The following is a 72089-nucleotide window of genomic DNA, read 5'->3' on the forward strand; positions in this document are numbered from 1 at the left end:
GTAAGGGTTAAGGTTTGGGATAGGGTCACAACATAATGTTTAGGCACTCATTAAGGTAAGGGTTAAGGTTTGGGATAGGGTTTTAACATAATGTTTAGGCACTCATTAAGGTAAGGGTTAAGGATTGGGATAGGGTTTTAACATAATGTTTAGGCACTCATTAAGGTAAGGGTTAAGGATTGGGATAGGGTTTTAACATAATGTTTAGGCACTCATTAAGGTAAGGGTTAAGGTTTGGGATAGGGTCACAACATAATGTTTAGGCACTCATTAAGGTAAGGGTTAAGGATTGGGATAGGGTTTTAACATAATGTTTAGGCACTCATTAAGGTAAGGGTTAAGGATTGGGATAGGGTTTTAACATAATGTTTAGGCACTCATTAAGGTAAGGGTTAAGGATTGGGATAGGGTTTTAACATAATGTTTAGGCACTCATTAAGGTAAGGGTTAAGGTTTGGGATAGGGTCACAACATAATGTTTAGGCACTCATTAAGGTAAGGGTTAAGGATTGGGATAGGGTTTTAACATAATGTTTAGGCACTCATTAAGGTAAGGGTTAAGGATTGGGATAGGGTTTTAACATAATGTTTAGGCACTCATTAAGGTAAGGGTTAAGGTTTGGGATAGGGGTTTAACATAATGTTTAGGCACTCATTAAGGTAAGGGTTAAGGATTGGGATAGGGTTTTAACATAATGTTTAGGCACTCATTAAGGTAAGGGTTAAGGTTTGGGATAGGGTTTTAACATAATGTTTAGGCACTCATTAAGGTAAGGGTTAAGGTTTGGGATAGGGGTTTAACATAATGTTTAGGCACTCATTAAGGTAAGGGTTAAGGATTGGGATAGGGTTTTAACATAATGTTTAGGCACTCATTAAGGTAAGGGTTAAGGATTGGGATAGGGTCACAACATAATGTTTAGGCACTCATTAAGGTAAGGGTTAAGGTTTGGGATAGGGTCACAACATAATGTTTAGGCACTCATTAAGGTAAGGGTTAAGGTTTGGGATAGGGTTTTAACATAATGTTTAGGCACTCATTAAGGTAAGGGTTAAGGTTTGGGATAGGGTTTTAACATAATGTTTAGGCACTCATTAAGGTAAGGGTTAAGGTTTGGGATAGGGTCACAACATAATGTTTAGGCACTCATTAAGGTAAGGGTTAAGGTTTGGGATAGGGTCACAACATAATGTTTAGGCACTCATTAAGGTAAGGGTTAAGGTTTGGGATAGGGTTTTAACATAATGTTTAGGCACTCATTAAGGTAAGGGTTAAGGTTTGGGATAGGGTTTTAACATAATGTTTAGGCACTCATTAAGGTAAGGGTTAAGGTTTGGGATAGGGTTACAACATAATGTTTAGGCACTCATTAAGGTAAGGGTTAAGGATTGGGATAGGGTTTTAACATAATGTTTAGGCACTCATTAAGGTAAGGGTTAAGGTTTGGGATAGGGTTTTAACATAATGTTTAGGCACTCATTAAGGTAAGGGTTAAGGTTTGGGATAGGGTCACAACATAATGTTTAGGCACTCATTAAGGTAAGGGTTAAGGTTTGGGATAGGGTTTTAACATAATGTTTAGGCACTCATTAAGGTAAGGGTTAAGGATTGGGATAGGGTTTTAACATAATGTTTAGGCACTCATTAAGGTAAGGGTTAAGGTTTGGGATAGGGTTTTAACATAATGTTTAGGCACTCATTAAGGTAAGGGTTAAGGATTGGGATAGGGTTTTAACATAATGTTTAGGCACTCATTAAGGTAAGGGTTAAGGATTGGGATAGGGTTTTAACATAATGTTTAGGCACTCATTAAGGTAAGGGTTAAGGTTTGGGATAGGGTTTTAACATAATGTTTAGGCACTCATTAAGGTAAGGGTTAAGGATTGGGATAGGGTTTTAACATAATGTTTAGGCACTCATTAAGGTAAGGGTTAAGGATTGGGATAGGGTTTTAACATAATGTTTAGGCACTCATTAAGGTAAGGGTTAAGGTTTGGGATAGGGTCACAACATAATGTTTAGGCACTCATTAAGGTAAGGGTTAAGGTTTGGGATAGGGTCACAACATAACGTTTAGGCACTCATTAAGGTAAGGGTTAAGGTTTGGGATAGGGTCACAACATAATGTTTAGGCACTCATTAAGGTAAGGGTTAAGGTTTGGGATAGGGTCACAACATAATGTTTAGGCACTCATTAAGGTAAGGGTTAAGGTTTGGGATAGGGTTTTAACATAATGTTTAGGCACTCATTAAGGTAAGGGTTAAGGTTTGGGATAGGGTCACAACATAATGTTTAGGCACTCATTAAGGTAAGGGTTAAGGTTTGGGATAGGGTTTTAACATAATGTTTAGGCACTCATTAAGGTAAGGGTTAAGGATTGGGATAGGGTCACAACATAATGTTTAGGCACTCATTAAGGTAAGGGTTAAGGTTTGGGATAGGGTTTTAACATAATGTTTAGGCACTCATTAAGGTAAGGGTTAAGGTTTGGGATAGGGTCACAACATAATGTTTAGGCACTCATTAAGGTAAGGGTTAAGGTTTGGGATAGGGTTTTAACATAATGTTTAGGCACTCATTAAGGTAAGGGTTAAGGTTTGGGATAGGGTTTTAACATAATGTTTAGGCACTCATTAAGGTAAGGGTTAAGGTTTGGGATAGGGTCACAACATAATGTTTAGGCACTCATTAAGGTAAGGGTTAAGGTTTGGGATAGGGTCACAACATAATGTTTAGGCACTCATTAAGGTAAGGGTTAAGGTTTGGGATAGGGTTTTAACATAATGTTTAGGCACTCATTAAGGTAAGGGTTAAGGTTTGGGATAGGGTCACAACATAATGTTTAGGCACTCATTAAGGTAAGGGTTAAGGTTTGGGATAGGGTCACAACATAACGTTTAGGCACTCATTAAGGTAAGGGTTAAGGTTTGGGATAGGGTCACAACATAATGTTTAGGCACTCATTAAGGTAAGGGTTAAGGTTTGGGATAGGGTCACAACATAATGTTTAGGCACTCATTAAGGTAAGGGTTAAGGTTTGGGATAGGGTTTTAACATAATGTTTAGGCACTCATTAAGGTAAGGGTTAAGGTTTGGGATAGGGTCACAACATAATGTTTAGGCACTCATTAAGGTAAGGGTTAAGGTTTGGGATAGGGTTTTAACATAATGTTTAGGCACTCATTAAGGTAAGGGTTAAGGATTGGGATAGGGTCACAACATAATGTTTAGGCACTCATTAAGGTAAGGGTTAAGGTTTGGGATAGGGTTTTAACATAATGTTTAGGCACTCATTAAGGTAAGGGTTAAGGTTTGGGATAGGGTCACAACATAATGTTTAGGCACTCATTAAGGTAAGGGTTAAGGTTTGGGATAGGGTTACAACATAATGTTTAGGCACTCATTAAGGTAAGGGTTAAGGGTTGACTTCAATCTTAAACGACCTGGCTGAAAATATTGGCCCCACGTAAAGCCTCCCACATTGGGCCGATGTGCCATTTGTTCATTAGCCCCACATTGGCCCCCAAGGCATTGGCCCCCAAGGCATTGGCCCAATGTGTCTATGAAATATGATCGATAATTACTTACGATATGAGTGAAATAGTTTTCCTTCCAAAATGGTAATTAAGTATTCTGTTTTTGAATGGTGTGGGCGTATACCAGTTGTTGAAAATATTAACGCGAGCAGACTGCGGATTTGCCAGCTCATCCTCTTCTAGACCACTGATTGGCCAGCTCATCCTTGTATTTGTAAAGTTATTTGACAAACACTTACTGAGGATTTTTGTGTAACACAGCTTCAAGCCAACTGTTATGTTCCCTCCCGAGTTTCCATTAGCTCAGGAAGTGAAATGCAAAACACCTCTGTGGGAAAGTAAATCTTTCAACTGTATTGCACGCTGTGATTATTAAGGTTTAGACACAGTGTTGTACCTGTTGGTCCCACTGTAGTCAACTGTTCAAATGAGAACCCTATGGCTGTATGGCCTAAGGTTCTCGAGTGCTATGGTTAAGTTAGTTTTTAAAGTATAAAGTCATTCTCAAAGTGACTTGGATTTGAAAGTAATAGCACAAAAATATGGTAGAAGAAAACTCTCTTTATTCCATGTTTACACCAATCCAATGATTTCTAACTTTAGTAGTAGATGTAAGAAGAATCAAGTTAGCTAGCTTTTCCCAGTTAGCCAGTGATCGCTAGTGAAAATTGCCATCTCCTGACAACATTTACCAGACAGATTTAGTAGCATGTAGCTTGAAAACCATATTCGATTTTTGCCCAGAAATCTAAAACCAAAGTTTTGACCGTGTCAATGAAGATATTTTCTAACTTTCAGTACATTTTGTTTATGAGTAAATCATTTTTCATGATTAGTTTTCATTTCCATTTACTATAATAACCTTGACACACACACACACACGCACGCACACGCACACGCACACACTCACACACACGTGCTGTTTACTATTAATTCCATAGTTATTCCTTGCTGTTTTCTCTGTGTGTGTGTGTTGCAGAGGGAGCTATATTTAGGGTAACTGGGCTGATAAACCATGATTAGTAGACATAGTTGTGTTGGTGTAGATTGAAAAGCAGTAGATGTCAGTGATATGGCGAGAGAGTGCAAGAGAGATTTAGAGAGAGAGAAAGAAAGAGATCACTTATGTATGGGTTACGGCAGTCACCTGCTCTCACCTCCCTTTCAGCAGAAAGACAACAGTGAAGTCCATTGTTAAGAGTAGCATGCTCATGTTACGCTGTGTTTGTGAAATTGTACGCAATCACACATTTGTATGAATCATCGAAATTTGCCACGGTAAATCCGGTTTCTAAATGGCCACAGATCTCTATCGTTCTTTGTCAGATGACTTCATGTTTGTGATATTAAATGTAATCAGATGCTCGTGATGAATCGTCTAAACCTGCCCACTAGAACTCAAAGATGCCACAAATCAATCTTTTGCGTAACAGTTTTGTTCTTTGTGTCATAGAAGTCCCATCAGGCTCTCTTTGATCATAATGTTAAATTCTTTATGAATAGAATCTAACTGGAGATGGTGCACAGCAAATTGGCCAGTGTTAGCTAGTGTTGATTTTCAGTGTAACACTTCTAGTGTTGATTCAGGAGTTAAATGAAATCTGTAAGTGTTAAATTAACACTCATTGGTGTAAAAAAAACACCAGTTTTGGTGTTAATGACCAGTGTTAAACCAAAAGCACGCCTATTAATATCATATTTCCCAGAATGCTCTGTTGCAGCTTGACTTTTTAAATTGTTTGCTTCAATAGCTATGTTGTTGCATGTACATTGATGGATTACTTAATCTTATGCTACTCAAATATAAATAACACATTTTTCTAAACTAATCCAAACTAATCCTAATCTTTTACTTGGATTTATTGCACCCGTTACTAAAATGGTTGTTCCAATTTAGATGGTTTAGGTAGTTGAATAGCTTAGTCTACATATTTTAAACCAAATAATGTTTGTTTTAATTGAAGTCAAGGTGAGGGCGACAAGAACCTGAATTACAATTCCCCCTTGTTCCTTGCCAAACCTCAAATCGGAAACCGTGCACAAAGCCCTGTGCTGGCCCTGCAAGTCCCAACGTTTGTCGTCTTAATCTTCCCAACCCAGCAGTCATTCTGAATGCAGGTTGCGGATGAATAAGTGTTCCAAATGTTGGATAACCCCACTCCGCCTGGATTACAATAGAAGTAACACATCACTTTGCAAGCCGTTATAATGTGACTTGCAGGCCTGAAACCCATACGTTTCATGTCACTGTATCAGGGTAAAACTAGGCCATCAAAATATAATATTTTATTGTGTTTAAGAACTTTATTTGAATGATAACATATTCGCTTAGAATCACATTTGATGAAGGCCACAGGTTTAAAAATAGATGAATGCAACAACCATGTTCCTGTCATTAACAAATACAGTCATATGGGTGGTAATGCTACAATCCACTCAAAAGGCACTCTGGGAAATATGCAAATAAGCAGCATGTTAATTTAACACTGAAAAGAGTGGACCCATGTAGACACAGGAACAGTGTTGCATTTAACACTGTCAGTGTTGATTTTACACTAAAGAATTTGCTGTGTGGTGATTTAAAGCTTGTCGGTTTCAACATTGGACTTTTATTGTTGCCCGTTTGGCTAAGAGCTACTCTCCTCCTCTTCTCTTCTCTTGCACAATTGTGCTGGCCTTGTTGACATCTTAGTAACAGGTGTTTATCTTTCCCAGGTTTTTTTTGTGTGTGTGTGTGTGTGTGTGTGTGTGTGTGTGTGTGTGTGTGTGTGTGTGTGTGTGTGTGTGTGTGTGTGTGTGTGTGTGTGTGTGTGTGTGTGTGTGTGTGTGTGTGTGTGTGTGTATAGTGTGAAGCTTTGTGCGTCTGTGTATGATAATCTCCAGTGTATGTCTCCTGCTGTCGGTGTGTATGCGAGTCTTCTGGTGTGTGTGTGAACATGTGTACAGTACATGTGTGTACTCCTCTACTACCCACCTTCCGTGTAATACAGATGATCTCCTCTAACCCCAACTCAAAGCCACCGCCTTCCTGCTCTCCTCCCTCTGTCCTCTCCTCCTCTCTCCTGAGTTACAGTCTATCCCCCACTACTCTGTAATTACCCAGCTCACGGTCCACGCTGTACCCAGACCTCAGCATTCCTCCCCTGGCCACCAGGACATGAAAGGCTGGGCCCAGCTGGTCTGGTCCATCAGGGAAAATGGCTTCCAGATTGTGGTTCCTCCCTGTAAAGGGTGGCAAACGTTTGTTCCTCCGCCACATGAGGGTTAAGAAGGTTACAAGTCACATGTCACACACAGCTAGGATAGGCCGCCATTACTGTACTTGTGGACTGACAATCACATCCTGGGGAACCAGCTAAGATGCCACTGAGAGAGTGTGTGTGTTTATGTGTGTATATGTGTGTTGGCACCGACACGAGAGAAAGAGAGAAAAAAGTGTGTGTGACAGCTGATATCTCAAAATCTTTCAAAAGGAAACATTTAGCTTGCTCACCACTGTAAATCAATTACTGGTAAGAAGCCTTTACAGCTTTCTTTACAATGCTTGTGAAAGTCATGGAATATAAGCAAGTCATAAAGACTTCATTGCTGTAATTGACTCAAAATGGTAAGTATTGCAATGCTTACAAAGATAAGTAAAGAGCCAATCAACTATTACTGTATTGATTACCCAGAGACAATATTCTGTCTACAATTTATGGATTACCATGAAAGACACAATAGCAATAGGCAGCCTAATATAAGTCTAATACTGTATTTAATGTAGAATATATAGGTGTGCGTGCGTGTGTATATTACAGCTGCCCTGCCATGATAGCCTGCTCTGTGTGTCAGAGTTCAGGCTTTCTTTACGTAAACAATCAGAGCGTAGGGTCAGCTGCGGCGGCACAGGCCACAATGTGCTGGACTACAGGCTCCTGTAGATCAAAGGTCCGACTGTATATAGTCAACACAACACCAGGGGTTCCTAAGGTGTGAATGACAGGAAGGAGAGAAAGAGAACTGAGAGAAAGACGGGATAATGACAAGACGCACAAAGCGGTTGTACTCAGGTTGGGGGTCAGATTAAAGCGATCAGTTGAATGTTCAACACTTTGCTGTACTTGTGTTCTGAAGTTGAGGGTCAAGTCATGGGTTAAAAGTTCAACACTTACTGTACTGTAGTGGTTGACATGTTCAATTGTTTGTTCCTCCGTGTCCTATAAGTACAGCATAATGATAGTTAACAATCGTTGGATTTATATACACTGTAGCTCTTTTCAAGAGCTCAAAGCTAAGGGTCCAGAAATTGGTGGAAAGTTACCGTAGAGGGTAAGTCCTCGTCTAGACTAATGTTAAGCATCATAAAAAAAATGCAGTGGCTTGCATACAGTAATGGTTCAGCAATTGGTTGAAAGTTGAACACTGACTCTACTGTGGTGGGTTGACAAGTCGTAGGCCATGCTTCTGTTAAGCATCACAACAAAATGCCATCAAGCAGGAGCTTACTGTAATGATACAGTGTTCAGTTTGCACCTCATATTTTCTATGACCTCAGTTTGGGACTGTAAATAGACATGCAGGGAAAGACTCTGCCCTGTAGACAGGATTGTGTATGTGTACGTGCGCACGCACACGTCTGTGTCTGTCTATGTCTGTCTGTGCCTGTGTCTGTCTGTGTCTGTGTGTAATGGATGGCAAGTCTTATTTCTCAAGCAGACAAGACGTTTGGGTGCTCAGCAAACTCTCCAGTGTTAAATCAACACTGAGAGTCTTACATTTAACACAGTGTCTATATGGCTCCACACTTTTCAGTATTAAAGCTTTACACTGCTTAGTGTAAAGCCTTATTTACATATTTCCTAGAGTGCCTTGCTTTTCCAGTGAATTGTAGAGCTACCACCCAAGACTGTATTTGTTAGTGACAGAGACATGGTTGTTGCATTCATCCATTTTCAATCCTGTGGCATTCATGAAGTGAGACCTAAGCGAATATGTTATCATTCAATTAAATTATTTGACAACACATTTCAAAAGGCCTTTTTTGAGGTCATAGTTTTACCCTAATACAGCGGCCTGAAACTCATGGTTTATTTGCAACATCATGCCTGCAAGTCACATAATGCTTGCCTGTAAAGTAATGTGTAATTCCTATTGGATTCCAACCAGAGTGGGAATATCTAATATTTGTAATTTGTATTCACCCAAAACCTGCATTCAGAATGACTGCTGGGTTAAGAAGACTAAGATATTAGACTATCTAACTGTTTTTTTGTTTTTTATTTCATTTTAGACATCGACAACCAGGTGAGGTGAGTTCTTTACTAGTCAGTGACCTTAATTCAGCATTTCCCAAACCTGGTCCTCGGGACCCCAATTGGTGCACGTTTTGGTTTTTGCCCTAACACTACACTGCTGATTTAAATGATCAAAGCTTGATGATTAGTTGATTATTTGAATCAGCTGTGTAGCGCTAGGGAAAAAATAAAAAACTTGCACCCCTTATTATTTGACCATGCTGGTCATTTATGAACATTTGAACATCTTGGCCATGTTCTGTTATAATCTCCACCCGGCACAGCCAGAAGAGGACTGGCCACCCCTCATACCCTGGTTCCTCTCTAGGTTTCTTCCTAGGTTTTGGCCTTTCTAGGGAGTTTTTCCGAGCCACCGTGCTTCTACACCTGCATTGCTTGCTGTTTGGGGTTTTAGGCTGGGTTTCTGTACAGCACTTTGAGATATCAGCTGATGTAAGAAGGGCTATATAAATACATTTGATTTGATTTGAAGTAACAAAAGCATGGCTGAATTTTTTTGCATAATTTTTGGACAGAAAACTTCAGATTTTTGCAATGTTACGTAAATGGAAAAAAGCTGTCCTTGAAACAGTCTTGATATGTTCGTCAAAAGAGAGATCAGGGTCCAGAGTAATGCTGAGGTCCTTCACAGTTTTATTTGAGACAACTGTACAACCATCAAGATTAATTGTCAGATTTAACAGAAGATCTCTTTGTTTCTTGGGACCTAGAACTAGATTCTCTGTTTTGTCCGAGTTTAAAAGTAGAACATTTGACGCCATCCATTTCCTTATATCTGAAACACAGGCTTCCAGGGAGGGCAACTTCGGGGCTTCACCATGTTTCATCAAAATGTACAGCTGTGTGTCGTCCAAATAGTAGTGAAAGTTAACATTATGTTTCAGAAGGACCTCACCAGGAGGTAAAATATATAGTGAAAACAATAGTGGTCCTACAATGGAACCATGAGTAACACCGAAATGTACTCCAATTCAGTACCATGCTATAATTTTGGAATCTAAATATCTTAACCAGTAAATCTACAGTAATTTTCTGGCTACTGTGCTTCCAGTCATTTTCTATAGTTCAATAACATCCTACATAATACAGTACCATACTGTAATTTTGGATTCTGAAAACCTTTACCTGTAAATCTACAGTAATTTACACTAATTCAGTACCACCCACACAGAAAACAGTACCATACTGTAATTTTGGAGTGCCAAAAACCTTGTGTGGGTGCATTTTTCTGTTTGCTAACTTATTTTGGGTAGGCAGGTAGCTAGCTAGCTAGCTAGCTAGTCTAGCTACGTTAGCTAACATCTACAGGTAAATAAAAATAGAAGAGGTTTTACAATCAGAGATCTATTGAATCTCGTTGGAAAAACTCTTCTATTTTTAGTACTAGACATGTAGTAGACATGCACTTGCATAACGTTACAACAAGCCACCTAAAGCTAGGTTTACCAGCAAATGTTAGCACATGACTGGCGTTGGCTACCTAGTTAGCGTGGCACCTGCTAAATTGTTACCATGCACCTGGCCTCCCGTTTGTAACTTTTTAGCAAGTAACATCAGCAACTGTAAATAGTTTTACTAACCAGCTATCTAACATAATTGACGAGGGTTGGCATTGGTTATGATTATGACCGTGACTGCATTTAAAAATTACATGACGCAAGATAGGATTCCAAACAGATGTAAATAACAATTATTGGCTATCCATCAAGCTAGCTAGGTGTACTAGCTGACAGTGAGGAAAAACAATAATACAACTATTGTAAATCTCTAAAACTGATAAACTGGAATTACTGTAAAAATATTTGAAAAACATGCCTGTTAGACATGGCTGTTGCTAGATACTGTCTGCCTACCTACCGAAGTACATTTGTACGGGTTGGTCCTGTAAATCCCAGTATCTGTTGTAGCAATCTGTAGCTATAGTTTTCAGCACTTTAGTACACCTGAGACACACTGAACTGTACTGCACTGTTCATGCTGTATAGTTGTGTATGTTACTTTTACCATAACATTCTTGTTGAATACCCAGTTCTCTTTTTGAGTTAGCGTTAAATAATTTACACTCCCCTGTATTTTAGATTTGGACTAATAAACATTATTTGGATATATTTGAACAGCTGTTTGATGCTGCAGAGCCCTGTACAGCTTATATAAATATCTTATGTGAATCCATAACGGCAGACACATTTTGAGGACTGATAAAAAATATCAATATTTATCTGGCTTCGGTACACTGGCAATGGTGTTTGGCATGGTGGGCTGGGGAAGCAGAATGCTTGTGGCGAATGACCTTGACCTGTCTGCGTGATAAGATAAGTTGTGTAGGGCTCGTAGACCTTAACAACCAACTATGTGGACCTCTTACAGAAGAGTTGCTGGTACTGCAAGCAATGTTCTCTCAAAAACATTTAGGCACTGAGCATTTCATGTCTGCTGAGCGCAAAAAACTTGAATGTTGTGAAAATTCTGCAACTTCCAGCGTGCTTAACTATGAACGCTGAGGCTGTAGCTGCTTTAAGTTTTCACAGTGGCCAAGTAGGCTACTGTGGTTATTTGATCATAATGTAGGCTTACCAGTGTGGCCTACCATCAAAAACAACAGAGAAAATGCATCCCATAACATTTTAAAAGAGCAAAAGAGAAAAAAACAAAAAAACAATATGGGGATGAGGTAGTTGTACATCTCTCATGGCTCAAAGTGGAGAACACATTGAAGTGTTGATAGGTTGAATGCACCGAGGTGTCTGTTTAAACTACTAGCACACAGCTTGGACCCCATGCATACCCCAAAAGACATGCCACCAAAGGTCTCTTCACAATTCCCAAGTCAAGAACAGACTATGGGAGGCGCACAGTACTACAGTACATAGAGCCATGGCTACATGGAACTCTATTCCATATCAGGTAACTGATGCAAGCAGTAGAATCAGATTTAACAAACAGATTAAAAAAAACACCTTATGGAACAGCGGGGACTGTGAAGAGACACACACAGACACAGACAAACATATGCATGATAAGACATGCGCTCTACACACACGTACACATGGATGTTGTGTTATAAATATATGATAGTGCAGTAGTGGCCTGAGGAAACACACTAAATGTATTGGGTAAAGTGTTATGAAATGTTATGTCATTTAATATTTAAACTGTATATAAACTGCCTTAATGTTGCTGGACCCCAGGAAGATTAGCTGCCGCCTTGGCAGCAGCTAATGGGGATCCTTAAGAAATACAAAATGTACACGTTTTGTGCTCTTGTAGGAAGCAATCACTCCCTCATTGCTGACTACAAAGTATATACTGTATAACTGGGCTAAAACTCACTAACTAGCAAAGGATATGAACAAAATGTGCACACGAGGCTACATGCAGCTCTGCTTTGATCTCAAAACAAACACATCTACTCATGCCCACAGCAGTCAACCCAGAGCAGTTAAATGGCACAGATCCATATATGACAATGGTCTATTTGCATATAGGCATACTACAGCTCTGATTGTTTATGCTGCACTGGTCTGTGTACAGTACAGGCTGAGTCGTGCACAGTAGAATCCTACTCAGTGCACAGTAGAATCCTTCTCAGACGTGTTCTGCCTACAACAAAATCTCTTGCATAGTTTGTTTTGTTTTGTTATGTTGCATTTACAATAAAACACACAACAACGCTCCATTTAACCACCCCACTCATTGTATTGATCTCTATTAGACTGGCTAGCTTAGCACACCTCACATTGACATTTTAATATTGTCAGCTTGCTGTTAGCTAGTTAGCATCACTAAATTGCCAGTAAGGCTGCTAGCCAGCTGTAGAACCAACTAACTAACCATAGACAATTTATACACATGCATCAATACTACCAACACACCAAGAGTGAGATAGCTATATTGGCAATCCTATATTTAGTAACAGAGTGTTTTCCAGACAAGGGTGGAATAAATGGCTACCAGATTGAGTTACTCATTTTGCTAAAGTCAGCTAGCTTACGTTAGCTAAAGTTAGTCAAAGATAGATCAAATAGACAAACATGTTGACTCTGCTGAAGGAAGTTTACCAGTCTAGCAGTGACCATGGCATATGTGAAATTGATTGGCAGTGTGTATCCAAAAGATAGCTAGCTATATGATTTAGCTGATGGCTTTCAGAGTTCAATACAGGACCGTAACGTTAGCTAACATAGCTAATTTACCTAGTCCAGCTAACGTTGTGTTACCTCTAGAATAAATAGTAAGAATCATTTTCTGTGTTGTTGTGAAGGGAGAAAAAGATGGCATCGCATCACTTCTCAGCTGTCATCTAAATGGATTCCCCATCCGTTCAGCCTGAAAATCTTTGGTCACTGTAAGCATCATTCTTGGTAGCCGCAAACTACTGGCAGCATCTGGGTAAATCTCTGGTAGGTAGAACGGTAAAAGATAACAAAGATAACAAAAAATTTCACGCTTGTTTGTAATTAGCACAGACAGACAGAACACTACATAGGGCTGATTTTTAAAATGTAAAAATTTGATTATTTAACCAGATAGGCTAGTTGAGAACAAGTTCTCATTTACAACTGCGACCTGGCCAAGATAAAGCAAAGCAATGCATCACAAACAACAACACAGAGTTACACGTGGAGTAAACAAACATACAGTCATTAATAGAATAAAACAAAATTTAAAAAATGATGATGAAAAACAAACGTAAAAAATAATTGCCTAGAGAAGTTCTGAGATTACTGTGTGTTGGTTGTTCAAAAGTAAACAATGCCATGAACCAAGTTTGTGGGCACGCCCCATCGACCTAGCGGGGTGATGTCTGCGTTTGTAACGGCAGCCTTCCCTCTCTTCAAGAGAAGAGGAGGTGTAGCAGGGATCGGACCAACACGCAGCGTAGCCAGTGCTCAACATGTTTAATTAAACAATAAACAGAGAACACTTACAAATACAAAATAACAAAAAGTGGCAAACCGATACAGTCCTAGCTGGTGCAGAGAAAACACAGAGACAGGAAACACACACCCACAAATCCCCAACACAAAACAAGCCACCTATATATGATTCTCAATCAGGGACAACGATTGACAGCTGCCTCTGATTGAGAACCATATTAGGCCGAACACAGAAACAGACAAACTAGACACACAACATAGAATGCCCACCCAGCTCACGTCCTGACCAACACTAAAACAAGCAAAACACATAAGAACTATGGTCAGGACGTGATAGCGTTCGCTGTGAATAATGGACTTTGTGGTTCACTATGAGCAGATGAATACGCAGTCGAAACTTCCCGATTCTACCAGTGAAATGAAAAAGTGCTTGTTCTAGCTTGTGGTTTGGATAATTTGAATGTTTATGACAAAAATGTAATGTTATTGATATAATAATGACTATTTGCCGTGGCAGAGCCAGGGTGAAATTCCCCTTTAACATTTTGGTAATTTAGCAGACAGTTATAGTCAGTTTATTAAACTAGTAAACAAGAAGATACCACAGTCATGTTACCATTATCGAGAATGTTGTAGTCAAGTGGTCTACTTGTGAGTATACATTTGTATTAGAAAATACAAAATAGCTTTATTATAATTAACAAAATAGGCTACATGAATTGTAGTTCAGGCCAGTAAAATAAAAATGACAAAATAGGTATTGAAAGTACTGTAACCACTTTGCTTCCAGTCATATTCTATACATTTGAGGAATGCTGCATGTTACTGTAGTCAGGTGTTCCAGTAATATTCTGTACATTTGTGTTACGTTAAAGGTTCTGTAAATCTACAATAATTTACTGGCTACTGTGCTGCCAGTAATTTGCTGAAAAGAATGACAGCACATTTTTATAGTGTATACATTTGAGCTGTAGTGTCAAGGAACACAAAAAGCAGAGAGATGCTGCAAGGAACATGCAACATACACACACACACGCACACACAATTTATCCTTACAGTAAAGGGTTTCTCAACATAAAGATTGCATCACTTGTTGTAATCCGTATTCTCTCTGGGATGTTCTGTTTCATTGATTTGCAATATCTGTGTGGTTGAGAGAGTGTGTGTTTGTGTTTAGTCTGCATGTGTGTTCAAGGACCTAATTAGGTTTATGATATGAGAAATGATGAGGGTGGATCTAAGAGGGCTGTGAGTCAGACAAACAGACAGACAGACATAATTGGTCAACCGTCAGACAGCCAGACAGACAGAAAGACAAACAGAAAGTGACAGATCTCTCCGGACCTCAGCATCCGGGCGCTGGCTTCCTCCTCTCTTCTCCAGCAATTGACCTGTGTCTGGGGCCTGCTCATAAATTTGCTGATGCTGACAACAAAGCAAATTGTACACAGCCAACCCTGTACAACACAGGAGGTTGGTGGCACCTTAATTGGGGAGGATAGGCTAGTAGTGAGGCTAGGTCGAAAAGATGAAAGATTGTGTAACATGAACATATGATGTGAACATGTGAAGTCGGCTGTGCGGGGGGCTGGTTCAGTGGCCTAGCGGAAAAAGGTAGCTATGAGGGAGTGTGCGCGAATATGAGCGTGTATGGAGAGGGGGTTGTATGTGGAGTATTGCTCACACCACAAGATAATTAGCTTGAAGCAGTGGTGTGTTTTTTCGCACATTATCCCTTCATAGCCACCACCTATCTCTACCCTCTAGCCATCACCAGCTAAGCTTTCGCCACTCATTCTTAACAGTAATACCCCACCAACTTTTTCCCGCCTTTTCTTTACACTACCGTTCAAAAGTTTGGGTCACTTAGAAATGTCCTTGTTTTTGAAAGAAAAAATATATATATGCCGTTTCCAGCTACAATAGTCATTTACAACATTAACAATGTCTACACTGTATTTCTGATCAACTTGATGTTATTTTAACCTGTTGAGGCTAGAGGGCGCTATTTTCACTTTGGGGAAAAATCATGCCCAATTTAAACGGCCTCGTACTCTATTCTTGATCGTACAATATGCATATTATTATTACTATTGGATAGAAAACACTCTCAAGTTTCTAAAACCGTTTGAATTATATCTGTGAGTAAAACAGAACTCATTTTGCAGCAAACTTCCTGTCAGAAAGTGAAAAATCTGAAATTGAGGCTCTGTTCCAGGGCCTCCCTATCAATTTGCTTGAAATTTATGACTATACATGCACTTCATACGCCTTCCACTAGATGTCAATAGGCAGTGAGAGGTGAAATGGGGATCCTAGGTATATCTATGGTCAAAAGAGAGGTCTTGGAATGACAGGACCCCAATTTCATTTGTTCAGGAAGACGCGGGATGGACATCAGCTTTGGCTTCTGAAAAGCTTTCCTTATAGACGGCTAATATCTCCGGCTTTGATTTTATTTGATAAATGTGACAATATCATCGTAAAGTATGTTTTTTCAATATAGTTTAATCAGATTATTGAATTTTTTTCGGGAGTTTTGGCGTGTTCCGTTCTCTGCGTTTGTTCACGATGGACAGCTTCGCGCCACTTGGCAAGTTTTGCTTGCTAATTCGAGAGGGAAAAAGGACATTCTAAAACCAAACAACGATTGTTCTGGACAAAGGACCCCTTGTGCAAGATTCTGATGGAAGCTCAACAAAAGTAGGACCCATTTATGATGTTATTTCATATTTCTGTCGAAAATGTTTACTATTAGTTTCCGCCCAGATTTTGGGCGCTCTCTCGCTATAACGTAAGCTGCATGTCGTACTAAAGTTATTTTTAGAATTCTAACACGGCGATTGCATTAAGAACTAGTGTATCTATCATTTGCTGTACAACAAGTATTTTTTAGTAACGTTTATGATTAGTTATTTGGTCAGAATAGGTGAGTGTCAGAAATATATCCGGAGATTCTGGAAAATAGTTGCTACATTTTCACAATGTATAACCACGGATTTCAGCTCTAAATATGCACATTTTCGAACAAACCATATATGTATTGTGTAATATGATGTTATAGGACTGTCATCTGATGAAGTTTATGAAGGTTAGTGAAATAATTAATATATTTTGCTGGTTTTGTCGCTATCGCTACTGTTGCCTTGAATCAATGCTGTTGTGTGGTTGGCTATTGTAGTAAGCTAATATAATGCTATATTGTGTTTTCGCTGTAAAACACTTAAAAAATCTGAAATATTGGCTGGATTCACAAGATGTTTGTCTTTCATTTGCTGTACACCATGTATTTTTCATAAATGTTTTATGATGAGTATTTAGGTATTTCACGTTGGTCTCTATAATTACTCTGGCTGCTTCGGTGCTATTTCTGATGGTAGCTGTGATGGTAGCTGCAATGTAAAACTATGATTTATACCTCAAATATGCACATTTTTCGAACAAAACATAGATTTATTGTATAACATGTTATAAGACTGTCATCTGATGAAGTTGTTTCTTGGTTAGTTTGGTTGGTTCTTGGTTAGTTTGGTTGGTTTTGTGCAAGCTACCTGTGCTGTGAAAGAAATGTCTGTGCTTTTTTGTATTTGGTGGTGAGCTAACATAAATATAGGTGGTGTTTTCGCTGTAAAACATTTTAAAAATGGGACATGTTGACTGGATTCACAAGATGTTTATCTTTCATTTGCTGTATTGGACTTGTTAATGTGTGAAAGTTAAATATTTCTCAAAAATATTTTTTGAATTTTGCGCTCTGCCTTTTCAGTGGAATGTGGGCTAGACATTAATGGACGAAAAAGGTGCTTTTCTTTCAAAAACAAGGACATTTCTAAGTGACCCTGCAACTTTTGAACGGTAGTGAATATCTGAAAGGTGTTACAATATCGAAGCCTAAACTTTTATTTCCATCAACCGCCCGAGTCATTATTGCAGCAAGATTCTGCCTACGGCTTAGTATAAATGTAACGCTGAGGCAGCATTGGCACACATTAAATCATGGACATTCTATTGCTGTCTGATATCAAACTTGACATCAAACTTTGTCAATCACAAAGCTTCACAGTCAATCACAAAGCTTCTCTCCATTTAAATGTGTGTAGTTCTGTCCTTGAGCTGTTCTTGTCTATTGCCACAGAAATGCTTTGGCATTTAGCCTAGGGACAATGCACACTGCCATTTGATATTTTTTCCATGAATTTGACAGGTAAATAATTCCATGCCCTTATATTTGGCTTATAAATGACGGGTTAAAATGCATACGTTTCTAACTTAATTTGCAAATTGCCAGTAGGCCATCTTCAGGCAAAATAACTAGTGGGGAGTTTGAAAGAGAGAGAGAGCTTGCGCGTGATGGTGTGATCGCATCCAACCTGGATCAAAAAGCCACTTTTCTCAAATCAGAGGTTCATCCAGGTCAGATTTGACATTTCTTTACATGATCAGAAAGAGCAGAATCTACCGTTTCTAAAGCAAATAAAATTAATACATAGGCTCTGTTTTGTTATATGACAGGGTTCCACATTCCGTGAAAATAAAGTTGTGGGAAAAATATTATTTATATTTTATTCTGTTATATTCCATTATATTATTTCCTACTATAAAATAAATGCTTGTTGACTGTGATCAGGGCAAGAGGATGTAAGTTTGTCTTATCTGTTTAATTAACAAAATAAGAACTATTGATTTCATTTGCATGGCACAGCCATGTAGCCTATAGCCTGCACAGACTAGCAACATAATTAAAATATGCTGTTCTATTCTTTTGAAAATAAATTATATTAGTTTTACAATGTTTCTTAGGACCTGTCTAAACAAATGAATATTGTATTTCTTTCTGATGGTGTATATTTAATGTATTTATTAAAATAGACGCCCACCCACATCGATACATCGCTACAGCACTCACGGTGCCAGCATGCATATGGGATATGTAAAAGGATTCATAAATGTGGTAAGAATTGGACTGTTTGAAAGACGACCATAAAAACATTGGCAGATTTCTTTTACAGGCAACATACTGTAATGTCTGTCTGTAAATGTAAGCTAGAATAAGTTAGAATAAGCCTCTTGCTAAGCATGACTTGGATAGTATAGGGTAATATAGTCTGAATGACTTGGGTAGTATAGGGTAATATAGTTTTTGCCTAATAGAACACCCTAGCCCACATGTGTCAAACTTATTCCACGTAGGGCCGAGTGTCTGCGTTTTTTTGCTCCTTGATTGATGAATTAAGGTCATTAATTACTAAGGAACTCCCCTCACCTGGTTGTCTAGGTCTTAATTGAAAGGAAAAAACAAAAACCCACAGACAGTCTGCCCTCTGTGGTATGAGTTTGACACCCCTACCCTAGCCCTACAGTAACCTCTATACCAGGGGTATTCAAGTCTTACACTACGAGGTCCGGAGCCTGATGGTTTTCTGTTCTACCTGATAATGAATTGCACCCACCTGTAGTACCAGGACTAAATCAGTCCTTGATTAGAGGGGAACAATGAAAAAAAGGAGTGTCACTGACTTCGAGGTCCAGAGTTGAGTTTGAGGGCTCTCTACAGTAGCTGTGGCTGAATGTAACCGTTGTGATAGAGATGGTGCATGGAGTGTAACCAGCAAGTAGAGGTAATGTGCTGCATGTGACTAACGCGTTGGATTACTCTTAGCTATGCATATGAAATGGATTGTGAACTGAGCAGGAGAGTAATGTAGTGAATGTAGCCTAGAGCAGCGCTCTCCAACCATGTTCCTATAACACCATGTAACCTGTAGTATAGTTGTGGCCTAATATAACTTTAACAATCAAAGTGGTACATGTAACTCGTTAGGAGAGGTACAGTATGTATTACTCTTCGCTATACATGTTGAAAGGTGTTATACAGTAAGGCTACTAAAGTACAATCTCAGCAGGGGCTGACACAAACACACATACCTAGGCTCAGTAGGTCCCAGAAATTCACAGCCCCCGCCCCCATCACACACACACACAAACGTCACACACAAACACACACACACGCCTAGGCTCAGTCTGTCCCTAAATCTCTCATCATGATGGTGATTTGTGACAGGACTGTGTGTACAGTGCAGTACAGTCTGGCCTGGTTAGCAGAACAGTGTTATCCTCTTGTGACTGTCCCCTGGACCTCAGGTAATCAGCCACCCACCACAGGGAACACTGTGTCCTGCCCTACAAGTTCACACACAATCCTACAAGCACACACAGTAACACGTACAGAAACGCACAGAAACATAAACACAGCACACTGCTGCCTCCCTGTTAACACTAAACTACTGAGTGTAACACACTGATGTCAGTCATACCCTGACTGGCTGGATGGCTGCTCAGTTCAACAACATACTGTACTGTACTCAACAGTCTAGACACACCCACCCACTCTGTTTTGTTTATGTCTCTCACACAGTACAGTACACCACTGACACACACATGGGCATGAACACACACATACAAACACAGGGGCATGCACATGAACACAAACACACACACACACACACACACACACAACCACCATTTATTATCATGCACCTTTGATAAACAGTACATTGTTTTCGATCAAATAGAGCAAATGTACCAATGTTGTTGATTCGTGTTATTAACAATGTGAAGTGCTTGAGCTGTAATGGCTCTGACCTTTGTCTGTTTTCCAAGAACTATTGCAGTATTAAGAGGTCCTTACAGCATGTCCCGGAGAGATTGTTTTCACATTGACTTGTACCAGTATTAAGGTTCCTACACAACAAATTGGCCAGTGTTTACCTAGTGTTGATTTTTCATAGTAACATTTCTAGTGTTGGTTCAAGTGTTAAATAAACACTTATTGGTGTAAAAACCCTAGTGTTGGCGTTAATAACCAGTGTTTTGCATGTATATTGATTGATTAATGTTACTCAAATATAAATAATATACATTTTTCTCAACTAATCCAATATGTTACTTGGACTAATTGTAGCTGTTACTGAAATGGTTGTTCCAGGTAGTCTCATATTTTAGTCCTCCCAACCCTGGCAGTTATTCCAAATGTTGGATGTCCCCACTCTGGCTGGATTACCAACTCTGGCTGGATTACACATCACTTTGCAAGATACTAAATGTGACATGCAGGCCTGATGTGGCATGTTAACCATTGGTTTCAGGCCACTGCCTCAGCATAAAACTAGGCCCTCAACATAAGGCCTTATACGGCCTGTGAGTTTATCCCTTATTCATCTAATGGGAAAACAATAACATCTCCAAGACGTTGTTTTCCCATAGATGAATAAGGGATACACTCACAGGCTTTGCTACTAACTCAGTTGCACTATGTCCTAGTATGCCAGTTTGTCCCAATGTGTCCTTACTGTTATCTAAGTGGAGCCTTGTCCCAATCTGCTAACTCTTGACACTGTTGTCCCAGTATGGCAGTGCCTCCCAATGTGTGTCCTACTGTGCCCAATAGTTATCTAAGAAAGGGCTTGTCCCAATATGTCCTTTACTGTAGTTTAGAGTTATCTAAACGGTGCCCTCAGTTTAAACCACACACAGGGTTCAGTGTGTCCTCTTTCTCTCTCTCTGGTTCATTGTGGAAGAGGGGTGCAGTTGTGGTGCTGGCTGGTTCCTGCCAGGCTAAGACAAACTCTGTACCCCCTTTAACCGCACATCCTGGATGGCCCTCTGCGCGCGCGCACACACACGCACGCACGCACGCACGCACGCACGCACGCACGCACGCACGCACGCACGCACGCACGCACGCATAGACATACACACACAGACACACACGCACACTCATCGACCCCCCCCCTCAGTGCATCTCGTATTCATGCCCAGCCGTCTGCCCTTCCTCTAACCTCCAACACGACCAGGCAGCTCACACCGGAAACTCAGCATTCTTCCTTCAGAAAGAGCTTCCTTTGTCTCCGGAACAGAGAGGCCTTTATCTGCTCCGAGCCCACTGAAGAGGGAGAAAGAGAAAGAGAGAGAGAGAGAGAGAGAGAGACGTGCCAACAAGTACCAAGACACCAGTCAGAGGATGTTTAAAATATGCAGTTATGCAGGATATTGCAAAGATGCAGGATATGCATATGGTTACATCATCCTGTGTGAGAGAAATAAAGTGGCATTACTTTTCACGCACTCCTTTTTTTCATTTCATTACTTTCAGACAGCCTTTTTTCTTTATAAGAGCAGCCTTTTGGACTCAGCGAGACGTGAACACTGCTACACTGGAGCCTGGATGTCTAGCTATAGCAGAACAAGGAACAAGCAGTGATTCTGTCTCACACAGCAAATTGGCCAATGTTACCTAGTGTTTATTTTTCAGTGTGACAATTCTAGTGTTGATTCAGTTGTTATATTAACTCTCCAAGTGTAAAATTAACACTCATAGGTGTTGGTGTAAAATATTGGTGTAAAATAACCATAGTCATTGTGTTTATAACCAGTGGTAAACCAAAACCACGGCCATCATTATCATATTTCCCAGCACTCTCTATTGAAGGTCTATTTAAAAAGAATTTTTGTTTCAATCTATATTCTGCATGTACATTTATTAATTCATTAATCTTATGCTAGGCCTACTCAAAAAAAGAACATAAATAACATACATTTTTCTAAACTAATCCAATCTGTACTAAAATAGTTGTTCCAGTTTAGATGCTTTAGATCACGTTTCAAACTCATTCCACGGAGGGCCGAGTGTCTAACATGCTGACCAGACAGCACTCGTTGCAAAATAAATGTATACATACATGTTATTCAATCATTGCACCCACACTGCTTGTGCACGTCAATGAGCTTCTGCGTAGCCAGGCGCTAAAACAGAACTTGGTTCTATTTGTGACACTCAACGCGCTGCAAGTCCTGCCTCTCCCATCGCCTCATTGGTTTTTAGGACCATATACCCACGTGCCATCTCCTCATCGGTTTTTAGGAGCATATACCCATGTGGGTGATTGAAAGATGAACTGAGGTCCACACTCCAGTCCAGTCGGTTGTGATAATGCACCTTAAAGTTGGTTGCCAACCTTCATATAAAGGCCAAAGAAGAAGAAGCCTTAAGGAGGAGAGAGTACTAGAAACAAACTTTTATCTGTGGGTTAATTTTCGGAGTAGAGGACCTTGTGCATTTCCGGTAAAATAAGACCCCAATGTTTATATCCCAGGACAAATTAGCAAGCAACAGCAAGTTAGCTAGCTAAATTGCCATGAATGTTTAATGCTTTTCGACCTGTCCCCAAATTAATATGAGTAAAGCATGTGCATGAGGAGATAAAAAGCCCTCATCAATGGAACTCAGATAACATGATTCATCATGGCAACAGGAGAAAAAAGGGCTCGAACATCCTACTTCTCCCCAGTGGAGTTAGAAATATAATGAATGCGTATGCAGAATATGAGTACTGTAGGTACATACAAGTGTCTTATATCGGTTAAAAGCTTAAACTTCTTCAGGCTAGGGTCTATTTTTCTCCACTTCCTGTCCGACTGACGTGCCCAAAGTAAACTGCCTGTTACTCAGGCCCAGAAGCCAGGATATGCATATCATTGGTACCATTGGATAGAAAACACTTTGAAGTTTGTAGAAATGTTAAAATAATGTATGAGACTATAACACAAGTGACATGGTAGGAGAAAATCCAAAGAAAAACTAACCTGAATTTTTTGGGGGAGAGCCAATGCTCTTCCATTGGAACGTATAGGGTCATATCCAAATCCAGGTCCACTAGCTGTCAAAGGTCTTTGTTCAAGGTTTCAGGATTGTTTCTTCCCAAACGAGGAAGAATTTTGAGTTTTAGTATTGGGAGTCGGAGTTGGAAATCAGTCTGCGCGTGCATGACGAAGAGGATGTGCACCTGCTAATTTTGCTTTCCTATTGAACATAAATCTTTCCGTATGAAATATTCTAATTTCTTGAATAAATGGAACACTAGTCACTTTAATAATGTTTACATATCTTGCATTACTCATCTCATATTTATATACACACATTATATTCTATACTATTCTACTGTATCTTAGTCTATTAATCTTAATTCCATTCCTTACTTAGATTTTTGTGTATTGGGCATATATTGGGAAATTGTTAGATATTACTTGTTAGATATTACTGCGCTGTCAGAGCTAGAAACACAAGCATTTCGCTACATCCGCAATAACATCTGCTAAACACATGCATGTGACCAATACAATTTGATTTGATTTGATGTAATAAATATTTTGTCTTGCCCGCTCACCCTCTGAATGGCACACATACACAATCCATGTCACAATTGTCTCAAGGCTTAACAATCCTTATTTAATAGGAAAAATGACACATTCTGTTAACATCACGAAAGTGTTATTTCCTTGCAATTTGGAGTCTGACATTTATTTACATATGATAACGTTTCACAAAGTAGTTTGGATGTAGTCAACTACTTTTTCAAAGTAACTTAAGTTAGATAAACTATATTTTTCTTAAGGGTAGCTGTAGTGTAGCTTAACTAACGAGTCTCCCTCCCGGATCCGGGATCCTCCTCATCAAAAAAGCTGACTAACATAGCCTAGTCTAACGTGACAGGGATATCATATAATATAATTTCATGAAATCACAAATCCAATACAGCAAATGAAAGATAAACATCTTGTGAATCCAGCCATAATTTCCGATTTTTTAAATGTTTTACAGCGAAAACACAATATATATTTATATTAGCTCACCACAATAGCCAAACACACAACGCCATGTTTTCACCATGTTTCCACCGCATAGCTAGCTTTCACAAAACCCACAAATAGAGATAAAATTAATCACTAACCTTGAACAACTTCATCAGATGACAGTCTTATAACATCATGTTATACAATACATTTATGTTTTGTTCGAAAATGTGCATATGAGGTATAAATCGTAGTTTTACATTGCAGCCACCATCACAAATAGCACCAAAGCAGCCAGAATAATTACAGAGAGCAACGTGAAATACCTAAATACTCATCATAAAACATTTATGAAAAATACATGGTGTACAGCAAATGAAAGATAAACATCTTGTGAATCCAGCCAATATTTCAGATTTTTTAAGTGTTTTACAGCGAAAACACAATATATATTTATATTAGCTCACCACAATAGCCAAACACACAATGCCATTTATTCACCGTAAAGATAGCTTTCACAAAACCCACAAATAGAGATAAAATTAATCACTAACCTTTGGACAAAGGTGGCTCGAACATGCCCATCAACTCTTGGCGCATGGAACGAAAAATTCCAAAAATCACAATAAACGTCGAATAAACTGGTCAAACTCGGTTGAAAATCTTACTTTATGATGTTTTTCTCATATGTATCCAATAAAATCAGAGCCGGAGCATTTCGTCGTGTATACGTAACGCATTTCAGAAGACAATGTGGAGTTCCCCTGTGCGCAGTTGAAAACTGACAAAAGAGCGGACCTGTCACTCCAAAAGCTCTCATTCGGCCTCACATCAAGCTAGACACCCCATTCAACCTTCTACTGCCTGTTGACATCTAGTGGAAGGCGTATGAAGTGCATACAGATCCATAAATATAAGCCAGATGAATAGGCAGGCCCTGACACAGAGCCTCATTTTCAGAATTTTCACTTCCTGTATGGAAGTTTGCTGCCAAATGAGTTCTGTTTTACTCACAGATATAATTCAAACAGTTTTAGAAACTTCAGAGTGTTTTCTATCCAATAGTAATAATAATATGCATACTGTATGATCTAGAACAGAGTACGAGGCTGTTTAATTTGGGCATGATTTTTTCCCAAAGTGAAAACAGCGCCCCCTATTAAGAAGAAGTTAACGTATTTCAGTGTGAAGTAATTGGTAGCTTGGTAAACTACATTTTCAGAGTAGCTTCCCCAACAGTGATCAGTTAGATTCAGCCCCTGATATAACGTACTGTACTGGGTGTTTGTTGTGGCATGGATAAGATACTGTACAAGGAGACTGGATTTTGCCTCTTGGTGTATTTCAGAAGGTTTACATTGAGGGTTGAATTGAGATATGAAAGGAAGAAGGCAGGTGTTATGCGTAAAGAAAAGACTCAGAATCAACAGTAAAAATCCACAAACTCCACCAATGAGCAATGAAAAGACTGGCGATAAGGGTCTTTCTAGTCCTTGTCTTAGAGTACCCTAATAGTATTGAATGGGAGGCCCCCTGATGTGTCTGTGTACCTCAGTAAACCTGCAGATGTCCGTCTCCTATTGTGTGGTAATGACATGTTGCTGCATTCTGTCATCTCTGTAGAGGGATGTCAGGAGAGGACAGTTCATCGTTCTACTGTCTGTGTGTGTGTGTGTGTGTGTGTGTGTGTGTGTGTGTGTGTGTGTGTGTGTGTGTGTGTGTGTGTGTGTGTGTGTGTGTGTGTGTGTGTGTGTGTGTGTGTGTGTGTGTGTGTGTGTGTGTGTGTGTGTGTGCGTGTGTCAGCAGGTAGTCCAGGGTGACAGGGATCAATAATGCATTAGGCCTCATCACAGCTGCCTGCCAGCTAGGGAGAGACAGCACTGGTACCACACTCCTATGGACTGTCTCCTCTCCTCCCTGAGAGAGAGTGAACGAGAGAGAGGGAGAAAGAAAGAGAGAGAGTCAGATAGGGAGAGAGAGTGCTGGCAATGCACTCCTATGGCCTGTCTCTTCTCCTCCCTGAGAGAGAAAGAATGATAGAAAGAGCCTGACACGAAGAGATGAGAAAGGAAGACAGGGATAGAGATAGAGAGAGAAATGGAAGACAGAGACAGATTTGGATGATGAAAACCTAAGCAAACTGTTTCTGCCTCTTCACCAGAAATGCAACATTCTGAGCCATTGAAATTTGAAAGGCTAACAGATTGTTGGAGTCTTTTTGTGAGCTCGTTTCAGAGCATAAAAGGTTGAGACAGAGGAAGGATCTATTGTTTAGTAGGATGGTTTGGTGCAAGGTTACACTACAGAACATCTGCCTTCTTCTCCCCATCTCCCACCTTGCTCCCACCCCCCTTATCACACACACACATACACACACAAATACAGATTTATAGAACACATAGTGACATACAAGAAAAAGCAATGTGCTGCTGCGCTCAAATGGGTAAAAACTATAAGGCCATGGAGATATGGTACAAGGGGCTCTTTGAAAAGGGTAGTCTATGACAAACGGAATGAACATGCTAAACAAAAAACTAAATAACAATTTATTTGCATAATCCATCTGTATATAGATGCTTTACAGACTATCAGTAACATTTCAACTAACTATTTACTACCTGTAGCTCTAACCGTAACCTTAACCCTTATCCTATCCTTAAACTCAACCCTTACCCTAACTTTAGCCTGAACCTTAACCCTTACTCTAATGCTTATTCTAAACCTAATCCTAACCTTAGCAAATAGTTGCTTATCAACAGATAGTTTGTTGATAGTATGACCATCTGAAGAGCATCTACAGATGGAATATCTGCACTATCCAAATAAAGTGTGACCAAAAATTGAGAAACACCTGCTCCTTTTTAAAAATTTAACTGGGCAAGTCAGTTAAGAACACATTTTTATTTACAATGACGGCTTACACCGGCCAAACCCGGACGACACTGGGCCAATTGTGCGCCGCCCTATCGGACTCCTAATCACATCCGGGAGTGATACAGCCTGGATTCAAACCAGGGCAGCACCTCAAACACGCGTTTGAGGTGTCTGTAGTGACACCTCAAACGCTGAGATGCAGTGCCCTAGACCACTGCGCCACTCGGGAGTCCTCCTTCTATGACATAGACTGACCAGGTGAATCCAGGTAAAAGCTATGATCTCTTATTGATGTCATTTGTTAAATCCACTTCAATCCGTGTAGATGAAGGCGACAGGTTAACTTCTCTGCGCTACGGATCCCTTTAGCGGGATCATTTTCCTAAACAACTGCTGAATTGCAGGGTGCAAAATATTACTAACAATATTTATAATCATGCAATCACAAGTGAAATATACCAAAACACAGCTTAGCTTGTTGTTAATCCACCTATCGTGTCAGATTTTGAAAATATGCGTTGCAGCGAAAGCAATCCAAGCTTTTGTGAGTGTATCAATCAATTCTATAACAGCTAGCCCCAAATTAGCATGGTCACGAAAGTCAGAAAAGCAATAAAATTAATCGCTTACCTTTGATAATCTTCGGATGTTTGCACTCACGAGACTCCCAGTTACACAACAAATGTTCTTTTTTTTCGATAAATATTACTTTTATAACAAAAAAATTGGGTTGCGCGTTATGTTCAGAAAACCAAAGCCTCGTTCCGTTCGACGAAAATTCCAAAAAGTATCCGTAATGGTCGTAGAAACATGTCAAATGTTTTTTATAATCAATCCTCAGGTTGTTTTTAACAAACATAATCGATAATATTTCAACCGGACCGTAACCTATTCAATAAAAGAGAGAAAGAAAATGGAGAGCTACTCCTCTCGCGCGCAGGAACTAATCAGAGGACACCTGACTAGTTTTGAAAAATATCGCTCATTTTTCAAAATAAAAGCCTGAAACTATGTCTAAAGCCTGGTCACAGCCTGAGGAAGCCATTGGAAAAGGACTTATACTTTGCACACAAAGCGCCGCCCGCTTGGAGTAAGAAATCACGAATGTATTTACGTGAATATCCTAGGTTTCTCTCGGTGGACAGGGCCTTCTTGGAAAGGGGTTTGGGCCTGTTCACTGCACACCTGCAAGGCATTCACTGTCAAAAAGGGGTTCCAACCCATCTTCTACTGATGTTCTCTGCTGTTGTCCGGTATCCGGTGATTTCTTGTGTAGTCCTGAACGGAACCACAAGTTTATTCTCCTTCCATTCGCTCCAGTAGATGCTTCTTTGAAGAAAGCCTAGCCAGCCGTGTCGATGGTTCCCAGTGGGGTGATGAGAGTAGCATATTACGATGGTTTGAGAAGAGTATTAGAAGGGTTCCACTTCAATTCGCTTTTCTAGATACTTTACCTAGGACAGCAAATGAGCCCTACCAGTAATTTTCAGTGGGGTGACTTTATCATCTCTACCTCGTGTTGAGATTCAGAGTTCAAACCGCTTCAGCTCTACGTCTCTCTGGTCTGATAAGTTCATTCTTAAACCGTAATTTTATACAGTTCATTCAAAAGGGCAGCTCCGTCAAGCTGACACGCTATCTGACCTCACTATAGGGGGCGGTGACCACTTACTGTCCACAGTTATAGAAACAATTTCCTCTCATAATTTCTAAAATCAAATCCATCTCTTAACAAAAACACTTTCAGCTTTTTTCATGTAGCATGCACAACGTAGAGGATGGAAACATCATGCATGTAGTGTGTATACTTTTCAAGAGTACAGTATGTCCTTTATAACATTTTTAATGACATCACAAAATAACAACCAAACTGACATCAGTGTTATTTTAGGTCGCCTGTGTGTTACGCTTGTTGATAGATGAAGACCAAGGCACAGCGTGGTAGGTGTACATTTTTCTTTATTTCAAATGACACCGAAAAACAACAAAATACAAAAACGAACGTAAAGCTATATGCAGTGCCGAAAGCAACTACACACAAACAAGATCCCACAAACTAGGGTGGAAAACAGGCTGCCTAAGTAGGATTCCCAATCAGAGACAACAATAGACAGCTGCCTCTGATTGGGAACCATAAACGGCCAACAAAGAAATAGAAGACTAGAATGTCTACCCAAATCACACCCTGACCTAACCAAATAGAGAAATAAAAAGGCTCTCTAATGTCAGAGCGTGACAGTACCCCCCCAAAGGTGCGGACTCCGGCCGCAAAACCTGACTCTATGAGGGAGGGCATCTAGCCTCGGTGGCGGCTCCGGTTCAGGGCATAGACCCCGCCCCGCTTGCTGATTCCTCCGCTTCCATAGAACCGGACCACGGATCGTCGACGGAGGCTCCGGACCATAGATCATTGCCGGAGGCTCCGGACCGTAGATCATAGCCGAAGGAACCGGCCGTGGATCATCACTGCAAGGTTCGTGCCATGGATCATCACTGGAGGCTTCGGGCCATGGATCATCACTGGAGGCTTCGGGCCATGGATCATCCCTGGAGGCTTCGGGCCATCGATCATCACTGGAGGCTCCGAGCCATGGATCATCACTGGAGGCTTCGGGCCATGGATCATCACTGGAGGCTTCGTGCGTGGAGCAGGCACAGGACGTACCAGGCTGGAGACACGCACTGGAGGCCGGGTGCATGGAGCTGGCACAGGATATACTGGACCGTGGAGGCGCACTGGAGGTCTGGGGCGTAGAGCTGGCACAACGCGTCCTGGCTGGATGCTCACTTTAGCCCGGCAAGTGCGTCGTTGTTCCTCCCTTTCTGCCTCCATCTTCTCCCATGGAAGGTGATCCTTTCCAGCCAAGATCCCACAAACTAGGGTGGAAAACAGGCTGCCTAAGTATGATTCCCAATCAGAGACAACGATAGACAGCTGCCTCTGATTGGGAACCATACCCGGCCAACAAAGAAATAGAAAACTAGAATGCCCACGCAAATCACACCCTGACCTAACCAAATAGAGAAATAAAAAGGCTCTCTAAGGTCAGGGCGTGACACTGTGACCATTCTCCACGTTCTTTGTTAGAAATATTGTTCCAGTATTCGCTTTAGAATGTGTTAGAGTTTCTGCAGGAAAATCTGTGAAAAAAAGCCACATTCCTCTAGTGAATTTGAAGAAGGAGAGCGCTGAGTGTTCTCTCCTTGATTTACAACAGGGCGTGAGCTGTCAACCCCCACCAGATCCCTTCTCCCCCCCCCCTCTGTGGGTGAGAGGGGATCTGGTGGAGTTATTTATTGCAAAGCTGATCTGAGCTACTTGGATCCTCACAAGACAGTCATGACAAGTGTTTAGAAACATTCTTATTTAAAATAAAAGTGACTCCAAAATGACACAATACATTATTTACCATTCATTTCTATTTGGTACGAAATAATCTGAAACACAACCAAAACAAAGAGCAATTGCATCCAACAAATTAGTAGAATCACAAGCTTAATGTAGTCAATGCTTGCTGGAATATGTGACAAAATACGTAACTTTTTACTACTTTAATACACATATAAGTGAATTTGTCCCAATAATTTTGCTACACTAAAATGAGGGGACTATGTAAAGAAAGTGCTTGAAAGGTTCACTCGATATGGATGAAAATACCCTCAAATGAAAGCTGAGTCTGCACTTTAACCTAATAGTCATTGTTTGATTTCAAATCCAAACTTTTGGAGTATAGGGCCAAAATAAGAATAAACGCTTCACTGTCCCAGTAATTACGGAGGACACTGTATGCCCTAGCATGACTTTATCCGGCAAACACTCAAACCTAACTCAGATGGACATACAGGATCTCCTCTGTCTCGCCCTCGCCACCGGGTCTGCATCACACCAAATGACGTGCATCACAGACACCGGAGACCCCCAACTTCAGTCGGACCACCTTAATAATGTACCCCACCTCAGTTATCACTACTCTCAGCGCCGCTCTGCTCTTTCATCCCGAGTCTCAAATTATGCAGCACCTTCTCCCTCTGAGCAGCAGACACACAAAAAATCCATCTCTGGAAACTTTGACTGAATCGATAGAACCCATCGCCCTCTTCATCCAGCCTGATACCACAAAAGGATCGGCCAAAAGACATGGATCCACTTTCTCCACGAATCGTACTCACACTGGGCCTGTCATATCTGGCATTTGCATGATCATTGGGGTGAAGCTCGGAAGCATTCAACTCACCTGATGATGCAGGTCTTTCTTCCTCACTTTTGACTGGATTCATTTCAAGTTCACTATTCGTCAACTGCTCAGGTGTTTCAGGCACGAAACATGCATTTCTCTCCTGTACTTGACTTAAAGGATAAGTGTTTTACAGCGAAAACACAATATAGCGTTATATTAGCTTACCACAATAGCCAGAAACACAAGCCATTTCCCAGCAGCAAAAAGTTAGCGATCGTAACAAACCAGCAAAAGATATATAATTTTTGACTAACCTTGATATGCTTCATCAGATGACAGTCCTATAACATCAGGTTATACATACACTTATGTTTTGTTCGAAAATGTGCATATTTAGAGCTGAAATCAGTGGTTATACATTGTGCTAACGTAGCTACTTTTTCCCACAACGTCCGGATATTTTTCGGACACTTTTTCTGATACACATATTCTGACCAAATAGCTATTCATAAACATAACTAAAAAATACATGTTGTATAGGAAATGATAGATACACTAGTTCTTAATGCAATCGCCGTGTTAGAATTCTAAAAATAACTTCATTACGACATACAGCTTAGGTATGGCGAGAGAGTACCCAAAAGCTGGGCGCAAACGACTAGTTCACATGTTCGACAGATATATGAAATAGCATCATAAAATGGGTCCTACTTTTGCTGATCTTTCATCAGAATGTTGTACAAGGGGTCCTTTGTCGGGAACAATCGTTGTTTGGATTTAGAACGGCCCTTTTCCCTCTCGATTTAGCAAGCACACTTGCCAAGTGGCACGAATCTCTCCATGTCAACAAACGGAAGAGCACAGAACACGGCAAAACTCCCGAAAAAATTTCAATAATCTGATTAAACTATATTGAAAAAACATACTTTACGATGATATTGTCACATGTATCAAATAAAATCAAAGCCGGAGATAGTAGTCGCCTATAACGACAGCTTTTCAAAAGGCAATCCCCGGTTCCTTCTTGCGCCTTCCTGAAAACAGGAAATGAGTGACACGTCATTCCAAGAGGATTTATTCCAACTCAGACCAAGATAAACACTTCATTTCTTCTCTCACTGCCTCTTGACATCTAGGTGAAGGTGTATGACGTGCATGTATACTAATATGTATCATGCCCATTTATAGGCAGGCCCTAGAAGAGAGCATCGATTTCAGATTTTCCACTTCCTGTTCAGGAAGTTTGTGCCAAATGAGTTCTGTTTTACTCACAGATATAATTCAAACGGTTTTAGAAACTAGAGAGTGTTTTCTATCCAATAGTAATAATAATATGCATATTGTACGAGCAAGAATTGAGTACGAGGCCGTTTGAAATGAGCACCTTTTATCTGGCTACTCAATACTGCCCCTGCAGCCCAAACAGGTTTTAAGTGTTTTACAGCGAAAACACAATATAGCATTATATTAGCTTACTACAATAGCCAACCACACAACAGCATTGATTCAGGCCAACAATAGCGATAGCGACAAAACCAGCAAAATATATACATTTTTTCACTAACCTTCTCAAACTTCTTCAGATGACAGTCCTATAACATCATATTACACAATAGATATAGAGTTTGTTCGAAAATGTGCATATTTAGCGGCACAAATCGTGGTTATACAATGAGAAAAGTAGCCAAGCTGCCAACAATATGTCGGGAGAAATCTTGGGAGAGGCACCTAATCTAATCAGTAACTAATCCTAAACTTGACTAAAAAATACAGGTTGGACAGCAAATGAAAGATACATTAGTTCTTAACTTCTAGTTCCTCCCAAACCCGGTTCCGGGAGCACCCCCATCAGTAAAAAAGCTGACTAGCATAGCCTAGCATAGCGTCACAAGTAAATACTAGCATCTAAATATCATTAAATCACAAGTCCAAGACACCAGATAGATAGAAAGATACACATCTTGTGAATCCAGCCATCATTTCTGATTTTTAAAATGTTTTACAGGGAAGACACAATATGTAAATCTATTAGCTAACCACGTTAGCAAAAGACACCACTTTCTTACTCCACCATTTTTTTACTCCATCAGTAGCTATCACAAATTCGACCAAATAAAGATATAAATAGCCACTAACCAAGAAACAACTTCATCAGATGACAGTCTGATAACATATTTATTGTATAGCATATGTTTTGTTAGAAAAATGTGCATATTTCAGGTATAAATCATAGTTTACCATTGCAGCCACCATCACAACTCTCACCAAAGCGACTAGAATAACTACAGAGAGCAACGTGTATTACCTAATTACTCATCATAAAACATTTCTTAAAAATACACAGCGTACAGCAAATGAAAGACACAGATCTTGTGAATCCAGACAATATTTCAGATGTTCTAAGTGTTTTACAGCGAAAACACAATATAGCGTTATATTAGCTTACCACAATAGCAAACATCACAACAGCATTGATTCAAGCCAAACATAGCGATAACGTATAAACCACCAAAATATATTAATTTTTTCACTAACCTTCTCAGAATTCTTCAGATGACAGTCCTATAACATCATATTACACAATGCATATAGAGTTTGTTCGAAAATGTGCATATTTAGCGGCACAAATCGTGGTTATACAATGTGATTAGTGGCCAAAACTTCAAGCAATCTGTCCGGCGCCATCTTGGAGAGGCAACTAATCTCATCAAAAACTATTCATAAACTTGACAAAAAAATACAGATTGGACAGCAAATGAAAGATAAATTAGTTCTTAATGCAATCGCTGTGTTAGATTTTTAAAATTAACGTTACTGCGCAATACAGCGTGCGCTAAAGCGAGACCGCACCATAATTCATGGCAGAATTATTATTTGACATTTGTCAACATAAGTACGAATTAACAGCATAAAGACTGCTTACTATTTGCTGAGCTTCCATCAGAATCTTGGGCAAGGTGTCCTTTCTCCAGAACAATCGTCTTTTGGTTGAAAGATGTCCTCTTGTCCTGTCGAAATAGCCGCTAACGTTAGCCACCCACTGGAGAGGTGTCCAACTCGTGAAAGCGCCTGACAAAGAAATCCAGGAAAATCGCAATAAACTGATATAAACTGCTATAAATCGGTTTAAATTAACTACCTTATGATGTCTTTAATGCAATCGCTGTGTTAGATTTTTTTAATTAACGTTACTACGACATACAGCGTGCGTTAAAGCGAGACCGCACCGAGATTAATGGCGGAATATGAGTTTAACATTTTTCAACAGAACAACGAATTAACATCATATATAGTTCTTACTATTTGATGAGCTTCCATCAGAATCTTGGGCAAGTTGTCCTTTTTCCAAAAGAATCGTTGCTCGGTTGTAGATTGTCGTCTTCAACGTTGGAATTAGCAGTAAACATTAGCCATGTGGCAAAGACGTGTCCAACTCAGTAAAACGCAGCACTAATAAATATCTGAAAATCGCAATATACTGATATAAACTGATATAACTCGGTTTAAAATAACAACATTATGATGTCTTTAACACCTATATCGAATAAAAACAGAGCCGGATATATCTAAGGGCTATAACGGGAGCTTTCTAGAACGACATCCAGATGTCCTTTTTGCGTCAGGGCGAAGAGAAGAAAGGGGGAACCCCACATTGCCAGCCCATTTAGAAGCTCTCAGATCTGCCTAGCAACTCCATTTCAATTCTCACTATTCGCTGACATCCAGGGGAAGGCGTATGCAGTGCATCTCAACCAATAGAAGACAGGCAAATTTATAAACCGACCTCAGAACAGCCAGCAGAATTCAGCATTCTCACATCCTCATAGGAAAATTGCTCTAACTCCAGTTCTGTTTTACTCACAGATATAATTCAAACGGTTTTAGAAACTAGAGAGTGTTTTCTATCCAATAGTAATAATAATATGCATATTGTACGAGCAAGAATTGAGTACGAGGCAGTTTAATTTCGGAACGAAATTATTACAACGTGCCAACAGCACCCCCTATTGAGAAAAGGATAAAGTACTCAGCTTGTATTTTGCAGTCAGTTTGGGTTTACAACTCACGCCCTTCTTTCTGCCTCACTTCTATTGTGGAAAATTTCATACAGTTGAAATCGGAAGTTTACATACACTTAGGTTGGAGTCATTAAAACTTGTTTTTCAACCACTCCATAGATTTCTTGTTTTAACAAACTATAGTTTTGGCAAGTTGATTAGGACATCTACTTTGAGCATGACACAAATCATTTTTCCAACAATTGTTTACAAACAGATTATTTCACTTATAATTCACTGTATTACAATTCCAGTGGGTCAGAAGTTTACATACACTAAGTTGACTGTGGCTTTACATAGCTTGGAAAATTCCAGACAGTTACCGCTGCAGTCTACGCGAGGACGTCCGTCGGGAGCTGGCCTGCAGAGACACCACCCTCTCATTTGACCAGCTGGTGGACCTGTCCATCCGGCTGGACAACCTGCTGGCTACTCGCGGATGTTCAGATCGGGGTCTGGTGGTTCCATCCTCCCGCACCCTCTCTCCGATACCCATGGAGCTGGGAGGGGCGGTGTGCAGGGAGACCGGAGGGGGTTCCCGCTCGTGCACCATCTGTGGCTGCAGAGGTCACACTGCCGGTCGGTGCCGGTTGGCAGGGCACTCAGGCGTCACCCCAGGTGAGCTGGCACCATCCTCACCCAGAGTCTTCCGTTGCACATATCTCTGTGTCTGTCACTTTTCCTGAGTTTTCCCCGCATTCCCAGCATAAGGCGCTTGTCGATTCAGGCGTGGCTGGGAATTTCATTGATAAAGCTTTAGCCCATAGTTTAGGGATCCCCATTTTTCCCGTGGAAGTGCCTTTCCCCGTTCACGCCTTAGATAGTCGACCATTATGGTCAGGGTTGATTAGTGAGGTCACCGCTCCTTTGGGCATGGTGACGCAGGGGGGTCATACGGAGAGAATTTGACTCTCCTGCATTTCCCGTGGTGCTGGGCCTACCCAGGTTAGCTTGTCATAACCCCACTGTTTCTTGGCCACAGAGGGCTCTCACGGGGTGGTCGCGAGAGTGCTCAGGTAGGTGTTTAGGGGTTTCCGTTAGTGCTACTATGGTGGAGAGTCCAGACCAGGACTCCACCGTGCGCATTCCCCCTGAATATGCCGGTTTGGCTCTCGCCTTCTCCAAAAAGAAGGCGACTCAATTACCACCTCATTGACGGGGCGATTGTGCAATAGATCTCCTGGTAGACGCTCCACTTCCCAGGAGTCACGTGTATCCCCTCTCACAGGCGGAGACGGAGGCTATGGAAACATATGTCTCCGAATCCCTGTGTCAGGGGTACATTCGTTCCTCCACTTCACCCGTCTCCTCGAGTTTCTTTTTCGTGAAGAAGAAGGAGGAAGGTCTCCGTCCGTGTATTAACTACCGGGGTCTAAATCAGATCACGGTGAGGTATAGTTACCTGCTACCGCTTATTGCCACAGCGATAGAGTCAATGCATGGGGCGCGCTTCTTCACCAAACTAGATCTCAGGAGTGCTTACAACCTGGTGTGTATCTGAGAGGGAGACGAGTGGAAGACCACCTCTGGGCACTATGAGTACCTTTTCATGCCGTACGGGTTGATGAATGCGCCATCAGTCTTCCAAGCTTTTGTAGACAAGATTTTCAGGTACCTGTACGGGGAGGGTATAGTGGTGTATATTGATGACATTTCGATAAACTCCGCACCACGCACCGAGTAAGTATACCTGGTGCGCAGAGTGCTTGGTCGCCTGTTGGACCATGACCTGTACGTTAAGGCTGAGAAATGCCTGTTCTTCCTACAGTCCGTCTCCTTCCTAGGGTATCTCATTTCCACGTCAGGGGTGGAGAAGGAGAGTGAACGCATTGCAGCCGTGCGTAATTGGCCGATTACCACCACGGTAAAGGAGGTGCAGCGATTCTTAGGGTTTGCCAACTACTACCGGAGGTTTATCTGGGGTTTTGGTCAGGTAGCGGCTCCCATTACTTCACTGCTGAAGGGGGGCCTGGTGCACTTGCAGTGGACAGCTGAGGCGGACAGGGCTTTTAGTCACCTGAGGGCTTTGTTTACCTCGGCTCCCGTGCTGGCCCATCCGGATCCCTCTTTGGCGTTCATAGTGGAGATGGACACGTCCGAGGCTGGGATAGGATCTGTGCTCTCTCAGCGCTCGGGTACGCCACCGAAGCTCCGCCCTTGTGCCTTCTTCTCGAAGAAGCTCAGCCCGGCGGAGTGAAACTATTCCGTGGGGGACCGGGAGTTGTTGGCTGTAGTCAAGGCCTTGAAGGCGTGGAGACATTGGCTTGAGGGGGCTAGACAACCTTTTCTCATCTGGACTGACCACCGCAATCTGGAGTACATCCGGGAGGCGAGGAGACTGAACCCTCGCCAGGCAAGGTGGGCCATGTTTTTCACTCGTTTTGTGTTTACCCTTTCTTACAGACCAGGCTCAGAGAACGTTAAGGCAGACTCATTGTTCCGGCTGTATGACACAGAGGAGCGGCCCATGGATCCCACTCCCATACTCCCCGCCTCTTGCTTGGTGGCGCCGGTAGTGTGGGAGATGGACGCTGACATTGAGCGGGCGTCACGTGCAGAGCCAGTGTCCAGCTGGGCGTCTGTACGTTCCGTCTGCTGTCCGCAACCGGCTGATCTATTGGGCCCACACGTCACCCTCCTCTGGTCATCCTGGGATCGGTCGGACGGTGCGCTGTCTTAGTGGGAAGTGGCCCACTTTGGCTAAGGATGTGAGGGTTTATGTTTCCTCCTGCTCGGTGTGCGCCCAGTGTAAGGCTCCTAGTCACCTGCCCAGAGGTAAGCTACAACCCTTACCCGTTCCACAACGGCCGTGGTCGCACCTGTCGGTGGATTTCATAACCGATCTTCCACCTTCATAGGGTAACACCACGATCCTGGTCATTGGGGATCATTTGTCTAAGTCCTGTCGTCTCCTCCCTTTGCCGGGTCTCCCTACGGCCCTACAGACTGCGGAGGCCCTGTTTACTCATGTCTTCCGCCACTACGTGGTGCCTGAGGATTTAGTGTCTGATCGGGGTCCCCATTTCACGTCGAGGGTCTGGAGTTCGTTCATGGAACGTCTGGGGGTCTCGGTCAGCCTTACCTCAGGTTTTCACCCCGAGAGTAACGGGCAGGTGGAGAGAGTTAACCAGGATGTGGGTAGGTTTCTGAGGTCTTATTGCCAGGACCGTCCGGGAGAGTGGGCAGCATTCGTGCCCTGGGCAGAGATGGCCCAGAACTCGCTCCGCCACTCCTCAACTAACCTCTCTCCCTTCCAGTGTGTATTGGGGTATCAGCCGGTTCTGGCTCCTTGGCATCAGAGTCAGACCGAGGCTCCTGCGGTGAATGACTGGTTCCGGCGCGCGGAGGAGACATGGGACGCCGCCCATGTCCACCTTCAGCGTGCCGTGCTGCGCCAGAAAGTTGGCGCAGACCGTCACCGCAGTGAGGCCCTGGTGTTCGCCCCGGGGGACCGGGTCTGGCTCTCGACCCGAAACCTGCCCCTCCGCCTGCCCTGTCGGAAGCTGGGTCCGTGGTTTGTGGGCCACTCTCTGAGGAGAGTGAACGAGGTATGTTATAGGTTACAGCTTCCCCCCGATTACCGCATTAACCCCTCGTTCCATATGTCTCTCCTCAGGCCGGTGGTGGCTGGCCTGCTCCAGGAGTCTGAGGTGTGGGAGGTTCCTCCGCCCCCTCTGGCCATCGAGGGGGCCCCGGCGTACTCTGTTCGTTCCATACTGGATTTGAGACGTCGGGCGAGGGGCCTTCAGTACCTTGTGGACTGGGAGGGGTATGGTCTGGAGGAGACATGCTGGGTTCCGGTGAAGGACGTGTTGGATCCTTCTATATTGCGAGAGTTCCACCATCTCCATCCGGATTGCCCTGCGCCTCGCCTTCTGGGTCGTCCCCGAGGTCGGCGTCAGTGGGGTACTGTCACGACTTCTGCCGAAGTCGGCCCCTCTCCTTGTTCGAGCGGTGTTTGGCGGTCGACGTCACCGATCTTCTAGCCATCACTGATCCATTTTTCATTTTCCATTGGTTTTGTCTTGTCTTCCATCACATCTGGTTTCAATCCCATCAATTACATGTTGTGTATTTAACCCTCTGTTTCCCCTCATGTCCTTGTCTGTAATTGTTTGATTGTATGTTTGTGCAAGTTATGTGTTGGTGCGCGACGGGTTTTGTACCCACGTTGATTATTTTATACATGTTGGTTTTTGGAGTTTTTGTTAACTTTTATTAAACTACTCCATTTATACCAAGTTCGTTCTCCTGTGCCTGACTTCCCTGCAACCAACACACACCCAATACAAGGAGACACATTCGATCTCCTAGAGATGAACGTACTTTGGTGTGAATAGTGCAAATTAATCCCAGAACAACAGCAAAGGAACTTGTGAAGATGCTGGAGGAAACATGTACAAAAGTATCTATATCTGTCACGCCCTGACTTTAGAGAGCCATTTTATTTCTCTATTTGGTGAGGTCAGGGTGTGATGTGGGGTGGGCATTCTATGTTCTGTATTTCTTTTGTGTTTGGCCGAGTGTGGTTCCCAATCAGAGGCAGCTGTCTATCGTTGTCTCTGATTGGGAATCATACTTAGGTAGCCTTTTTTTCCACCTATGTTGTGGGATCTTGTTTTTGTACAGCTCTTGTAGCCTACGGAGCGGTACGTTCGTTTTGGTTTCACTTTGTTATTTTGTTGCTGGTTCTCATTTAAATGAATATGATGACCACAAATTACATTGCCCCTTGGTCCACTTCTTCAGACGAACGTTACAGAAGATCCCACCATAAAAAGACCAAGCAGCGTTTTCTGGAAGAGTGGACATAGGAGGAGATACTGGAAGGCAAGGGACCCTGAGCACAGGCTGGAGAATATCGCCTTGCTAAGGAGGAGCTAGAAGCAGCAAATGCGGAACAGCGAAGATACGAGGAGTTGGCACGACAAAGCATGCATGAGAGGCAGCCCCCAAATTATTTTTGGGGGGGCACACAGGGAGATTGGCGGAGTCAGGTTATAGACCTGAGCCAACTCCCCGTGCTTACCGCAGGGAGCGAGTGACCGGGCAGGCACCGTGTTATGCGGTAAAGCGCACGTGTCTCCAGGGCGCGTGTACAGCCCGTGCGCTTGGAGCCAGCTCTCCGCAAGTGCCACGCTAGAGTGGGCATCCAGCCAGGGCGGATTGTGCCAGCTCAGCGCTCTTGGTCTCCGGTGTGCCGTTTCGGCCAGGGTATCCTGCGCCGGCTCGGCGCACTGTGTCTCCGGTGCGCTGTGACAGCTCAGTGTGTCCTGTGCCTGCGCTCCGCACGTGCCGGGCTAACGTGGGCATTCAGCCACGAGGAGTGGTGCAAGTTCTAAGCACCAGATCTCCAGTGCTCCCCCACAGCCCGGTTCGACCTGTGCCTGCGCTCTGGAGGGGCCGTGCTAAAGTGGGCATTCAGCCTGGAAGAGTGGTGCCAAGGATAAGCACCAGATCTCCAGTGCTCCACCGCAGCCCGGTTCATCCTGTGCCTGCTCCACGGGTCAGTCCGGAGCCTGCAGCGACGGTCTCCAGTCCGGAGCCTCCAGCGTTGGTCCCCAGTCCGGGGCCTGCAACGACGGTCCCCAGTCCGGAGCCTTACAATATCCACAGTAAAATGGGCCCTATGTCGACATAACCTGAAAGGCCGCTCAGCAAGGAAGAAGCCACTGCTCCAAAACCGCCATAAAAAAGACAGACTACGGATTGCAACTGCACATGAGGACAAAGATCGTTATTTTTGTAAAAATGTTCACTGGTCTGATGAAACAAAAATAGAACTGTTTGGCCATAATGGCCATCATTATGTTAAGAGGAAAAAGGGGGATGCTTACAAGCCGAAGAACACCATCCCAACCGTGAAGCACGGGGGTGGCAGCATCATGTTGTGGGGGTGCTTTGGTGCAGGAGGGACTGGTGCACTTCACATAATAGATGGCAACATGGGGCAGGAAAATTATGTGGATATATTGAAGCAACATCTCAGGACATCAGTCAGGAAGTTAAAGCTTGGTCGCAAATGGGTCTTCCAAATGAACAATGACCCAAGCATACTTCCAAATTTGTGGCACAATGGATTAAGGACAACAAAGTCAAGGTATTGGAGTGGCCATCACAAAGCCCTGACCTCAATCCCATAGAAAATTTGTGGGCAGAACTGAAAAAGCTTGTGCGAGCAAACCTGACTCAGTTACACCAACTCTGTCAGGAGGAATGGGCCAAAATTCACCCAATTTATTGTGGGAAGCTTGCGGAAGGCTACCCAAAACTTTTGACCTAAGTTAAACAATTTAAAAGGCAATGCTACCAAATACTAATTGAGTGTATGTAAACTTCTGACCCACTGGGAATATGATGAAAAAAATAAAAGCTGAAATAAATCATTCTCTCTACTAATAATCTGACATTTCACATTCTTAAAATGAAGTGGTGATCCTAACTGACCTAAAACAGGGAATTTTTTACTTGAATTAAATGTCAGGAATTGTGAAAAACTGAGTTTAAATGTATTTGGCTAAGGTGTACGTAAACTTTCGACTTCAACTGTAATTAGTCATGCTATCCCGTGTTTTACTCTTTAAAGAATTGTTTGTTATATGCTAGTCTTTTTTCTAACCTGATACAAACTTGTCTTTGTGTGACTTAGTCATAAGACTGGGGACATAGCTAAGGTCCACTTGGGTGCGAACGCAGCATGTGACATCTCATGGGTTTAATATCTACAGAAAGTCACACGTATGGAAACTTGCAGAAAAGGATCACATTACAGTGCTTTGCTGTTGTGAATGCAGTTAGACGGTTGAGCCCTCGGGCTATCAACCTTGTGCTAACTTAAATCTGCACAGACAACTAATTGCGTACACAAAAAGGATGTGCTTCTCTATTAAAAGCTGAGAACCGGCCTTAACTGCGCAACTGTTGAAGTGCATAGTTAGCAAACTGTTGTTTGAAAGAATCTAGTACTCTTTTACTGGCTGTTATACCACCGAATGTGGAAGATTGACAAGATGGCTAACCGCTTTGCTTAGATATTCCACAACACTTCTTCTCGACATCCGCCCTCTACCTTGCCCAGGCTTCCGACATGAATTCCATCTCCGTGTGGCACTTCAGGAAACTCAGTATCGAGCCGCCCGCTGCTTCCATGCTCCCTTAACAGATCTACTTATGCTATCCTCCAACCTTAACCTTCCTGTTGATGACACAAGCTCGTAGGAGTTTTGGCTCTTTACTGGAGTGGTTGGTCTGTTGGAGCAGTTTACGGTATGTCTGTGTCCTTGTGTTGGGGGAGGGGAAGGAGTAGGGTCTGGGCTGGCAGCAGCTGGATGGAGATGACAGTTGTGGTGGCCGCTGCTGTGCTCGTGGCTGGCGAAGGGGTTGTTACTGGAGATGAAAACTGGGAACCATGCTGTGGTGGACTGAAAACCAGGGATTGGTTCTGGGTCTGGTACTGGAACAGGAAACTAGGATCTGGCTCTATATAGGGGCAGAAGGACAACCTGAGAAGCAAGTAGACATATAAGGAAACCCTAGATCTGGAGGTCAGTGGTGGATCTCCCCTGTGGCCTGCTCACTCCGGGTAAAGGTATGAAGTTTTGTCCCTCCTCTGCGCCTCGTCTGGTGGTCTGGTGCTGGAAACTGGGAACTTGGTTGGTTCTGGGACAGGTGTTGGATCAGCAGAGAGGAGGAAGGACAACCTGAGGAGCGGGCAAACACACAATGTAGACTCGTAGGTCAATGGTGGAACTCCCCTGTGGTCTACTCGCTCTGGGTGAAGGTTAGATTTTTGGTCCCTCCTCCACACCTCTTCCGGTGTTCTGGTGTTGGCACTGGTGTTAGTGCTGGGAATGGGTCTGGTGCTGGAACTGGTGTTGGATCTGCAGAGGGGAGAACGTGAAGAGCAGGTGAACACACTTGGAAGACCAAGACCCGGAGCTCAGTGATGGTACTCCCCTCTGGCCTGCTCACTCCGGCATAGGTTTAGATCTTTGGTCCTTCCTCCGTGCGCCTTCTGGTGTGGTAATGAATGGTTCCTGGTTCTGGTCTGGTTTTGGTTCTGTGAGAGGGATAGGTGTAAAATGAAGAAAGGTGAGAGATATGGAGGAGGTGGTAGAGGGTATGTCCATCAGCCTGGGCTGGTGCTGGAGGAGGAGTGATGCACCGGCAAGTCTGGATGCTGGAGACTGACAAATGATTTCTGTTCTGAGTGTATTGTCAGGGTCATGATGATTATTGGGCGGGATCCGGGGTTGGTCATTCTGTTGCAGAGGTGGATGAGGGCCTTTGGCTGGTCGTTGGTGTTTCTTGGCAGTTTATGGGTCTTGGCCTGCGTCCTCACTGACTGACTGGCGGCCCCCTGTACTGGTGGGGATACTGGAAGGGGTGAAGGCGGATCTGAGGGTCCGGGGGGTCTGGATTGAGGCTGGCTTGTTTGCTGCTTGTGCGCAATCAGTGGCCATGGGGGGCGGAGTGTATCAAGGGCAGCAGGCAGGAGGGAGGAGGGATCCAGGCCTGTACAGTCTAGGGTGGAGGGATCAGGGGTGGGGAAAGAGTGGGTAGGGAATGGATTGGGGAAAGGTTTTGGAGAGGGAGACGGTTCCTCTGATTTAGTAGGGGGCCTGCATGTTGGCTTTGGGGTTTTGATTCTGGGGTTGTTTTTTCTGGCCTCTTACTGGTGTGTTGTTTTGTCTTCATTCTTAGTTTGTCATTCCCCCATAGGGAAAAATGGTTCTCATCCCTTAAGAATCTTTATCAGACCCACAGAGCCAGTGGCATAGCAGGACATTCAGGTGGCTGGCAAATGAGAGGTTGTGAGTCTGTGCAGGACTTATTTATTCATCCCATTTCCGCCTGCTCCTGCAGCTTTTCTTACTGTACCCCTGCACCCTTTGTCTTTGTGTCGGACTCCCACGCTCTACCACAAGAACTTGTCCCGAACAAACCGCAGTCCTCAAATTTTGGTTTAGGCTTATGTAACGCAGCTCACTTGCCAGCCATGGACCCAGTAATTTTGCACCCTATAGGCAACATCAAAATGCGCAAAAATAACCTAAGAAATAGGTTACATTACCAGAGATTCTCACGTGGACAATTATATTAGGCTATTGGTATTACTAGACTTAGTTTGAAGAGAGCAGAGTTGGATAGACTTTCAGACAGAGACAAATATGGAGAATCTATATTTATTTCTAGGAAATGTAGTAAACTGTGGTAAACCTAATCATATTTAAGTTATATCCTTTGAAAGATAAACTGCCATCTGATTCTCCGCCCATGCATATTTCATTGAGACCACATCTATTCTATAACTTGCGCACCCAACTAGGAGAGGAGAGGTGAAGTTGAAGAAGTGAATTGTGTGAAATGCAACAAAGATGTGCTTTTAATACAACAGATAGGCCTAGACTAACGCATACAAATCAGGAAAAAGACTGTTTCCAAATAAACTGCGGCACAACAAAAATATTTTTCATCCCAAAGATCTCTGTCGGGACCCGCAGCCCTCTAGCGGTGAGTGAAATATATATATTTTTTACCTTTATTTAACTAGGCTAGTCAGTTAAGAACAAATTCTTATTTACAATGACGGCCTACCGGGGAAGAGAGGGATAACTGCCTTGTTCAGGGGCAGAAGACTGATTTTTACCATGTCAGCTCAGGGATTTGATCAAGCAACCTTTCAGTTCCATCAAGCAACCTTTCGGTTACTGGCCCAACGCTCTAACCACTAAGCTACCTGCCGCCCCCCCCAAGTGAGGTTGACTCCCAAGTAATCAGAGTATATGAGTGGAGTTGAGCGGTCAGAAATTCCGCTCATCGCTTACAGAGTGGTGCTGCACATCCTTTCCAACCGCTCCACTAAAAACCATTCCTTGCTCACAGGAAAAAAACTGCTGCACCAAATTCACTCCATTCCTTACGATCACCATTTAACCAACACCCATCTATTTTTGTGACTATCTGGACCTACCATTTGGTTTTGAAGTATTGAAACTAAACCCTAGGATAAATGAATGAAACATATTTCAATAAACAACAATGAAAGGTGACTGTAAGAAGTGCTCATCATTTCAAATAGGCTACATGTCTTATTAAACAGCATATAAACACTAAATAGGCCTTGTGTCTGCTGTTTTTTGGTTTCTCTGTTCAATTAAGTTGAAAGGAGTAAGTTCCTTACTAATCAGAGACCTTAGTTCCACAATCAAGTGCAAGGGAGGAGCAAAAACCTGCAGATGTGCGGTGGCCCTCCATGGAATGAGTTTGACACGTGGTTTAGGTAATCACATTTTTTCATCTTTTGAACTGTGGCAGTCATTTTCAATGCAGATTGTGGGAATCCACTCTGGCTTGATTCCAATAGGAGTTAAACATCACTTTCCAAGCCAGCATACTGTGACAACACCCCAACAGGGCGTAGTGAGTAGTGACTCCCTCCAAAGCTCCCTCCACCACCACATCCTGTCCACCCCTCCTAAATACACACACACTGCCCCTCCCCCAAAAACGCTCACACACCCTGACCCCCCATAGCACACAACAGAATTCCCCATCCTTCCTCTCCTCCCTGCTTTTCCTGTTATCCAGCCTCACTCCTCCTGGAAATGTATTTTGGTCGTCTGCTGAGTCATTCCACAAAAAAGGTACCTTTTGGACATTCAAACTTTTAAGAACATTAAAATCTTGCATGGAGGATATGTTTAGCCTACGGAAAAACACCATTCCCGTCTAAGGCATTAAAATCCTATGAACTACGAGCATTTTATCTACACTCGTACCACACTGTCTGTCAACCCTGTTACGGACACATATGTAACTGCCCAACTATTATTTCAAAAAGCGTGCTTAGTTAAAATCCAACATTGTCTCATTGATCAAGTATTCATTGTACAAAGAAACTCTATAATCTGAAACTGATAAAGTTACCATTGGGTCTCTATCAGCGTTGACGATAAGAGGGTTGAGGTTTTAGGTGAAGATTGACCATTACTCCTCATGTGGTGAAGAGCATGGGACAACATGGTGTTCATGAAATTAGAAATTATACATATGTTCCAATCATAATGAAAGTTAAATCAAATTAAAGTTTTCCTAACATTCATTGAGTGAACAGGGTTGATGTGCTGAGCTCAACCCCCTCATTCGAAGATGATAAAGCAATTATAAATAGACAGAAAACTTACTTCCTTTTCCACCATGCTGATTAGAGGGAAGGGAAAACCTAGTCAGTTGCACAACTGAATGCAGTTCACCTCAGAGAGGTGCAGGGGCTGCCTTGATCAATGTCATCGGGGGAGCAGTTGTTGTTTGGGGTTAACTGCCTTGTTCAAGGACAGAACGGCAAATTTTTCCACCTTGGGGATTCTAACCAACAACCTTTCAATTACTGGTCCAATGCTCTTAACCGCTAGGCTACCTGCCACCCCCCATAAACCCAAACGATGTCATCTGCTGTGAATCATTTAACTTGGTGGAATGTTCCATTACTTTAAAGCGGTGAATTGTTTGCATAACAGGGTTGGCCTTCAAATGGGGGACAGACGTAAATGCATTACTAATCACATGAATATAAATAATAATCTTCAGAAATGACTTTGTCAAAGCAGCAAAATGACTAGGTGAAACTTAGAGACATTTTGAGATTAAGTGGTTTAAAATCTTCCTAGAAGTAACACAGGGTTGACGGAGGGACAAGTCAAAATTCAGAATATTGCCACTTATTTGAGCTGTTCTTGCCATAATATGGACTTGGTATTTTACCAAATAGGGCTATCCACTGTAACGGGTGTCGTCGTCGGATGAGGAATAATCGGACCAAAGCGCACAAAATAACAAAGTGAATAAATGAAACCGAAACAGTCCTGTCAGGTGCAGAAAACACTAAACAGAAAAAAACTACCCACAAAACATAGGTGGGAAAAAGCTACGATAGACAGCTATCCCTGATTGAGAACCATACACGGCCAAAACAAAGAAATACAAAACATAGAAAAATGAACATAGAATGCCCACCTAATCACACCCTGACCAAACCAAACTAGAGACATAAAAAGCTCTAAGGTCAGGGCGTGACAGTACCCCCCCCCCCCCCCAAAGGTGCGGACTCCGGCCGCAAAACCTGAACCTATAGGGGAGGGTCTGGGTGGGCATTTCTCCGTGGTGGCGGCTCTGGTGCGGGACGTAGACCCCGCTCCACCTCTGGCTTGGCCCACTTTGATGGCGCCTCTAGTGCGAGGACCCTCGCCGCCGACCCTGGACTGGGGACCCTCGTTGCGGGCCCCGGACTGGGCACCCTCGTTGGGTGCTCCGGGCTGGGCACCCTCGTTGCGGGCCCCGGGCTGGGCACCCTTGTTGCGGGCCCCGGGCTGGAGGGCGTGGCTGGAGGATCCGGACTGTTGGGCGACTCTGGAGGCTCCGGACTGGAGGGCGACTCTGGAGGCTCCGGGCTGGAGGGCGACTCTGGAGGCTCCGGACTTGGGGGCTACTCTGGAGGGAGGAGACGCAGAGACAGCCTGGTACGTGAGGCTGCCACAGGGCCCACCAGGCTGGGGAGACCTACAGGAGCCCTGGTGCGTAGAGGAGGCACAGGATGAACAAGGCTGTGGGGGAAAACTGGAGATCTGGTGCGTAGCCTTGGCACCACTCTTCCAGGCTGAATGCCCATTTAACCCGGCCCCTCCAGAGTGCAGGCACAGGTCGAACCGGGCTGTGGGGGAGCACTGGAGATCTGGTGCTTACCACTTGCACCTCTCCACTTGGCTCAATGCCCACTTTAGCCCGGCACGGGCGGAGCGCAGGTATAGGACGAATTGAACAGTCCCAGCGCACCGGAGACACAGTGCGCAGAGCCGACACAGGATACCCTGGGCCGAAATGGCGCACCGCAGACCAAGCGCGCTGAGCTGCCACAATCCGCCCTGGCTGGATGCCCACTCTCGCATGGCACTTGCGGAGGGCTGGCATATAGCGCACCGGGCTATGAGCGCGCCCTGGAGACACCGTGCGCTTTACTGCATAACACGGTGCCTGACCAGTACCACGCTGCTTCCGGTAAGCACGGGGAGTTGGCTCAGGTCTATAGCCTGACTCCGCCAATCTCCCCGTGTGCTCCCCCAAAAAATGTTTTGGGGCTGCCTCTCGTGCCTGCTTTGCTCACTTGCCTCATATCCTTTTTCGGGCGGCGATATTCCCCAGCCTGTCTCCAGGGTCCCTTTCCCTCCAGTATCTCCTCCCATGTCCAGGAGTACTGAACCCTCTGCTCCTCCATACCACGCTGCTTGGTCCGCTTGTGGTGGGTAGTTCTGTAACGGGTGTCGTCCTCGGATGAGGAATAATCGGACCAAAGCGCAGCGTGGTAAGTATTCATGCTTTATTTTAAACTGAACACTATAACAAAATAACAAAGAGAATAAATGAAACAGAAACAGTCCTGTCAGGTGCAGAAAACACTAAACAGAAAATAACTACCCACAATACATAGGTGGGAAAAAGCTACCTAAGTATGGTTCCCAATCAGAAACAACGATACACAGCTGTCCTTGATTGAGAACCATACCCGGCCAAAACAAAGAAATACAAAACATAGAAAAATGAACATAGAATGCCCACCTAATCACACCCTGACCCAACCAAACTAGAGACATAAAAAGCTCTCTAAGGTCAGGGCGTGACAACCACCCCTACTTTGTCACAACACAACTGATTGGCTCAAACGCATTAAGAAGGAAAGAAATTCCACTATTTAACTTTTAACAAGGCACACCTGTTAATTGAAATGCATTCCAGGTGACTACCTCATGAAGCTGGTTGAGAGAATGCCAAGAGTGTGCAAAGCTGTCATCAAGGCAAAGGGTTGCTACTTTGAAGAATCTCAAATCTCAAATATATTTAGATTTATTTAACAATTTGTTGTGTACTACTTGATTCCATATGTGTTATTTCATAGTGTTGATGTCTTAACTATTATTCTACAATGTAGAAATTAGTAAAAATAAAGAAAAACCCTGAGTTGAGTAGGTGTGTCCAAACTTTGACTGGTACTGTATATGAGAATGCTTTTCATTGACCACAGCTCAGTATTCAACACCATCATGCCTACAATGCTCAACACTAAGCTAAGAAACCCAGGACTAAACACCTCCCTCTGCAACTGAATCCTGTATTTCCTGACGGGCCGCCCGAGGTGATAAGGGTAGGCAACAACACATCTGCCACGCTGATCCTCAACACGGGTGCTAGTGTGTGTGTGTGTGTAACTTTGGTAAAAAAACTAAACTCGGGTTGAACTTGGGATAACCAGTACCATGAAAATGGCTCACCTTTTAGCCAGCTACATTTCTATGACAATAAATCCTTCAGAACTAACAATCTCTGGGGCAGGCTAACTCAGGGCTAACTCCATCTATCCTGAATGAAATGTTTGAACCACGAATTGAGGACCAATTAAATCAAATACTCTCCCTCTCGCAAAGATTATGTCATCATCCCCTTCAGTTGAGGAAGAAGACTGATTACATGTTTTATTAATCAAATGTTTTTTTACGTGTGTAAAAAAGTCATGTTAAAATACTTAGCACATGACACATTTAGTAAGGACAGCATTTGCTTTCCAAACTGTACATTGTTTCACATGATTGTATTTAGACATTTGATAAAGGCAAACTGACAGGCTGCCTTTCTCAAATTTCAAAAATACAATCATGTGAAAAAGTGTGGAAACCCTTTCAAATTAGTGGATTTGGCTATTTCAGCCACTACCTTTGCTGACAGGTGTATACAATTGAGCACACAGGCATGCAATCTCCATAGACAAACATTGGTAGTAAAAAGGCTTTACTGAAGAGCATAGTAACTTTCCACATGGCATCGTCATAGGATGCCACTTTTCAGATAAGTCAGTTCATCAAATTTCTGCCCCGCTAGAGCTGCCCCGATCAACTGTAAGTGCTGTTGGTGTGAAGTGGAAACGTCTAGGAGCAAAAACAGCTCTGCCACGAAGTTGTAGGCCACACAAGCTCACAGAGCGGGACCGTTGAGGGCTGAAGCGCGTAGCATCTAAAAATTGTCTCTCTTCGGTTGCAACACTCACTACCGAGATCCAAACTGCCTCTGGAAGCAACATCAGCATAAGAACTGTTCGTTCGGAACTTCATGAAATGGGTTTCCATGGCCGATTAGCAGTATACAAGCCTAAGATCACCATGCGCAAAGCCAAGCGTCAGGCTGGAGTGGTGTAAAGCTCGAAGCCATTGGACTCTGGAGCAGTGGAAAAGCGTTCTCTAGAGTGATGAATCATGCTTCACCATCTGTCAGTCCTACGGACGAATCTGGGTTTGGCGGACGCCAGGGGGACGCTACCTGCCCGAATTCTTAATGCCAATTGTAAAGTTTGGTGGAAGAGGAATAATGGTATAGGGCTGTTTTTCATGGTTTGGACTAGGCCCCTTAGTTCCAGTGAAGGGAAATCTTAACGCTACAGCATATAATGATATTCTAGAGGATTCTGTGCTTCCAACTTTGTGGCAACAGTTCGGGGAAGGCCTTTTCCTAATTTCAACATGACAATACCCCCATGCACAAAGAGAAGTCTATACAGAAATAAATTGTTGAGATCGGTGTGGAAGAACTTGACTGGCTTGCACGGAGCTCTGACCTCAACCCTATCGAACACCTTTGGGATGAATTGGAACGCCGACTGCGAGCCAGGCCTAATCGCCCAACTTCAGCGCCCGACCTCACTAATGCTATTGTGGTTGAACGGAAGAAAGTCTCTCGAGCAATGTTCTGACATCTAGTGTAAAGCCTTCCCAGAAGAGTGGAGGCTGTAATAGCAGCAAAGGGGGGACCAACTCCATATTAAGGCCCATCATTTTGGAATGAGATGTTTGACGAGCCGGTGTATGATCTGTTATCCTAATTCTGTCTATCTTTTCCGGTTTCTCCTTCAACAAAAATGAAATATTAGCCTGTTAGCACCCATGTAATTAGTTAGCTTTCCTTCAATGTTTGCTCTAAAAGATGGCAGAGTAAATATAATTTTTTATTAAATCAACAACACCTTTCCTCGAATATTCAAATGAACAATTATCTTTGATTCGAGTGTCACTGTTGACAACTTTTAGGAATTTCTTCTTCAAAAAGTAACTTTTGAATAATGCTAATAAATTAAACTTCCTTTTTGCAAGAACCTAAAACTGATTTATAGAATTCTCCAATTGGTTTATATTAAAGTCCAAATCATTTAATATAACAAGCTTTTCAATATTCAATACTGGTGCATAATTACTAGTTAAAATATCAAAGGGATGAAAAAGGCAACCATTTTGTGGAACGACCCTGCTTTAGATGACAATATTGGGCCGCCTACCTGGTTATGACACTGGACGGTGCAGTACCAAAACACTATTACACCGCAATGTCTTCTTCCCAAATGGCACCCTATTCCTTATAATATAATGCACAATATTATATATAAACGTAGTGCTCTATATTATAGGGCACTATTTTTGGCCAGAGCCCTGTGCACTACATAGGTTATAGGGTGCCATTTGAGACGCATTCCATGTCTTCTTACAGAGGTTATTGTTGTGTACAGACATTACTAATGAGAGGAATTACTATCCGTCATTAGGGGACTGAATCAATGTCCTGTTCCTGAGGAGCATTGTCTGTGTTTCAGATGCTCTATTTCTGGACATAGGCCTAATTCACTTTCACACAGAAGAATGGATATTTTCATGTTTACCTCCGACCAGACATCAGTAATAGATTTGTTCTTGCTTGAGATTGAAGACAGAAGGGAAACTATCAGCTTAAAAAAGGCTCAAATACTTCTAAGTACTGAAGCCACTTCTGTTGAAAAAAGCTTGACTTGTGCATTGAGAAAACCATCTGCCTGAATGTACCGGAATCTCAATTATAACCCATTAGAACACATTCTCAATCTCAACCACCTCCTCCCATTGACACCATGATGTGCTGAATTATGTTGTTTTTTAGCTCCTACATGGTTGAGAAGTCTGTGACGTGCTGACCTCACAACATGCTCCATTTCCTGCTGCCCGTCAGGGCAGGACTCAGGAGTCAGCACCATCGACTAATAGCTCCCAGGACACCTCCCTTCAACTCTCTGCCCTGTCTGGCTATAGTCAGAACATCTCACACTACCTAAACTACCTCCATAGCTGTCTTTCTTCATATGTCCATATGCCTCTTCATCCTGTATGTCCATGGATAATCCAGAGTACATTTAGAAATCATTATACCTATTGGCTACGAGATATCCAGAACATCTATGGATATTCAATGGAGCCGTCGGCACCCCTAGATCCACAACACCACTGGACTACCTCCCGAGGTGTCTGTCTCTTCATATGTCCCCTGAGAATAGAGAGTATAACTGGATAACTATATCTATATGCTACAGATATTCGATATAGATGATCTAATGTAAATGGTATGGATATCTAATGGAACCCCATATGTATCCCATGCAGTCATTAGCACCTCACACGCCTTACTCCAGAGGTGGTTCTCATTATGTCCTCATTGAGACGGATTTATATATATTCGTTCTACACGGATGTGCAATATACGGATTATCCAGTGGAATTCCCGAGCTACACCTTCCATGTAGCCATCAGCAAATCTGACATTAGATACTTCCAGAGATGTTTATCTTGTGTCCATTGAGAATTCCTCCAGAGTATACAGTGCCTTGCAAAAGTATTCAGACCCCTTGGATTTTATCACATTTTCTTGTGTAACAAAGTGGGACTAAAATTGACTTAATTGCCACTGTTTTGTCAACAATCTACACAAAATACTTCGTAAAGTGGAAGAAAAATGCATTTATTTTAAAGATTAATAGACATTAAATATAATTTAATAGCTCCGAGCCAATACGTCAGAAACATCTTTGGCATTTGTAGTAACTTGACAAGGAATGCCGACACGCAATGCAATATTACTTTCCTTGACTTTCAACCTAATAAATAAAAGGTGTACAGCCGTGTACAAACGGTACAAACACAGCAAAGTGATACAGCCCACTCAACCTGTGGTAGAGTCGCATTGAACAGGTACAACTCTGGGTGATGACATCATCAAAGGGGAAAGGTCACGGTCAAGGCCAATGCCAATAATAACCATGAACACATGAATAGTAATCATAGTATACTGCAGGTAAGTACAATAACATAATCCATGTAATTATTTATATAGTGTCCACACTATAACAGCATTGATTACAGCTGTGAGTCTTCTTGGGTAAGTCTATAAGAGCTTTGCACAAATGGATTGTGCAATATTGAAAAAAATTCTTCAAGCTCTGTCAAGATGTTGGGATCATGGCTAGACAGCAATTTTCAAGTCTTGCCACAGATTTTCTTGCAGATCTAAGTCGAAACGGTAACACTCAGGAACATTCACTGTCTTCTTGGTAAGCAACTCCAGTGTATATTTGGCCTTGTGTTGTAGGTTATTGATCCTGCTGAAAGGTGAATTCCTCTCCCAGTCTCTGGTTAAAGCAGACTGAAGCAGGTTTTCCTCTAACATTTTTCCAGACTGTGCTTAGTTCCATTCATTTTTTTTTTAACGAAAAACTCCCCAGTATTTGCCGATGTCAAGCATACCCATACTATGATGCAGCCACCACCATGCTTTAAAAATAAGGAGGCAGTTATTCTCAGTGATGTGTTTAATTGGATTTGCCCCAAACATAAGGCTTTGCATTTAGGTCAAAAAGTCTATTCCTTTTCTGTGTTTTTTTTTCCAGTATTACTTTAGTGCCTTGTTGCATACAAGGCATGTTTTGGAATATTTTCTATTGTGTATATTTCTGTTCTTCTTTTCACTTTTTTATTTACAGTGAGCTCTAAACGTATTGGGACAGTGACACATTGTTTGTTGTTTTGGCTCTGTACTCCAGCACTTTGGATTTTAAATTATACAATGATTATGACGTGGACGTGTCATGGTTCCACCTGTCACCAGAGGGTGGCAGAGACCGTCCTAGAGATATTAACGACTCTCAGGTCTGTCCAATTTACTCATTATGATTTCCCTGTTAAAAGAGGTGTATTTTCTGTTGTCTTTTGCAGAAGCTTGAAGTGTCTACTGTGTGTGGTTGTTGCCTGAGTGAGGTTTTGAGACGCCGTCGGATGTTATTTTATTCCTCCCAAGTATACTGTGGTCCTGCGGCTACTGTTTCTTATTATGAAAAGTATTATGTTTATCCTTAACCACTGATTCCTCGTCTTGGCTCTTCTCTGCACCTGGGTCCAACCTTACCACGTCACATAAAGAGCAGACTGTCCTCTTGTCACGCCCTGATCTGTTTCACCTGTTCCTGTGATTGTCTCCACCCCCTCCAGGTTTAATTTATTTTCCCCTGTGTATTTATCCCTGTGTTTCCTGTCTCTCTGTGCCAGTTCATCTTGTATGTTTAGCCAAGTCAACCAGCGTGTTTTTTCCCGTACTCCTTTTCATATTCTCCTTCTTCTAGTCCTCCCAGTTTTGACCCTTGCCTGGTTCTGGACCCTGTACCCGCCTGCCTGACCATTCTGCCTGCCTTGACCACAAGCCTGTCTGCCACTCTGACCTCCTGGACTCTGATCTGGTTTTGACCTTTTTGCCTGTCCACGACCAATCTCTTGCCTACCCCTTTGGATTATTAAACATTGTAAGACTCCAACCATCTGCCTCCTGTGTCTGCAGCTGGGTCTCGCCTTGTGCCTTGACACAATTTTGAGGATATTTTCATCCATATCGGGTGAACCATTTAGAAATTACAGCCCTTTTTGTGCATAGTCCTCACATTTTAGGGGACCAAAAGTATTGGGACAAATTAAGTCCATATACATTATTATTTGATTTGTTGAGCCAAATTTTACTCCTTAACTAATTTAGGCTTGCCTAAACAAAGGGCTGAATACTTATGCAACCACTGTATTTTTGTTTGTCTTTAACAAGAGAGTATGTTGTATAGATTATTGACAAACAATGACAATCAAATCCATTTTAATCCCACTTTGTAAAATGATGTAATTATGAGAAATCCAAGGGGTCTGCATACATTTGCAAGGCACTGTATATACACTGAAAAAAATATGAACTTAACATGTAAAGTGTTGAAATAAAAGATCCTAGAAATTTTTCCAGAAGCACAAAAAACATTAATTTCCATTTTTTTTGCACAAATTTGTTTTACATCACTGTTAGTGAGCATTTCTCCGCCAAGATAATCCATACACTTGACAGGTGTGGCATATCTAGAAGCTGATTAAACAGCATGATCATTACACAGGTGTACCTTGTGCTGGGGACAAAAGGCCACTCTAAAAATGTGCACACAATGCAACAGATCAGTCTCAAGTTTTGAGAGAGTATACAGTTGGCATGCTGACTGCAGGAATGTCCACCAGAGTGGTTGCCAGAGAATTGATTGTCCATTTCTCTATGATAAGTCGCCTCAAACGTCATTTTCGAGAATTTGGCAGTACGTCCAACCAGCCTTAAAACCGCAGAAGATGTGTATGGAATTGTGTGGGCGAGCTGTTTGCTGATGTCAATGTTATGAACAGAGTGCCCCATGGTGGCGGTGGGGTTATGGTATGGGCAGGCATGAGCTTCGGACTTTGAATGCAGATATAACGTAACAATATCCTGATGCCCATTGTCGTGCCATTCATCCGCCGCCATCACCTCATGTCTCAGCCCCATGTCGCAAGGATCTGTACACAATTCCTGGAACCTGAACAAGGCCTAGTTCTTTCACGGCTTGCATACTCACCAGACGTCACCCATTGAGCATGTTTGGGATGCTCTGGATCGACCTGTACGACAGCCACAATCAACAGCCTGATCAACTCTATGCAAAGGAGAAATGTTGCGCTGCATGAGGCAAATGATGGTTACACTGATCCAGACCCCTACTTTTTTTAAAAGGTGTCTGTGACCAACAGATGCATATCTATATTCCCATTGATGTGAAATCCATAGATTAGGACCTAACACCTTTATTTTACCTGGCTGATTTCCTTATATGAACTGTAACTCAGTAAAATCTTTGACATTTTGGTGTGTTGCGTTTATATTTTTGTTCAGTATAGATACCATTCTATCTATATAAACGATATAGATATTCAATGGAACTCCCTCACTACACAAGACGTGTCTCTTTATTTAGCCATAGTAAGCCCGGGATATCCAAGATACCCAATGGAAGTGTAGCCCACGTAAAGAATCCCTGAATACCTGAAACATTACATTTTATTTATTTAACCTTTAGTTTAGCAGGGAATTCCATTGAGGCCAAAGTCTCTTTTGCTATGGAGCCCTGCGTCTCAACAATTACACAACAATTACACAATCAAGGCAGCATAGGAACATAGAAAACACACCCAAAAAATGGAAAACACAATGATGAAAAACAACCACATTCCTCAGTAAAGAGGTCCTCATTGTCAACCTGAAAAAGTTCATATATAAAACCATGCTTCCACAGAAGTGTCATTCAACCCAGGGGAATGGTAATGACAATAACATCAGTAATGGATTGCATTAATATCGCTACTTTTGATATTAGTTAAAGCACTTTAGATTATATGCACTGATGAGCTGTGTGGGTGTCCAAGGACAAATAAATTACCAACACGGCCATACCATGAGAGTGAACCTACAGTACAGTATGGTACATACTCTGTTGCCTCATAACTGGGTGTTTGTGTTCTACAGATTTCACTGCGGGTATTTTATCTAGAACCTTAAGACTCCCTCCGAACCCACTCACCGACACACTATTGTTGTTCAGGGAGAGAGTTTCAGAAGGTGACAGGGGTCAGGTTGTGAGTTCGCTGTTATGGCGTGTTCCCCCCCTCCATCCTGTTGTACTGTGTGTGTGTGTGCCCGTGAATGCATTGTGCCCCTATCCAGCACATGGCACAACTCAGGCATGTATCCTGTTTTTCCACTGACGAGATGCATATCGCCACTTTTGCTTTCCCTTGCCCTCTCCCCTTCTCTCAGGAATTCAGTGACAAAGAAGCAAACACTTCCTCAATGCCTGTGTTTTTGAACTGGGGTTATGCAACAGAGTTCTTCTTATAAAACTCTGTTTCCGTGTCCACAGGCAGCCTACCCACATGTAAAAATGTTACAGTTTACTATAGAATACTACAGTACTTACTATAGAATGATGTAGTAAACTGTAGTATACCATAGAATACTATACTACACACTAATATCCCTCGATTATGTGTAATACTTTCTATGAATGTTGTAGTGTACTGCAGAATACTATAGTAAATACTATAGTATTAACTGCAAAAAACACTGTAGTCAATACTAGAGTAATGTCTGCAAAAGTACTACAGTCTGCAAAAACACTACATGCACAAGTATAGACAATATATTGTGTTCCCTACAGGTTAAAGAAAAGAGCAGAAGCTCTGAACTATCTGTTCAGACCTCAGTCCTACCTTCCTACCGATTATGAATTGTTTTCTCTTTTAGTATTTCTCCAGTAGGTTTCCTCAAGGACAAAATGTCCACTTCTAAGTCAAAGATAAAATAGGAAGTTTTGTTTTTTTATTTTTTTATTTCACCTTTATTTAACCAGGTACTGTAGGCCAGTTGAGAACAAGTTCTCATTTACCACTGCGACCTGACCAAGATAAAGCAAAGCAGTGCGACACAAACACAGAGTTACACATGCAATAAACAAACACACAGTCAATAACACAATAGACAAAATCTATATACAGTGTGTGCAAATGAGGTAAGATTAGTAAGGTAAGGAAATAAATAGGCCGTAGTGGCGAATTAATTACAATTTAGCAATTAAACACTGGAGTGATAGATGAGCAGAAGATGCATGTACAAGTAGAGATACTGGGGTGCAAAGGACCAAAAAAATAAATAACAATATGGGGATGAGGTAGGTGGATGGGCTATTTACAAATGGGCTATGTACAGGTGCAATGATCTGTGAGCTGATGCTTAAAGTTAGTGATGGAGATATGAGTCTCCAGCTTAAGTGATTTTTGCAATTCGTTCCAGTCATTGACAGCAGAGAATTGTAAGGAAAGGCTGCCGAAGTAGGAGTTTGCTTTGGGGATGACCAGTGAAATATACCTGCTGGAGCGCGTGCTACGGGTGGGTGCTGCTATGGTGACTAGTGAGCTGAGATAAGGCGGGGCTTTACCTAGCAAAGACTTATAGATGACCTGGAGCCAGTTGGTTTGGCGGCGAATATGAAGCGAGGGCCAGCCAATGAGAGCATACAGGTCGCTGTGGTGGGTAGTATATGGGGCTTTGGTGACAAAACGGATGGCACTGTGATAGACTGCATCCAATTTGCTGAGTAGAGTGTTGGAGGCTATTTTGTAAATGACATCGCCAAAGTCAAGGATCGGTAGGATAGTCAGTTTTACATGGGGTATGTTTGCAGCACGAGAGAAGGATTCTTTGATGCGAAATAGGTAGCCGATTATAGATTTAATTTTGGATTGGAGATGCTTAATATGAGTCGGGAAGGAGAGTTTACAGTTTAACCAGACACCTAGGTATTTGTAGATGTCCACATATTCTAAGTCAGAACCGTAAAGAGTAGTGATGCTGGACGGGCGGGCAGGTGTAGGCAGCGATCATTTGAAGACCATGCATTTAGTTTTACTTGCATTTAAAAGCAGTTGGAGGCCACGGAAGGAGAGTTGTATGGCATTGATGCTCGTCTGGAGGTTAGTTAAAACCTCTTAGGGCTCGGATCCCGCTAGAGGGATCATAAAATCGACAACATCCAGTGAAGCTGGAGCGCACCAAATTCAAATGACAAAATTGTAATATTAAACATTCATAAACATACAAGTGTCTTACATCATTTAAAAGCTTAACTCATTGTTTATCCAACCGTGTTGTCAGATTTCAAAAAGGCTTTACGGCGAAAGCATACCATGTGATTATCTGAGGACAGCGCCCCACATCAAAATACTTTTTCAACCAGCACCGGCTTCACAAAAATCACAAATAGCGATAAAATAAATCACTTACCTTTGAAGATCTTCCTCTGTTTGCAATCCCAAGGGTCACAGCTACACAGTGAATGTTTGTTTTGTTCGATAAAGTCCTTTTTTATATTCCAAAAGTCAGTTTAGTTGGTGCCATTGATTTCAGTAATCCACTCCTTCAACATGCCTACAAAGGAATCCAAAATGCTACCGGTAAACTTCATCCAAACAAGTCAAACAATGTTTCTAATCAATCCTCAGGTACCCTAATATGTAAATAAATGATAATATTTCAGACGTAAAAAACTGTGTTAAATAGAAAAGGAAAATAATGAAGAGCACGCCCTCGGTCACGCGCGCCAAAAGTCTTCCTGTCCTGATGAGAACACTTTGGATAAACTACAACTACTTGTTAGTTCTTCAAGAAACAAACCTGAAACCATGTCTAAAGACTGGTGACATTGAATGGAAGCCAAAGGAACTGCAATCTGGGACCTATTTTTTTGTATATCCCATAGGCCTGCGTTGAAAAGGCCTGTGACCTCAAAAATAAAAAGTCTGATGGATTTTCCTTGGGTTTTTCACCTGCCATATCAGTTCTGCTATACCCACAGACATTATTTCAACAGTTTTAGAAACTTCAGAGTGTTTTATATCCAATGCTACCAATTATATGCATATCCTAGCGTCTGGACCTGAGTAACAGGCAGTTTACTTTCGGCAAGTCAGTCATGCAGATGGGCCTTCAGGGGACGTCGCGACGAAGGAGCCTGTTGAAACCCCCTCTGGCGAATTACGTCAGTAGACCAGTCGTGATGGCTCGGCAGGGCTCTGTGTCGGCAGCAAAAGGGGTCCAGGCTAATTGGCAAAATAGGTATTGTAGCCCAAGGAGTGGCTGATGGACCTCTTCAGCTAGCCGGGAGATGGGCCTAGCACGAGGCTAGTTCCAGGCTAACTGCTGCTTGCTTCTGGACAGAGACGTTAGCCAGGAGCAGTCCTGTATGCTCTGGGTTGAATCGGGCTGTGCAGACTGGCAGGAGTTGACTGGGCTAAGGTTAGCTGATGACCGCTAGCAGTGGTTAACTGACTACTGGCTAGTGTTCAGGTACTAAAGTATAGAAAATAGCAGATCCATACCACATTGGGTGAGGCGGGTTGCAGGAGAGTATGTTGAAATTGAGGTTAAAAATTAAAAAATATATATACGAAGAAAAAATATATATATACATGGGACACGACAAGACAAAGATGTCTGAACTGCTACGCCATCTTGGATAAATAAAAACACTATAGTAAATACTAGAGTAATCTCTGCAAAAATATTACATTACACTACAGTCGGCAAAAACTGTACAGTAAATACTACAGTGTACTACAGGAAATACTACAGTATTCTACAATTCGCAAAAACACTACATTATTTACTATAGTATGTACTACAGTTTTATTTGACTGAAGTTAACTTTAAGTACTGCAGTAAATACTACAGTATTCACTGTAAATAATACAGTATTCAGTATAGTGTTTTTTCAGACTTTAGTTCGCAAAACACTACAGTGAATACAATAGTATTTATACAGTATAGTTTTATTCATGAGGGTATCCCTGAGCCATCAGGCGTTCTAAATGTTCTATCTAGTAAGGTATTATTAGAATGGGTAGAATGCGATTAAGGATTACGATCTTTCAGGAATGTTATTATTTTGTCAGCACCTCCACTTGTTATGCCTTTTGAAGGAAACTAGAAACAACAGGATGGCCATGGTGTCTGTCTGTCTGTCTCTCTGTAGGCCTGGAAGTTCCACAAAATAATGAGGAAAATAAAAGGAAAAATAAAATAGCCATAGTCTATTTTCCAGGAACCATAGACAACATGACAGTAAGGGAGCAAACCAGGAATCATGACATTTCGAAATCCACATTGTTCAAATGACAGAAAATAGATAGGATCACCTTTATTCCGTCAAAATACTTACAGAAAACTGTGAAATAACTATTTTTCAGGCCAAGGCTTCAATATATTCATCCAATGATAAAAATACCTCCAAACTGTAAAAGTTCTGGCTACTCAAACATTTTGAGGAAACCGATTACCTAAAAAAAAAATGTTAATGAACTTAAACAACTGAAGTGAGCAGTACTACCTTCATATAAGTAATACAAATGCTTTTGTAAGGTATACTTACAAAATACCTTTTGTAATGTATACTTAAATGTAACTCCCCATCTAAGCTGCACCTCCAATCATTTCCCAGCATGCTTTGCCTTCTCGATTGAATTGTAAAATGAACACTGCAAATCATGCTGATGTGTAATTCCTTTTCAAATCAGTTGAAATTTGTATTCAAATGCAACCTGCATTCATAATGACTGCCAGGGTTAAGAACAGTGGGAAGAAACTACCTAAGTCATTGAAACCGGAACAACCATTTCATTAACAGGTACAAAAATTCAACGATTGGATTAGTTTAGAGAAAATAAATATTTATATGTGTAGCACAACATTTAATCAATCAATCACTCAATGTACATGCAAAACACAGATATTAAAAATATCTTAAAAAAAAAAATCTACCTGCAGTAGAGCGTGGTGGTTAAAAAAGTTAATTTGTTATCATATCTTTAAAACATTTAGTTGGTGTGACTTCTCATTTAGTTTTGAGTCAGTACCACATAAAAAGTTCATGTAATAATGATTTTTCTTTGACTACAACTTACTAGAAGTATTCAGGTCATTCTTTGTATAAGATGCAGAATGGTTTTGATTTCACAATCATGTTGTTTAAGGCTAGGAGGCACTGGTTATGTCCAATCAGTGTCATGCAACTGATCATAAGCACAAACACACACACACACAAACAGGCACTCACAAGCAAGCACACACACACTTTTAATCGTTCCGTTCAGTAGGAGGAAGTGTTGTAACGAGGCTGTGGGCTGTGTGCCAAGACTGAGACTGAGGGTAGAGTTTGCAGAAAAGGCCCGTCATGCTATAACACTCATTAAAATGGATGACATGCAAATATATACTGCACACATAGCACGTGCTCTGCATTCGTTCTGCCACTGGGAGATACACACAGGCGCAGTGGTGTAATGTACTTAAGTAGAAATTCTTTAAAGTACTACTTAAGTCGTTTTTCGGGGTATCTGTACTTTAATTTACTATTTATTTAAAGGGCACAAGGCGAGACCCAGATGCAGACACGGGAGGCAGATGGTTTGAATCTTTGATATTTGTTACATCCAAAACGGGTAGGCAAGAGAATGGTCATGGAGAGGCAAAAAGTCAAAACCAGTTCAGAGTCCAGGAGGTACAGTGTGGCAGGCAGGCTCGAGGTCAGGGCAGGCAGAATGGACAGGTAGGTGGGTACAGAGTCCAGAAAACAGGCAAGGGTCAAAACCGGGAGGACTAGAAAAAGAGAACAGAAAAGGTCGGAGCACGGGAAAAACACGCCGGTTGACTTGGAACTTATAAGACGAACTGGCACAGAGAGACAGGAAACACAGGGATAACAAGCGACACCTGGAGGGGGTGGAGATAATAACAAGGACAGGTGAAACTGATCAGGGTGTGACGTTTATATTTTTGACAACTTTTACTTCACTACATTCTGAAAGAAATGTATGTACTTTTTACTCCATGCATACCCAAAAGTATTCGTTACATTTTGAATGCTTAGCAGGACAGGAAAATTGTCAAATTCACACACATCAAGAGAACATCCCTGGTCATCCCTACTGCCTCTGAACTGGCAGACCCACTAAATACATGCTTCGTTTGTAAATGATGTCTGAGTGTTGGAGTGTTACCCTGGCTATCTGTAAATATAAGGAATTTGAACTGATTTACACTAGGATTATATAATAATAATTTTTTTAAACAAGAAAATGGTGCCATCTGGTTTGCTAAATATAAGGAATTTGAACTGATTTATACTTCACCTTTACTTTTGATAGTTAAGTATATTTTAGCAATTACATTTGCTTTTGATACTTAAGTATATTTAAAACCAAACTCTTTTAGACTTTTACTCAAGTAGTATTTTACTGGGTGACTTTCACTTTTACTTGAGTAATTTTCTATTAAGGTACTGTATCTTTACTTTTACTCAAGTATGACAATTGGGTACTTTTTCCACCACTGCACACACATATATGAAGATATGCCGGCATGCATGGGCACACAAACATGGATGAAGGCAGGCAGGCAAACAGGCAGGAGCACACACACACACACACACACACACACACACACACACACAGACATAACTGAGAAGCCAGCTATCAAAAGTTGCCAGAGGTGGAATGGCCTGCCTCAGATGACAGATTGATTTGCCCATAGTATAACTTTCAATGTAACAATTGAACCATAGTGCGATGCCCGACAGTGATGGGCCAAGTGTATGGGAAAACACTCTTGCATCAGAGGCATGGTCTTTCCTCTACTGACACATTTAGACAAAAATATATCAATTGTGCAAATGTTTGAATACAAATAACATCAATACAAATTGTCTACTTTTTCAGCCAAAACAACAGTTCATTATAGGTTAGTTGTGAAATGTAAAACATCTCTGATGCAACACACACACACACACACACACACCCCTATTTGGCGCTGGCCAGCACTGATCTGATCTGATCTGAGGTAGACAGACACACTACTTGTCCCACAGGGTCGTCATGGTAGCAGGAGCCAAAATAAAGCAGCCGTTGTGACAGCAGCAGTCCCGTCAGCAGCCTCCAATGTGGAGAGACGTTTACACACACACACACACACACACGCACACGCGCACACGCACACACGCGCACACGCACACACGCGCACACGCACACACGCGCACACACGCACACTCTCTTTTCGAGTCCAGAGCCTGCTGGAATAGACACAAAACGAGGCGGGTGCTCATGGAGAAAGGAGGTGGAGGAGTGTGTATCCTGAACTGACCCTTTCTATTTATGGTGGTCCAGAGTGGACATATTTAGCAGCAGCTGCGCCGCTGGCACCCACCCATACACCCAGTGCTGTTCCCAGCTCCCTACCCAGCCTCCCTGACGCTTTCACTCTACCCAGCTCAGGAATGAACATTAGCTCCCTCGTTATAGCCCTCGCACTTCCCTTCATCTAGTCTCTGCCAGAGTGGAAGAATTTTGTGTGTATCCTGCTGCATATAGAGCCCCATGGAGATAATGTAGCGTCTTCTGTTTTGCCTCATAGAATGATAATAATCTAAAAACATTAGAATGCTTTAACCACAGAATTAGAATTGAATGGAAAGACATCTAAATTCTAATGATAGTTCTAACACCCTTCTGAGTGATGCAGAGTCCAATCCAGGCCTGACTGGAGAGATCATAGGATGGGATCTTCAGTTCACAAACAAATGGTGTATATTTAATTCTGAAAGTGTAAAATGTACACTCTTTTCAGAGAGCATGAGTCACACTGTACTTACGTTAAACACCTTTGAAAGTGTTAAAGATTTAACTATTATATTGTTCAAAGGAACTTGATTGTGGTTGTTGCATAGCTTGTAGAGCAAGTATTCCCAAACTGGGGTATGTGCAATGCCGTCGGGGTTACGCCAAATATAAATGTGATTCACATTTTTTTTTCAATATTATAATTTTTTTTATTCACATATTCAAACAGTACATTTATATTTCCAACGGGGCTATACTTTTGGGTGATGTAACGTGTGCGCTGAGAGTCGGGAAGCAAGTTCAGGGAGTGAGTGTTTTAATAAATAAACGTAACGTAGAACAAAACAAGAACACATGAACAACAGACATGACACTGGAACAGAAACAATAACGCCTGGGGAAGGAACCAAAGGGAGTGACATATATAGGGAAGGTAACCAGGGAGGTGACGGATTCCAGGTGAGTCTGAAGATGCGCAGATGTGTGTAACGATGGTGACAGGTGTGCACCATAACGAGCAGCCTGGTGACCTAGAGGCCGGAGAGGGAGCACACGTGACAGGTGAGGTTTTTCTCTTGCCTGAGTAGCTTTGTTTCACTGCCAAAAATATAATTAAACCATCTAGTGTTCAGCAAAATTACAACACAATGTCAAATATAGGTAGCCTAGTCAAATAATTAACATCCAATCACGTTAACCATTACTCTCTCTCTTACTCCCATTACTCTCTCATCTTGCGCAGATATTTAGAAACTAAACATGACAATTTGAAAAATAAGCCACAGGAGTTTTTTGAGCGAGAATAAAGACGACTTTCGAGTTGTAAGACATGTATAAAAGCAATAGATATCATTAATAAGACGGGGCTAGAAGTCACTATTACTCAAGTCACTAGCAAGTCTCAAGTCACATGGTCCGAGTCTCAAGTTGAGTCCCAAGTAAAACGGGTCAAGACTCGAGTCAAGTCCAAGTCGTGTATTCTAAGAGCAAGTCACAACTTTTCAAGTCAAGTCTCATGACAAGTAATACAATGTATCTATAGTGACAAGAAAATGTTAGTGAACCCTTTGGAATTACCTGGATTTCTGCATAAATTGGTCATCAAATTTGATCTGATCTTTGTCTAAGTCACAACAATAGACACACAGTGTGCTTAAACTAATAACACACAACTTATTGTATTTTATTGTCTATATTGAATACATAATTAAAACATTCATAGTGTACAGTAGGTTGGAAAAATTATGTGAATCCCTAGGCTAATGACTTCTCCAAAAGCTAATTGGAGTCAGGATTCAGCTAACCTGGAGTCCAATCAATGAGACGAGATTGGAGATGTTGGTTAGACCTGCCTAGCCCTAGAAAAAACACTCCCAAAATTTGAGTTTGCTATTCACAAGACGCATTACCTGATGTGAACCATGCCTCGAACAAAAGAGATGTTTGGAAGACCTAAGAATTGTTGACTTGCATAAAGATGGAAAGGGTTACAAAAGTATCTCGAAAAGCCTTGACGTTCATCAGTCCACGGTAAGACAAATTGTCTATAAATTGAGAAAGTTCAGCACTGTTGCTACTCTATCTAGGAGTGGCCGTAAGGTAAAGATGACTGCAAGAGCACAGGGAGGAATGCTCAATGAGGTTAAGAAGAATCCTAGAGTGTCGGCTAAAGACTTACAGAAATCTCTTGAACATGTTAACATCTCTGTTGACGGATTTACAATATGTAAAACACTAAACAAGAATGGTGTTAATGGGAGGACACCGCGAAAGAAGTCACTGCTGTACAAAAAAAAGATTACAGCACGTCTGCAGTTTGTTAAAGTGCACCTGGGTTTTCCACAGCATTACTGGCAAAACAATCTGTGGACAGATGAAACTACAGTTGAATTGTTTGCAAGGAACACACAACACTATGTGTAGAGAAAAAAAGGCACAGCACACCAACGTCAAAAACGTATCCCAACTGTAAAGTATGGTGGAGGGGGCATCATGGTTTGGGCTGCTTTGCTGCTTCAGGACCTGGACAGCTTGCTATTGTCGACAGAAAAATGAAGTTTATCAATACATTTTGCAGGAGAATGTAAGGCTATCTGCCAATTGAAGCTCAATAGAAGTTGGGTGATGCAACAGGACAACGACCCAAAACACAGAAGTAAATAAACAACAGAATGGCTTCAACAGAAGAAAATACGCCTTCTGGATCGGCCCAGTCAGAGTCCTGACCTCAACCCGATTGAGATGCTCTGGCATGACCTCAAGAGATCGGTTCACACCAGATATCCCAAGAATGAAACAGTTTTGTAAAGAGGAGTGGTCCAAAATTCTTCCTGACCGTTGTGTAGGTCTGATCCGCAACTACAGGAAACGTTTGGTTGAGGTTATTGCTGCCAAAGTACAGTCAACCAGTTATTAAATCCAAGGGTTCACATACTTTTTCCACCCTGCACTGTGAATGTTTAGACAGTGTTAAATAAGACATGAAAATGTATAATTATTTGTGAGTTATTTGGTTTAACAGACTGTCTATTGGTGTGACTTAGATGAAGATCGGATCAAACTTTATGACCAATTTATGCAGAAATCCAGGTAATTCCAAAGGCTTCACATACATTTTCTTGCCACTATATACATGCAAAGACTTGTTCAACTACATGTTTTTGTCTATTTGAGGCTGTCAGACAGCCTTTTTCATTAATTTGTGAACAACATATCTTTATTACCCGATGTAATTGTAAAATATGTACCTTGTAGCAGTAATAAGGGCATGAAATCTGCAGGCTGACAGGCTGAAGTGCGCAGAGTTTAGATTTATTTACAGGTCTTGGTGATCAATGGTGAAAGTGCCATATCATACAAAATATACAAGTAAAGTATTCAGACCCCTTGACTTTTTCCACATTTTGTTATGTTACAGCATTATTCTAAAATTGATTAAACTGTTTTTTCCACCCTCATAAATCTACAAACAAAATCCCATAATGACAAAGCAAAAAACGTTTTTTAGAAAATGTTGCTAATATATGAAAATAAAAAAAACAGAAATATAACATTTACATAAGTATTCAGACTCTTTACTCAGTACTTTGTTGAAGCACCTTTGGAGCCTTGATTCTTCTTGGGTATGATGCTACAAGCTTGGCACACCTGTATTTGGGGAGTTTCTCCCATTATTCTCTGCAGATCCTCTCAAGGTCTGTCAGGTTGGATGGGAGCGTTGCTGCACAGCTATTTTCAGGTCTCTCCAGAGATTTTCGATTGGATTCAAGTCTGGGCTCTGGCTGGGCCACTCAAGGACATTCAGAGACTTGCCCCGAAGACACTACTGCGTTGTCTTGGCTGTGTTCTTAGGGTCGTTGACCTGTTGGAAGGTGAACCTTCACCCAAGTCTGAGGTCCTGAGTGCTCTGGAGCAGGTATTCATTAAAGACCACTCTGTACTTTGCTTCATTCATCTTGCCCTCAATCCTGACTAGTCTCCCTGCCACTGAAAAACATCCCCACAGCATGACCGTAGGGATGGTGCCAGGTTTCCTCCAGACGTGACGCTTGGCATTCAGGCCAAAGAGTTTAATGTTGGTTTCATAAGACCAGAGAATCTTGTTTCTCATGGTCTAAGAGCAAACTCAAAATGGGCCATCATGCCTTTTACTGAGGAGTGGCTTCTGTCTGGCCACCCTTCCATAAATGCCTGATTGGTGGAGTGCTGCAGAGATGGTTGTCCTTCTGCAAGGTGCTCCCATCTCCGCAGAGGAACTCTAGAGCTCTGTCAGTGACCACTGGCTTCTTGGTCACCTCCCTGACCAAGGCACTACTCCCACGACTGCTCAGATTGGCCAAAAGGCTAGAACTAGGAAGAGTTTTGGTGGGTCCACACCTCTTCCATTTAAGAATGATGGATGTCACACAATCCTATCTTGGAGCTCTACGGACAATTCATTTGACCTCACGGCTTGGTTTTTGCTCTGACATGCATTGTCAACTGTGGCACCTAATATAGACAGGTGTGCGCCTTTCCAAATCGTGTCCAATCAATTGAATTTACCACAGATGGACTCCAATCAAGTTGTAGAAACATCTCAAGGGTGATCAATGGAAACAGGATGCACCTGAGCTCAATTTCAAGTCTCATAGCAAAGGGTCTGAATACTTATGTAAATAAGGTGTTTTAGTTTTTTTTATATATTTCAAAAAAACTGTTTTCACTTTGTCATTGAGTGTAGATTGCTGAGGCTTTTTTTGGGGGGTCCATTTTTTAATAAGTCTGTAACGTAACAACATTTGGAAAAAGTCAAGAGGTAGGAATAATTTCCGAAGGCAATAGCACAAAAGAAATGGACTCTCTATCAGGCTTAACCTCCCCAATCTGAACGGACACTGGTAGAGGGCAAGACTGTACAGCTTCCCCTTGAGAAACCAATTCGAATCTGTCTAACAGGAACTCAAACAGGTAGGCCTAAATAATATAAGTACTTGGCTCCAAGGACCAAAATGAAGCATCAAAGATTGAGGCGTATGCTGTGTAGTGTCAATCATTTATGATACTCAACAGAAAAACTAAAGTGAATGTTTTTGAAATATGACTAAGCAATTACAACCAATAAACTGGTTCTACAATCTACACTTCCATTGTTACATTGGTACATTTGTCTTAATCAGACTTCATTATTATTAATTATATTTTAAAACAATGCATACATTGAATAATCATTTTCTTTTATTCGACATTCTGACCGCAAAGCATGGTGGCAGGCCACATAGCCTATTTCTACGCACAATGAGGCACACGTGCTCCTATTACGCACAACAAAAATGACAGAGACATAGGACACAGACCCACAGAACTTCGAACCGGGAAAAAGGGAAATTAATAAACCATACATTGAATTAAATAAACAGAACTTCTACCTCATGAGTCTTGCAAACATTAATGTGCACTATAAACACTGTGCCAACTCAGAGCAGGGTATGAAATGGTTGGCTATAAAATGAAAAAGTATCCACGTGTTGCACGAATGATGAAACGCTATCAATAATTGTAGTATTAGATGGAATATACAGTAGACTGAACATACATATCTAGGTGAAAGCTAGGATCCCTTTTTGATGTCATCTGTTAAATCCACTTCAATCAGTGTAGATGAAGGGGAGGAGACAGGTTAAAGAATGATATTTTTTTTAAGCCTTGAGACATGGATTGTGTATGTGTAGCATTCAGAGGGTGAATGGGCAAGATAAAAGACTTCAGTGCCTCTGAACAGTGTATGGTAATAGGTGCCAGGCGTACTGGTTTGAGTGTGTCACGAATTGTAACTCTGATAGGTTTTTCATGCTCAACAGTTTCCTGTGTGTGTCAAGAATGGTCCACCACCCAAAGGAGATCCAGCCAACATCAGGCCAGTGTTCGAAAACGGGTCATTGATGAAAGAGGGCAAAGGAGGGTGACACAAATTATGCAGAGCAACAGACGGGCTACAGTTAGTCAACTGACAGTCCAGCACAACATTGTTGCCCAAAGACCCATAATAGAAGGCACAACTTGTTGTACCTTGACACAAATGGGGTATGGCAGCCAACAATGATATGTTAGCTAGCTGGCTATGGCTGTACAAGACTGTACCTCTTCCAAGTCAGGGTAAGCTTTTGGTTTTATTAATAATGCTACCGGGGCCTGCAGGTTTATCCGCTAAACTGCTTGCTGTACACTGTACTGTCTCATATAGCCTTCCCAACCGTGGAAGTTACTCTGAATACAGGTTGTGGGTGACTTTCCCAAAATTCCCAGATGCATAACGTGGGAATTTTTGGAAAGGTATCAACATTTTTCAACCTTACCTGCAAGTCACATTATGCTGGCTTGCAACATGATGTGTAATTCCTATTGCAATCCAACCAGAGTTAGGCTATCCAACAATTGAAATTGTTATTCACCTGCCTTTAAAATGACTGCCAGGGTTTGGAACATTGTGAAGAAACTTCTTTAGATAATTCAACTGAAACAAAAATGTCAGTAATGTGTGAAACAAATCTAACTCAATGATTGGATGAGTTTAGAATGTTTTATTTATTTATATTTGTGTAGCATAATATTAATCAATCAATCAATGTACTGTACATGCACAAACAGATATTGAAACGAACAATTCTAAAACTCAACCTGATATAGAGCATGCTGGGAAATATGATAATGATGGGCAAATGTGTTTCAGGCCCTACAGTAAATTAGGGTAAAACTAGGCCCTCAAAATAAGGCCTTATGAAATAGGCATGTCAAATAAATACAATACCAGTCAAAAGTTTGGACAAACCTTCTCATTCAAGGGTTTTTCCTTATTTTGACTATTTTCTACATTGTAGAATAATAGTGAAGACATCAAACTATGAAATAACATATGGAATCATGTAGTAACCAAAAAAGTGTTAAACAAATTTAAATATATTTGAGATTCTTCAAAGTAGCCACCCTTTGCCTTGATGACAGCTTTGCACCCTTTGTAAATAGCTAAACTTGCCATCAAAAATCAAATAGGGGCCTGGTCCCTGGCGAGAAATTGCCCCCCACACATGGAGTTCGAGGGGATCCTTGGGACTTGGCATGCTTGATTTTCTTCCTTTTGTTCTGCAGGAATTTTTAGCAAATTGCTCAAGGGCCACGGTTGATTCGTCTGTGAAGATGAAGTCATTGAATGTCCTGCCAGCTTTGATCCATGCCTGGGACACTGCAGGAAGCACATTTATTTGTTTGTCAGACTAATCATTGTGTCGAAACTACAGAACAGTACAAAACAAGAGAACACACACGGTTAATGTTCTGAATTTAAAATACCTTGACTTTGTTGGCCTTGAGCCATTTTGCCACAACTTTGGAAGTATGCTTGGGGTCATTGTCCATTTGGAAGACCCATTTGCGACCAAGCTTTAACTTCCTGACTGATGTCTTGAGATGTTGCTTCAAAATATCCACATCATTCTCATTTCTCATGATTCCATCTATTTTGTGAAGTGCACCAGTCCCTCCTGCAGCAAAGCACCCCCACAACATGATGCTGCCACCCCTTGCTTCACGGTTGGGATGGTGTTCTTCGGCTTGCAAGCTTCCCCCTTTTTCCTCCAAACATAACGATGGTCATTATGGCTAAACAGTTCTATTTTTGTTTCATCAGACCAGAGGACATTTCTCCAAAAAATACAATCTTTGTCCCCA

The sequence above is a fragment of the Salvelinus namaycush genome, chromosome 38 (assembly GCF_016432855.1).
Source record: "Salvelinus namaycush isolate Seneca chromosome 38, SaNama_1.0, whole genome shotgun sequence".
NCBI classification, from domain to species: Eukaryota; Metazoa; Chordata; class Actinopteri; order Salmoniformes; family Salmonidae; genus Salvelinus; species Salvelinus namaycush.